Source organism: Phyllostomus hastatus, unplaced genomic scaffold (assembly GCF_019186645.2).
Source record: "Phyllostomus hastatus isolate PE091 unplaced genomic scaffold, TTU_PhHast_1.1 phas_contig_468, whole genome shotgun sequence".
NCBI classification, from domain to species: Eukaryota; Metazoa; Chordata; class Mammalia; order Chiroptera; family Phyllostomidae; genus Phyllostomus; species Phyllostomus hastatus.
Window position 1 is genome coordinate 1,573,190 of NW_025333884.1, and position 55,330 is coordinate 1,628,519.

The window sequence follows — 55,330 nt, forward strand, 5'->3', positions numbered from 1 at the left end:
GGGGGGTCTCTTTCAGTAATAGTATATCGTCCCAGGCCCCACTTGTTGTTCTGTAACACACTTATCACGGAAATGAAATGGGAAACTTTTGGTATTTGTTTTGTGAGTTGACAAATGGTTACTTTTCCTTTTTGTGTGACCTCCCCATCTGGAAATGAATAACTCACACAACATAAACTATCACAGATGTCCATGCAGCGAGGCACAAGTATCATAAAGAAAGCAACAGCACCAGAACAACTTTGAAGTGCTCTGTTGGGCTTTTGGTCCTACGCAGCCACATTTACTTTTGTCACGCTGCGTGATTTTTAAAAATTAAAAAAAAAAATGGGAGTGGAGGAAAGAAAGAAAAGAAAGGAGGGGAGATTTCGTGCTCATAGTGTCAGAATAGCGAAAGAACCATTACGGGTTTGTTTGTTTGTTTGTTTGTTTGTTTGTTTGTTTGTTTGTTGTAACCCAAAGGCAGCACCACGTTGTGGAGGATTCTGGGGAGTGTAGTCCAGAAGCGCCGGTCAGTCAGAGCCACTTCCGCTGTGGGAGGGAGAAGCTGCAGCCCTTGTTCCGGGATTTCTAAGCCCGGTCCTGGAGCAGTGTATAGTCTCCACGTTTTCCTGCGTGAGGAAGGGTTGCCTGAGTGTTCAATATGTTCTAGAAAGTGAGTGAGTGCGAGACCCCCGTCTTTTCCTAGCTCTCCTGAGCGTGTGACCCGTAGGCGCAGACCCGATCTCGGGGAAGAGGAACGGGCGAAGGCATCTTTGCGTGTAGTCGGCTGGAGGAGTGGGGGCTGGGAGGGGTGACCATTGCAGGTTTGAGGGTCTGTGGGTGCTAGGTTTCCCTTGGATTCCCGCGCTTGCCGCCTTCTGATGATACAACCTTTTCTTTTTTTAAGATTTTATTTATTTTTAGAGAGGAGGAGGGAGAAAGGGGCACAGAAACATAGGTGTGTGGTTGCCTCTGGAGCGCCCCTCACTGGAGACATGGCCCGCAACCCAGGCGTGCGCTCTGACTGGGAACCAGACACCCTTTGATTTGCAGGGCAGCACTCAATCCACTGAGTCACACCAGCCGGGGGAAAGATATGTTTGTACAGTCATTTCTGTTTGTCTTCTCCAGAGTGGGGTTAGTTGTAATGTCACCACACAGATGGGCCAGAGTCTGCCTCTTGGTGGTTGGTGATGTGTGGTTCTTTTCTGTGAGTTTTTTATAAGATTTTCTTTATTATTTTCAGAGAGAGGGGAAAGGAGGGAAAAAGAGAGGGAGAGAAATATTGATGTGGGAGAGAAACATCGATTCCCTGGGGCCCCCTGACCTGCAGCCCAGGCATGTGCTGTGACTGGGGATCAAACCTGCAACCTATTTATCGGTTTGGAAGACGACCAGCCACTGAGCAAAACTGACCTGGCCCGGGAGGGGTCTTACACACAGATCTGCCGCGGGTGCCAGGGCCTGTGTCTCATGTCCTCTTTGTCTTTTGCCACTCCTGTCTCCACAGGTCGCTTGGACTGGCTCAGAAGGAGCTTGACAAAATGACCAAGTTCCAGGTGTGTGGAGTTTTGACTTTTATCTATTTTTTGGTTGTTTATTCTATTCCAGTTGCCCTAATTACTTTTTCTGATTTTAACCTGTTAAAATCTCTTATCAAAGCTTAGACACATCTTTTTTCTCTTCCATGAGAAGGATACAAATCAGGTTGCCTTATGTGTCTGCTAGTAGCTTTCATAGTGGTTCTACTTTTGTTTTTATTTGTGGTTTCATGTTATCGCTGTTCACAAGTACTAGGGCAGGAATCCCTAGGTATCAGAAAAGTTTTTCAAACCATATTATTACACTGCCATGTGAACTGTTTTCCCCATGTTATATTTTATATACTTACAACCACAGTATAAGTTTGCTTTTCAATCTTCTTTTTTTTCTTCCACTTAATACTGTCACTTGAGTTTTTGGTGATTAGCTATTCTTTTATGAACTTTTGTTATGCAAATTCTTGCCCAATCCATAGAAAGAACCCAGAGGACTGGTTGTGAAACACAAGGGTTTATTGGGACTTGAAGTGCCCACCTGGCGGGTGGGTGCAATTACCTGAGCCCAGGCTTTCCCAGGACAGGGGTATACAGAGTAGAGAAAACAAAACAGACAGCGTATGCAGGGTGCTTGCATGCAAGCCCTGTGAGCTCAAAGCACTGGCTCTTTTCTCTGTGCTTGTTTGTACTGTGGGCCCACATCCGAAAATAATACCTTGGCCAAAGAGCTGGTCAGACTCCCAAGGTCTCACAGTTCACTCACAGATGACCTTTACTGTGTTCCGAAGGGTGGGAGGTGTGGTTGCAGCTTGGGGAGATGCCCCTGTTTCCACAACCATACTTTGTCTCAGAAGGGGTTCTATGTTTTGTGCACCTTTCAGCAGTTACAAACAGGTATATACACCTCTGTGCCTGTGAATAAATTTTGTTTTTATTCTCAAACTTTTGCATGGGCTTTTAAAAATGAAATATAACTTACTTACTAAAATTATAGATCTTAGGTGAAAAGTCAGTGCTAGAGGTGTACCATGTTTTAAAAGTTGAATGATTACATTAGCCCACCACCCAAAACCAGAAATAGAACATTTCTGTTACCCTTCAAAGTTCTCTCCTTTGCCTTTCAAGCCAGTTTCTTCCTCCTGGGAGCCATCTGCTGTTCTGATCTGTCATCACTCAATTAGTTGACTTGTTTTGAAGTTAAATATAAGTAACGAATTTGTACAGTATGTAATCTTGTACCTGTCTTCTCACTCAGCACAGTGTTTCCAAGATGGATCTGCATTGTGTGTATCAATGTGTTGTCCCTTTTTATCATTGAGATGTATTAAATTTTGTGTGCATATGACAGCCATCTTATGAAGGATAGACAAAATTCTGCTTTTGAAGGAGGTTTGGGTTGTTTTACAGCTTTTGAGTGTTACTCATAAAGGTCCTATGAGTAGCATTCTTGTACAGGTCTTCTTGTGCACTTGTATTTTCATGTTTCTTGGGTTTACATCTAGAAGTTAAATGACTGACCTCGTAGGGTAGAAAAATGTATACAGTGGTCCAGTGGGGTGGCACCATTTTATCACCCCCACAGCATCTCAAAGTCTTAGGTGCTCCATGTCTTTCCATTGTTGGATGTAGATCTGTTTTATTTCATCAGCTCTGAAGAAATGACATCTCACTGTGATTATAATTTGTGTTTCCCTGATAAAAATGATGTTGAATACTTTTTCATGTACATTTTCACCATCGTATATCCTTTGTGAAGTTTGTTGAAGTCATTTGCCCATTTTAAGCATGGGCTTGTAGCCCTCGCTGGTGTAGCTCAGTGGATTAAGTGCAGGCCTGAGGACCAGGGTTGCTGGCTCTATTCCCAGCCAGGGCACATGCCTGGGTTGCAGGCCAGGTCCCCAGTAGGAGGCGTGTGATAGGCAAGCACACATTGATGTTTCTCTCATTCTTATTCTACCTGCCTCTCCAACTCTCTAAAAATAAAATAAAATCTTAAAAACAAGAAAATAAATTTTTAGAATAGCCCCAGTCTGTCAGGAACAGGAGGCTGCAGAGAGGAACAGTGCAGGAACTGTCAGATGATTCAGATGTTCGTTACCTGATAAGGACATTTTCTTAATATTGTAACATACACATAACATGAATTTACCACTTTGTTTTGAATTCAGTGTCATTAGGTACATTCACAATGTGTGAATTGTCACCACATGTCCAGAACTCTTTTTACGTTCCTGAACTGAAACTCTGTACGCATTACCCAATAACTTCCCCTGTCCCTAGTGTCTGGCAACCACCATTTCACTTAATGTCTCTGTAATTGTCTATTCTAGGTACTTCATATAAGGGGAATTATATACCTAATCCTTTTGTGACTAGCTTGTTTCACTAAGCGTAATGTCTTCAGGTTCATCCGTATGAAAAGGAATTATTTTACTTAGTATTTTATTCTATTTTATTATTTTATTATTGTATTTTTTTTAGAGAGAGGGAAAGGGAGAAGGAATCAGACAGGGAAACATCAAACTGCAAGAGAAACGTCAGTGTGTAGTTGCCCCTTGTACTTCTCCAACCAGGAACCCAGCTGGCAACTCAGGCATGCGCCCTGACCAAACATTGAACCAGGCACCTTTACGTTCACTGGCGGACATTCAAATCGTTGAGCAACACCAGCCAGGACATTTTGAAGTTTTCTTTTAATCTTCACCTGAGCCTATGTTTTCATTTATCTTAGAGAAGGGAAGGGAGGAGGGGAGGAGAGAGAGAGAAACAGTGATCTGTTTCCTGTTGCCTCCTGCCTGCACCTTGGCAGCGGATCGAACCCACAACCATTTGGTGTATGGAAGGTCACTCCAAGCAGCTGAGCCACCCAGTAAGGGCATCTGAGAAGGATTTTAAAGCAGGTTATTATAAAAGTATTTGAGCAAACACTCAGAGACATGAAATGAAAAACAGAAAATCTTAGGAATGAAATAGAAAATACAAAGAAGAACCAAATGGAAATTTTAGAATTGAAAAATATAGTAAGGGAAATATCAAAAACTAAAACAATGGACTCAAGAGCAGAATGAAGGGAAAGAGGGAAGACCTTGATGATAGACTAATAGAAATTATTTAACATGAATAAAAGAAAAATAGACTGAGAAAAAGTAATCAGGACCTCAGAGATCCATGGGAATATAACAAAGGGTCTAATATTCCTGTTATCTGGGTCCTAGAAGGAGAGGAGAAAGATGGTGAGACTGAAGTTCTTGAAGAAATATGATGGAAAATATCCATAATTTGGAACAGAAATAAACCTCCAGGTTCATGAAACTAAGTGACTCAGGGTGGAGGAAACCCAAAGCAATCACACCAAGACATTGTATAGTTAAACTTCTGAAAACTAACAAAGACAAAAACCTTGAAAGCAGTAAGGGAAAAACAATTCAAATGACATTGAATTTTCTTATCAGAAAAAAACTAGAGTATTTTCCAAGTGCTGAATGAAAAGCACTTTCAACTCGGAATTCTTTGTCCAGTATGAATAACATTTGAGAATAAAGGGGAACAGGGCATTTGTAGGTGAATGAAATCAAGTGTAGCTGTCACTAGCGGACTTGGGCTAAAACAATAGCTAAAGGAATGAAATAAAAATCATAGCATTTTCTGATGTACTTTGTAGATATTTTAGAGAGAGGGGAAGGGATAGAGAAAGAGGAGAGAAATATGGATGTGTGAGAGAGATGTTAATCTGTTGTGTCTAAAACAGTGACAGGTGGGGTAGGGTAAAGGCACTTAAAGAGAAGTTAGGTTTCTGCTTTTCATTGGGACTGGTAACATAGTAACAATAGACTTTTAAGTTATGTGTTAGCAATGTAATTCTTATAGCAACCACTAAAATCATACAGACATATCCTCTAAGATGTTATACGTAAATCAAAATGCAATTTTAGAAATGATCAAGTAATGTGCAGGAAAATAGGGGAAATGAAAAAAATAAAATGGCAGACTGAAATCCTAACATAAGTAATTCATTAAATGGAAATGGCCTAAATATGCCCATTAAAATACAGGGATTGCCATTGTGATTAGGAAAATATGACTCAGCGTGCCCTGGCCACTGTGGCTTGGTTGGAGCATTGTCCTACACTGAAAGGTTGCAGGTTTGATTGGTGGTCAGGGCACATAATCATGTTGTCAGTTCAGTCCCACGTCCAAGTGTGTACAGGAGGCAACTGATTGATGTTTTCTCTTGTGTTGATGTTTCACTTTCTCCCCGCCTCTCCCTCCCTCTCCCTCTCCCTCTCTCTCTCTCTCTCTCTCTCTCTCTCTCTCTCTCTCTCTCTCTCCCCCCCCTCCCTCTCTCCCCCTCCCCCTCAAAGCTATGGGTAAAATGTCCTCATAAAGTGACTCAACAATACGTTATTAGAAACTCACTTTAAATATAATGATATCAACAGGTTAGAAATAAAAGGAGGGAAAAAGATGTATCATGCAAACATGAGAAGAAAGTAGAGGTGACTAAATATACAAACGTAATCCTGCCCTTACCATACCAATCACATTGAGAACAGCTGACACTCATGCAGGACCTCCTGTGTGCCAGGTGTACAGACTCTGAGGCAGCGCTGCGCAGCAGAACTTCTGCCGTGATGGACATGTTCTGTATTGTGCTGTGTAACGTGGTAGCCACAGGCCACACGTGGCTCTGGAGCTTTTGAAATGTTCTGCGGCAACCATGGGAGAGAATTGGTAATTTTACGTAGTTTTAACCTTACATTTCCATAGCCACACATGAGTACTGGCTTCTGAGTTGGACAGGAAGTTATAGGATCTCTATGTCTATTCATTCATTGGTATGTATAAGAATTTGCTGTGATGAGCAGCATCACACAGATGAGGAAATACATGAAGGGGTTTTTGATATAAATATCAAAGATCATGCAGCTTCGGAGGGGCACGCAGCTTTGGGATTTAAACTGAAGTATTCTGGCAGGGAAATGGGTACACCTTAACACTTTGAATGCTGTCATCAGTAGTGTCACAGATAGGTGGCATGTGCCTTGAGAGTACAGAGGGCCAATGTCATAGCTCCTGAGGAGGGGTGACCTATTGGTTTGTCAAATTTTAACAGGGTGACAGTACTCAGGCTCAGGGAATGCATGAGTGAAAAAGGAAGGATAAACACTACCAGACCCCTTTGGGAGTAAATTGACCTAACAATTCGGGAACACTTTGGTAGTATTAATGATCATATAGAATGTATATCGCCCTTGGTTCAAGAGGTGCAGTTCCAGGGTGCTTACTGTTCGAATAGCCACAAATGACACCAAGTGAAATTAACAGGGATTATTCTTCACTTGCACATATTTTCATGGGACTCGGGAAATTAATGTATGAAAATGATATGCTGGATTTAGAACAGTAGGAACATAAATAAGGGAGACTCAAACACCTTAGCATCCAGAGTAACTTCCCGCCCATCCCCTCTGCCCACTCAGTGCTGCTCCTATCCTTCAATGCAACATTAAGGTTGACTGTGTTTGGTGTTGTAGGAGACTGTGATGTTCAAGGACGTGGCTGTGGTCTTCACAGAGGAGGAGCTGGGGCTGCTGGACCCTTCCCAAAGGATGCTGTACCAAGACGTGACCCTGGAGAACCTCAGGAACCTGATCTCTGTGGGTGAGGACAGGTGCCCCCTCTACCTGAATATCACCTCACAAGAGTATTTTATCTTTGGAAATTATGTTTTATTGATTGTGCTCTTGCAGTTGCCCCAAGTTTTCTCCTGTTCCCCGCTCGACCGAGCACCACCAGTCTCTCAGGCTATGCCATACCATTGTTTACATCTGTGGGTCAGGTGTAAGGGTTCTGTGGCTACTCCTCCCCTATACTGTAGTTTGCATCTCATGGCTGTTCTTGAACTACCTATTTACACCCCACACTAGTGGCCCGGACCACATCTCAGGCATTTGCCCCAGACCTGGAATGGAAGGAGCAACCCCCTGATTTTGAGGCTGGCACTGAATCCACCGAACCATACCAGCCAGGGCTACTTAATTTGTTTTTTAGATTCAATTATTGATTGATAATGTATTTTTTGCCTTTTTATTGTTCATAGTTTTTATCTTCGTTTTCTAAGTCCCCTTAACATTTCCTGTAAGAGTGGCTTGGTGATGATGAACTCCTTTAATTCTTCTTCTCAGGGAAGCTCTTTATCTGCCCCTCCATTTTAAATGATGGCTTTGCTGCGTAGAGCAGTCTTTGCTGTAGTTCTTTGCTTTTCATGACTCTGAATATTTCTTGCCAATCCTGTGTAGCCTGCAAAGTTTCTTTTGGACCTCTGCTGGAGGCAGGTTAACTGCTTTCCTCCTGCTGCTTTTAAGATTCTTTATCTTTAACCTTTAGTATTTTCATATAGGATATTCTTGCAGAGGGCCTCTTCACTTCCATTTTGGTTAGCAGTATCTCTGTTTCCTGGGCTTGCATGTGTATTTCCCTCACCAAATTAGGGAAGTTTACTTCCCTTTTCCCCAAATAGTTTTGCAGTTTCTTGGTGTTTCTCTTCTTTTTCTGGCACCCGTATGATGGAAATGTTGGAATGCTTGAGGTGGTCCTAGAGGCTCCTTATCCTGTCCTCATTTTGGGGGGATTCCTTTCTCTTATTGTCTGATTGGTTGTTTTGCTTCCTTATGTTCCAAATCATTGACTTGATCCTCAGCCTCATCTACTCTATTGTTGTTACCCTGTAAATTGTTCTGTGTTTCAATTATTGTATGATCAGTCTGCCTGGATCTTTTTTATGCTGTTGGGGTCCTCAGTAAGTTTCTTGAGCATCCTTGTAACCAGCGTTTTCTACTCTGCCTCTGCTAGATTGCTTATCCTCATTTGTTTAGTAGTTTTTGTGAAGTTTTGAACTGTTCATTCATTTGGGCCATGTTTCTTTGTCTCCTGATTTTGGCAGCCTCCCTGTTTGTTTCTGTGCATTAGGTAGATCTGCTGTGACTCGCTATCCTAGTATTATGCCCTATGCAGTAGGTGTCCTTTAGGGTCCAGTAGCACAGTCCCCCTTATCACCCAGCTAGCTACTTGAGATGCACCCTTCATGAGGGCTAAGTACACCCTGGTCTTGTAGTTGAGCCTTGGTTGTTGTTGCGGGTCAATGGTAGGGATTTACCCAGGCCAGTCCTGGGCAAGGTTTGGCTGTGACCACTGACCACTAACATCTGCACTTGTGGAGTACCAGCTGTGTAGGGGCAGGGTGTTGGTGCTTCCACACGGTCTGTAGCTGTGCATTGGTTGTGCTGGCCCTGGGTTTTCCTAGGTGATGTATGCCAAGGTCAGTCTGCTCCTGTGTTTTTCCTTGGGCCACCCTGCCTGAACTATGGAACAGACTGAAGTGGCTACTACTTGTGTTGGACTTAGAGACTCCCAGGCAAAGCCAAGCTCTGAATTTAGACTGGCTGCTGCTGGTGCTGTGCCTGGGGCTCTTAGCAAAAGGGATTGGGGCTAGGGGCTCACTGAAGATAGCAGTTGCATGTTTTAAAGGATTTAGGAAGTTCTGAAGGATGAGCCAAGAGGAGCCATTCACATGAGTCTTACTGTTAACAGTTGTAAGTAAGTTGGGAGGGAGAGAGGCTCAGGGGATCTCCAGGGTAGGGCAAACAGTGTTAGTCAGGTTGATGGAGTCTATGATATGGCACCTGCCTGCTGCCTCTGTGGCTCTCCCCACCATTCTGTTGTGGGGGAAAATCTGTGGCGCAGGTCTTGCCTTAATGCCAGACACTTCCATTTGTCCCTGTATTCCTGTGGTGCCTTTGAGTCTGCTACCCCACTGGTAGATCTCAGAGGGAATTGATAGAGTAAGGTCATGTGTGGGTTCTTTAAGAGGAGCTGATTGGGGATCCAGCAGTTTTTCTACCAACTCAATCCCTGGAGGTTTTTGCATCTGGATGTTACAGGGTCTTATTTTCCTGGTAGAGGAACCCTGGGTGGGGCGCCTAGAGTGGGAGTGGGACTCCTTACTCCCAAGATTGCCATCATAATCATTTTGTCCCTCCCATGTTTATGTGGGAGGAGTCCTTTCGTGTCTCCACCCCTTCTACCAGTTTGGATAAATGTTGTTTCTTTAATTTGTAGTTGTCAGACTTGTATTCAACTCGATTTCTGGGGATTCTGAGTAATGTTTGTTCTATGATTTAGTTGTAACTTTGTAAGAGGTTGTAAGAGGAGGTGAGGTGTGCTTTGCTATGCCACCATCTTGACTGTAGTTCCCAGGAGTATTTTGGTTTCAAATGTTTAAGAGTTTCAGACTCTTGAAATATGTCCCCAAACCTGGAGATGTACATTTCCTAATTGCTATTGGATGTGTTGCCTTTACGTTTTCTGGTTTTTGGAAATTGCAGTTGCGATATCTTGCTGTTAAAATGGGTTGGTAAGTTACATCATTATTGTATGGAATAAAATAAAGTTCCTTGTAGGGACTGCATTCATGCAACCAAAATGGTGATTAAATCCGTAAAGGATGCTCATTTGATCCCATGTTATATTCATAACAGCAGGTCCCAGTCAGAGTTTCAAGAAAAAACTATTTAGAGCACATGAGGGTCATAGTAATGAATTCAATTTTTGTCAAATGTATCCAGCATTTACTTTTCACAGGATATCAGTCCTTCAGATTGCATCAGATATTACCCTTGGGGAGACAGGAGAAGCTCTAGATGACAGAGAAGGACCCCAAGGAGGTGGGTGTTCAGTTGAGAAGCAGGCAGCTGCAAGTCCTCCCAGGGCACAGGCCAGGTGCTGTCCTTCTCCCTGCCACCAGGGTGGCCGCCCTGGCCCAATTCTCCAGCTTTCATGACTCCACTTACTCACAATAGCCTCTCACTGCCTCCTGCTTGTGCATGTGCCCCACTATCATCTGTTCTGTAACAGCAGGCAGGTCAGGTCACTTCTCCGTTTGCCCTTGCAGGACGTACGATCCCACTTACACAGTCCAACATCCTTTTTGTGGCCCCCAGGGTGGTGCCTGATCTGGCCACCCATGCCCTCTCTGTTCAGATTTCCTGTCCTCAGTCTTCCTGTGACACTGTGTTGCTGCTTCCTGTGTTTGTGACCTACTGACTGTGCGTCTGCCTCATGTCCTCTCACTTGCTCGTCCATGTTCTGCCCCAGGGGCCCTCCTGGTTCCCGCCTCTGCCCTGTCTGCTCCCATGTCATCTCATCACAGATGCCTGCTCTGACCAGTCTGCTTAAAAAGTCCAGCCCCCTCCTCTGCCTTGTTTTCTGACTCATTAATTGCCAGGTGATATAGTAATGGATTCTATTTTGTTCACTTGTTTATGCCCTCTCTCCCCATTACTGTGTAACATTGGGAGAGCCAGGGTTGTGTTTTCTTTATTGCTGTGTACCAGGTGCCTCTGAGAGTCTTAACATATAGGGTATGTCCATTCACTGCTTGTTTGATGAAGGAGGGAATTAATTTGGATACACTGATGGATGGATGGATGGATTGGTTTCCCATTTCAGTGGCAGGGAGAATGCTACCTCACAGCTTATCCTAACCTGTGGTCTCTGTGTTGCCATTGTGAGCTCTGCTGCATCCATTTACCCAGTAACATCCTCCATGCTATCCGCTTTTCTCCATTTTTTCCTCATTCTCTGTTTGTTCACTCCCTCCGTCCTACATTTATGTTCACTGTGTATATCCCTCAGGTAAACCCAGTCTAAAATACAGTCATTATAGTCATGCCTCTGGAGTATAAGTACCAAAAATCAAGAAGTGTATCAAACAAAACCCCCAGGAAAATCTAGATGAGGCTCTGCCTATTGTGAATAGTGGGGGAGAGTTTTTTCTTTCCTTTTGTCATTTGTGTTCTGGTGTCTTCATGCTGCAGGAAGGTTCTGTGCAAAACCTTCAGGAAGGCTGGATGCCAGCTCCATTTGATTGGCTCCCTTTTTTTTTGTGCAGACTTCCTTCTTGGGAATTATGAACCCAGTTCCACCTGGTGTCTGTTTTTTCCTTACCAGGAAGTTTTCCAAGCGGTTTCCCTTTTTTTTCTTTTTTCTTTTTCTTTTTTTTTGAGCCTCATCCGAGGACATTTTTTTCATTTCTTTTCGAATGGGAAACATCGGTGACACAGAGAAGCATCAGTCAGTGGCTTCCATGCATACCTAGGCCATGAACCAAAGATTGAACCCTCAACCTTGGTATGTATTCTGACTGGGAATCAATCCCACACACAATCTGTGAGTTTCAGGATGTACCTCCAACCAACTGAGCGACCCAGCCTGAGCATGTTGGGTGTTTTCTTGTTCTTTTTCTTTTTGTTTTCTTTAAGAAAAGTAAATTTTGTTGTTGTTTTGTTGGTACTTATTTATTGGTTGATTTGAGAAGGAGAGAGATATTAAGACATTGATTTGGTGTTCCTTATATATGAATTCATTGGTTGATTCTTGTATGTACCCTCAGTGGGATTGAACCCTCAACCTTCATTTTGAGACAGCAGTCTACTTACTGAATTCCCTGGTCAGGGCTGTTTTGTGTTTTTTAATAAGCCCTTTATTTTGCAATTGAGGGCCACCTTGTTATTGAAATATACACAAAAACTGCAGTACACCTTCATCAATTTTCAGGGAGTAAAGAGTTTATATTTCAGTTCTTTTTTATTGAGGTAACACATTTCTAGCATGGCCTTTGATAATTCGTGTCTATGGCTGCACCTCTGTAACTTACACCCCTTGGAAAACTGAAGAAATCTTATAGCATATGTCCCTACAGGTATCTTCTTAAAAGTTCTTTTGGCAATATCTGAACATCCCCACATTTTCTGTGTTCTATCTCTATCACTTTGCCCCGGCCCACTTGTTATGAATATCCTTGCGGCCTTGTTACACTGCACAGATGCCCACAGTACAGGGTTTGTTCTCCGTCCAGGAGTCCTGTAAACAACTGATAAAGAGAATGGTGCTAGGTGGGTCTCACTGTCTTCACTCCTCCTGGAGATAGCCCACAAGTAGAGGAAAAAGCCAGTATAACTGAAGAATTATTTGAGAACATTGGTAGTCATCTGGTGAACATCTGCCCTAATTATAATTTTTATGGAACTTTCAGCAGCTTTGTCTACCTATGTAACAATGTACTCTTAAACTTAGCAGTTAACAAGAACAAGCATGTATTCATAATTCTTTCAGTCAGAAATCTGGAGGCAGCTTAGCTGAGTGATTGTGTGTCAGGATCTCATCAAGGTGAAATCAAGGAGTACATGAGAGCTTCATGTCTTTGCAGGCTTAATGGCACTGAAGCATTGGCTTCCAGGATGGACTCGTTCACATGGGTGTTGGCAGAAGGCCTCAGTTCCTTGCCAATGGGCCTGTCCTGTGGGCATCCTGGCTGTCCTCAAAGCATAGCATGGCAGTGGGTTTCTCCACCCAAGAGATTGGAAGGAGAAACCACAATATCTTTTATGACCCAAGCTTGGAAGTGATATACTCTCACTTCTGCAGATTTTTACAATCCTCCAAAGAGGATACATTTATTGATTTTAGGGATAGAGAAAGAAACATCTTTGGGTTTCCTGCAGTACATACCCTGAGTGGCAATCGAACCCACAACCTCTTGGTGTGTGGGATGATGCTGCAATCAACTGAGCCACCCAGCAATGGCACCTTTGCTATTTTCTTTTAGCTTACCAGGGTAATCTTGATACATTGCAGGAAGGCATTTGGTACCATATGGACATCAGTAGGTAGGATCATTGGACACTGTTCTGTATGCTGGTTACCATGGCATAGTTTTATGTGTAGAAATGCATATCCAGTGTGCAAAACCTGGGATATGTTGTTAGTCATCTTCATCAGAACATGTCGCTAAATTAAGTGGTAGCAATTATCATGGGACATTTTACTCCCATAAGTTGTGTGAGTCAGGGGTATTAGTTTTCTAGTTTGTTCTACTTAGAACATTCACCATTTTGCTGAGAACATCACCTGCTCTGTAGTTGTGTATTTCTACTTTTTGACCTGTTACATAAGTTACATATAGTTCCAAATCAGTCACCTTAACACTGAGTGGACAGCAGCCTACTCATCGCCTCTTTGTTTCCTTACTCATGAGAAAGCCTATGGTGAAAGCCAAGCTGATTGAGTAAGGTCTTCCAGTGTGGTTGGCCTCTGAGATATTTTTTATGTGTGAGAAGACATTAGCTCGTCCTACTTCTCATGTTTGTGTTTTCCTTATCTTTCCAGGACACTGGAATCAAAATGAGATAGAGACTGTTCATGAAGTTGCTTTAAGGTACCTTTTTCATGAAGACCTTGTGTGCTGGCAAATATGGGACCAACTTCTGAGTAAGTTAACCAGAAATGAAGACTCAATAATCAACCTGGGAAGCAAGGTTTTGGATTTACTAAAACAAGGTGATTCCACCTGTCAGTTGTGTGCAGGAGAATCTACTCGAGTTTCAGAAGGCGAGAAATATGTAAGAAAGCCTCAAGGGGAAGTTCAGAGTTTCAACACTGTAAGGAAAGAAGAGTTTCCCAAGAAGACCAACCACAATTGCCAGAATAAAGTGTATTTGAGACCATCACAGAATGATCCAAGTAGATGGCAGGAGGGTGACGGCAGATGTAAAGTGTTAGAGTGTGAGCACTGTGACAGGAGAAGGACCTCTGGTTTTCACAGTGATGATCAGGAAATGAGGAGAAGTGAGACATCTTATAGCCACAAGAATTGTCTGAAAGACTTCTTGAAGGAATCACTGCAGCATAGTGTAATCCACTCAGAAGAGCACACTTCTACCGAAAATGTGAAAGGCATCAACTTTAGCCCCAGTGTTGAATTGCACCTTGGAGCAGAAACTCTTATACATCATGAGTTTGGGGAGAGTGAGAGTTATAGCTCGGAGCTTTGCACTGCTCAAAGTGTCCACACACAAGACATATGCAGAAAGAGTGATGAGTGTGGTGAGGACATGAGTCAGAGTTCACATCAGACTATTCATCAGCAAGTCCACATGGGAGAGAAAACCTACAAATGTGCTGAGTGTGGGGGGATCTTCACTCAGAGTTCACAACTTCAAGATCACCAGCAACTGCACACTGGAGAGAAATCCTACAAATGTACTGTGTGTAGGAAGAGTTTTAGTCAGACGTCCAGTCTTCCATCTCATGAGCGACTCCACAGTGGAAAGAAAATCTACAAGTGTGCTGAGTGTGGGAAGATGTTCAGTCAGAATTCAAAACTTCAAGTTCATCAGCGAGTGCACACTGGAGAGAAACCCTACAAATGTCAATTATGTGGGAAGAGCTTCAGTCGGAGCTCACACCTTCAGGTTCATACTCGAAATCACACTGGAGAGAAACCCTACATATGTGCCGTGTGTGGGAAGAGCTTCAGTGAGAGTTCATATCTGCAAGTGCATCAGCGAGTACACACTGGAGAGAAACCCTACAAATGTGCTGTGTGTGGGAAGAAATTCAGTCAGAGTTCATATCTTCAAGTGCATCAGCGAGTGCACACTGGAGAGAAACCCTTCAAATGTGCTGTGTGTGGGAAGAGCTTCAGTCAGAGTTCAAAACTTCAAATTCATCAGCGAGTCCACACTGGAGACAAACCGTACAAATGTGCTGTGTGTGGGAAGAACTTCAGTCAGAGTTCAAAACTTCAAGGTCATCGGCGCATTCACACTGGAGAGAAACCCTACAAATGTCCTGTGTGTGGTAGGAGATTCGCTTGGAGTTCATATCTTCTAGATCATCAGCGAGTGCACACTGGAGAGAAACCCTACAAATGTCCTGTGTGTGGGAAGAGCTTTAGTCGGAGTTCACACCTTCAAGTTCATAAGCAAAATCACACTGGAGAGAAACCCTTCAAATGTGGTGTGTGTGGGAAGAGCTTCAGTCAGAGTTCATATCTGCAAGTTCATCAGCGAGTGCACACAGGAGAGAAACCCTACAAATGTGCTGTCTGTGGTAAGAGCTTCATTAGGCGTTCACATCTTCAAGATCATCAGCGCATTCACACTGGAGAGAAACCGTACAAATGTGCAGTGTGTGGGAAGCATTTCAGTTGGCGTTCAGGACTTAAATTTCATCAGCGAGTTCACACTGGAGAGAAACCTTACAAATGTGCTGTGTGTGGGAAGTGTTTCAGTTGGCGTTCAGGACTTACATTTCATCAGCCAATTCACACTGGTGAGAAACCTTACAGATGTGCTCAGTGTGGGAAGAGCTTCAGTCGGAGTTCAGATCTTAAAGTTCATCAGCGGGTACATACTGCAAGGAAACCTCCAAATGTGCCATGTGGGGGAAGACCTCCAGTCATACCTCTAGTCTTCGAGATCATCAGTGAGTCCACACTTGAGAGAAACCCTACAAATGTCCTGTGTGTGGCAAGAGCTTCAGTTGGATTTTAGCTCTTCAGTCTCATCAGGAGTTCCACATATTGAAAAACCGTATAAATATAGAAAATCTGGAAGAAGCTTCAGGCAGACTTCAAGTCTTCAAGCAGATTGTAGAGTCCATACTGTGTATCACTGTACAAACATTTTGGTTGTGGTAAGGGCTTTAGTAAGACTTTTACATCTTTACCTTTATCAGAGAGTATATGATACTGGTAAGCTCATCACACCTGATAGGTGTGTGATAAAAGTGTTCCCCAGAGCTTAGACTTCTACGTTTCATGAGGAAATCTACACAGCCGAGTGTCTATAAAACGTTGTGTGTAAAAAATTCATCATGACTTCCAGCCAAGGTGGAGGCGTAGGTGGAAACACTGTGCCTCCTCGTATAACCAAAATTAAGGACAACAAGAATTTAGAAACAGAAAAACAACCAGAAAAGACCGAAAATTGAACTGTACGGAAGTCCCAACAACCATTCATTTAGACCAATAAGAGAGGTGGAGTCAGTGGCCAGCCAAAAGGGGTTGCAGCAGAAAAAAGCAGTGGCTGGAAGAGGTGGGTATGCAGGCACAGCTGGCCGCTAGCAGACCCTGGTGGCAGGCCCAGTGAGGGACAGAAGTCAGCTGGCTGCCCACAGTGACACATTCGGGTGCAGATAAACCAGGTGAAAAGGGCAGTGAGACAGACCACGCAACCCAGGGCCCCAGGTCCAGGAAATAAAGCCTAAAAGCACTGATTGAAAACAGTTGTGGAGCTTGAGGTGCCAGGAGAGACTCCCAGCCTGACAGGAGAGTTCATTGGAGGGACCCACAGGGTCCTAGAAGGTACAGAAGCCCACCCACCTGGAAACCAGCACCAGAAAGGCCCAATTTGCTTGTGGGAGGCTGCAGAGGGCACTGAAATATGACAAAGAGTGGAGCAAGTGCCATTGTTCCCTCTCTGACTCCTCCCCCACATACAGCATCACAACCCAACAACTGGATTGCCCTGCCCTGGTGAACACCTAAGGCTCTACCCCCTCACTACGTAACAGGCAAGACCAGATCCCGCCCCACCAAAAAAATATTGGCTTAAATGTAGAACACATAAAAGCCCCAGAGCCAATACTTTTAAGCTACCAAGTGATAGCCAACCTATCAGATGCACAGTTCAAAGCATTGGTGATCAGGATGCTCATAGAATTGGTTGGTTTTGGTCCCAAAGTAGATGAAAAAATGAAGGGTACACTAAGTGAAATGAAGAAAAATGCATGGGGAAACAGTGATAGAAAGAAACCTGGGACTCACATCAATGGAGTGGACCAGAAGGAAGAAAAAAAAACATACAATCAGTAAAGAATGAAGAAATAAGAACTTTTTTAAAATGAGAGGCTTAGGAACCTCCAGGACATCTTGAAACGTCCCACTTCCAAATTATAAGGGTATCTGAAGGGGAAGAGGAAGAGCAACACATGGAAAACTTTTCTGAACAAATAATAAAGGAGAACTTCTTCAATCTGGCAAATGAAATAGGTACCAGGAAGTCCAGGAAGCTCAGAGAGTCCCAAAGAAGTTGGACCCAAGGAGGAACACACTAAGGTACAGCATAATTACATTAGCCAAGGTAAAAATTAAGGAGAGAATCCTAGAAGCAGCAAGAGATAAGGGGACTGTAACCTACAAAAGAAGTTCCCATCAGACTGTCAGCTGATTTCTCAAAAGAGACCTTACAGGCAAGAAGGGGCTGGAAAGAACTATTCCAAGTCATGAAAGACAAGGACCTACATCCATGATGGCTCTATCCAGCAAAGCTTTCATTTAGAATGGAAGGGCAGATAAAGTGCTTCTCAAAGAATGTCAAGTTAAAGGAGTCCATTATCATGAAGCCCTTATGTTATTGAAATGTTAAAGGGAAATATCTAAGAAATAGAAGATAAAAAATATGAACAGTAAAAAGACATAAAACTCAGAGTTATTAACAGCCACACCTAAACAAAAGCAAACTAAACAAACAACTAGAACAGGAACAAAACCACAGAAATGGAGATCACATGGAGGGATAGCATCAGGGTAGTGGGAGGAGGAGAGAGGGGGAGAAGGTACAGAGAATAAGCAGCATAGGTAGTAGGGATAAAATAGATAGGGGGAGGGCAAGAATAATATGGGAATTGTAGAAGGTAAAGAACTTTCAACACATGAACATGAACTAAAGGGGAAATGGGACAATTCTAATAGAATACTCAATCAAATATATTTTTAAAAAATGTCCTCATGAGCTTTGTTTTCTACAGTCATCTGAATTCCATGGGAAAAAACTTCCTTCTTGCAGGAATGTGGACAGTGTCCTGGCTAACTTCATCATGTGACTGTTCTTCAGAGAATGCACAACAGAAAAACCCTATGAGAGCCATAGTGTAAGTTTGTATGAACCTTCCTGCTCTCTAAAGTCTGCGCAGGAGAGAGGCTTAAAGTAAATACCAGTGGACCTTAGAAAAGGTTGATTCACAGATTTGACAAAATCTACAAGCACGATAATGGCACTGCCATGGAAGCAGGAAGTTTATTCACTGCTCAATGACCATGACAGGAGACCAGTGCCTAAGTACTAATAGGAGCCTGGAAATGTCTCGCTTTACGGACAGGAAGAGTTGTGAAAAATAGGGTGCCTATATGGAAATTCTTATCAGTCCAACCTCAATTAGCAATAGTAAATTATAGTAGAAAAATTATTTTTTGTAAAATCCTTTAAAAGCTAATTCAGGGAGCGCTGGCTGGTGTGGCTCTGGATTGAGTGCTGGGACGTGCATAAAGGGTCACTGCTTCAATTCCCTGTCTCAGACACTGGCCTTGTGGGCAAGGTCTCCATTAGGGGTCGTGTGAGAGACAACCACTCATGGATATTTGTGTGCCTCTCATTCTCCCTTCCCCTCTAAAAAGTGAATGAATAAAATCTGTAGGGAAAATAAAGCTTTTATTTCACTTTAGAGAGGTGAAGGGAGGGAGAAAGAAAAGGGAAGAAATATTGATTGCTTTTATCCATCATGTGCCCCAAGTGGGGACCAAATAACTGGCCATCTTTCCATCTGTGGACGGTACCCAACCAACTGAGCCCCATCTGTCAGGCCATGGAAGGGGATTTTTGTAAATGTGGTTTTGTGTTTTGTTGCTTTTCACCTGGATGCATGATGAGAAATTGATGCAAATGTTTATATGCTCACCACTTCCAAAACGCTGGAGGGATCCCCAACAGGGAAAGCTGTAATGGAGAGTGTCAGGGCCAGAGCTCCGTGGGTTTCTGCTCCCCGTACCCAAAGCACTTAAACTCTGAGGTTTAGGAAGAGGAGAAGGATATACAGCTGATGATTTTTGCTGATTCTGTGGGGGCAAAGGGAGCCAACATGAATAGGGAGGACATGTAGAAATGGAGATACGCTTTTGGAGATTTTCTTTTCAAGATTTTATCTTTAGACAGTGGGAGGGAGGGAGAAAGAGAGTGAGAGAAACATCAGTATGTTTTTGCCTCCCATGCACGCCCTGGTGGGGACCTGGCCCACAACCCACACTTGTGCCCTGAATGGGAATTGAAGAGGCGGCCTTTTGGTTTACAGGCCAGCACTCAGTCCACTGAGCCCCGCCAGCCAGGGCCTCTTTTGGAGTTTTCAAAAGCAGTTTTTAGTTGCTAGTTAACTCTTGGAAAAGTTGGTGCCTGGCCCTGAGCCCTCTGTATGTGTATAGCATGTTTTTCCTTAAAACCTTTTTCATTTTTCAGTCACAGTTGACATGCAATATTATATCAGTTTTAAGTGTACAGCATAGTGATTAGACATGTGATCCTCTGGTAAGTCTCGTACCCACCTGGCACCCTGCATAGTTACTGCAGCATTACTGACTATATTCCCTGTGCTGCACTTTACATCCAGGTGCCTCTTTTGTAACTTTGGACCAGGAACACAGCTGTGTGGCAGGTTGCAGCTCTTTTTGAAATTCCAGCATCACAGAGTCTAGTTGCCTGGACCTGTCTTTAGGCTGACCCCAGATTCTGCCTGAGCTGTTTCAGTCCCTGTGCATGCTGTGCTGAATCGCAGTGGGTTGGGATTGCCCCCCTGAAGAGAGCGGCTCAGTCTATGGGAGTGCTGGAGATTTAGGGCATCCCACTGGGGGACACTAAACTGTTACAAAATGTCATGATGCTGTCACTTCTGGGTGCATATTTGAAGGAAATGGAAAGATGTTACTAAAGAAGTATGTACACCCTCATGTTCACTGCAGCATTGTTCACTGGAGCCAAAACATGGAAATGACCTCAGGCTTAGTCTTGGATCAAGATGGGGTACATATATACGATGGGACAGTATTCAGACACAAGAAGGAAATTCTGCCATTTGCAACAACATATTAAGGGCTTAATGCTTAGTGAGATAGAAATACCATATGATATCTCTGGAATTTTTGAAAAAGTGCATAAAAGCAGAGTAATGGTGGTGACCCAGAAGTAGGGAAATGGTAGAGGCATTTAAGAGCACAAACTTGAGGTCAGTCAGTCCTGAAGACCTACTGCATGGTGTACTGATATAAACAACCAAACTTTAGAAAGGTTTAGTTTCCTAAGAGGCTGAACCTTATTTCTTCCAACTCGTGAAGAATCCTTGAGATGAGACAGTAATGCTAGCGAGGTGTATAATGATAATCACATTGTAAGAAATGTATCAAATCAGTAAGTTTACCCCTTCAACCAAATGTCCTATGTCAAATAAACCTGCAAGATTAGGGGAAAAATAACCCATCGTGGATGGAGCTGGGTCTTGTGGGTCCCCTAAGAGCACCCCAGAAATGTACTTATTGCCTGGTGGTACCATCTGAACCTGAGCTGGTGGACACTGTGCAAACAAAGACACTGGTCCCATTTCTAACTTCGGAGCTCCGTCTTTGGAATGAAAACACACTTGAACCTTCATGAGGGAAGACTGCATTCAAAAAGATGTGTGTTAGGGAGGATGCTCCCATTTGAGAATCTGCAAGTGCCGCCCATTGAACCAAGAAGCGCTTTTCTTCATAAGGCAGGACAAGAAGGGCTAGCAGGCAATGTGTGGGAGAGAAGGCGGGGAGGGGGAGGCGGCCAAGCAGGGCTTCAGCAGGAAATGTCTGCTGTCTGCAGTGTCATGCCAGGAATGTCCCTGCAGGTGCCTGAGAACAGTAGGTAAGGTCAGAGGCCCAGAAGAAGTGCTCAGAAAGTGAAACTGCTGCTGCCCAAGTCCCCTGACCTGGGAACTTCCATCGTCATCTCGACCATGCCTCTGCTGTCCAGTAATGGGTTCGTTCATTCCTCCAGTCATTCATTCTGCCCTTCATAGGCTTGAGGGATTGGCCATAGGAGGACAAGAATTCATGACCTCTCAGGTAACACAGAAGGTTAATCACTAAAATATCCCTGGGGAATGATTGAAGGTAATGTTTGTCGAAAGTATGGAGTCACGCCTGTGCTTAAACACCCGCACATTTTAGGTGAATCAGTGGTTCCCAAATACATGCAATTCAAACCTTTAAAAGCCAATGGAGCAAGAAAGAAAAAGTTATAGGAAAATTATAAAAGATGTTGAGATGAAAAAATTGGTCCACAGTAGTAAGGAAAGCTCTCAGTGCCATGTTTTTCTGACAAAAGATGTTTCATTCATCTTAACAATTTACTGAGCCTGGGAGGTGGGGCCGATGTTGCCATGGTGAGGCAGGAGCCAGCACAGGAAGAACTCTGGGACTGCAGTGCTGTTACCGGCCAGCATCTAGCATCCTGCTTGCCAGGAAACGCATTTTACCACTTAGGTAGAATAAGTAAACCAAGGCAGGGAGAAGGAAGGAGACATTTTTCACAGGGTAACTCTGCAGGCTTGAGCCTGGTCTGTTAATATTGTCAGCCTCTGCAACATCACAACAAACACTACCTTAGCAAGAAAGAAGGGAGGTCTTTGGAATTCTGTGCAGCGTTTCCACTCTCTGGGAAAGAAAGCCCTGAAACTGCTTTCCTCCCAGGGCCTGGAGTTCGGGAGAGGGGTTCCAATGCCCAAGAAGAAGCCCATAAAACAAATGGTTTATTGTCTACTTGTGGTCACTATCTGTTTTACAACGGATTTTCTGATACTTAGGGAAAGAGCCTATAAATGACCTTTGGAAGTTCCCCAGTTTTAATTAACTGCATTCTGTCTCGTATCTGTTTTACAGAAGATGAACTAATGGAGTTTGGGGGAAGAGAAGGATTCGGGCTAACATACCTCCACACATGCCTAGGTTTGAGTAGTCACATTCCTCCAGGAAAGGTGGTGGCACATTTACTCATTAATCAATATGTAACTTGTTTTTCTGCTACCCACCAACTGTGTGAGTCCCCAGAACAAAGGACACTGTCTCTCTGTGGTGCCCGTGGTGCTCCTGGCTCTGTGGCCACTGGGCCTCTTGCCACATATTCTCAGGCTGCCCAGGTCCTTCCCACCCTGGTCTTCAGCTGCTCGCTCTTTTGCTGCTGTACTTTATCCTGAAACGTTGCCTTTCACCCCTTACTCTACCCAGTCCTCTTCTTCCATGTGGATGGATCACTAGTAAGCTGATTACACATTAATAGATTTGCTGATCTTCAATTCTTTACATGTGTTAGGAAGAAGTGCCAGGACTGTCCTGTCAACAACGGTTGTTGTGTCAGTTCCTCCACCCCTATCCTCCATGTCACCGCCATTTCTTGCGACTGGGTGTCCTGGGGCTGGCTCTCATTTCATCCTCAGCTCTGGCTGGAACACTTTGTCTTTTACTGATCCAGATATAATTGTAATGTGATTATAATCACAGAAGCTTGGACGTCCAGGGAAAGCCTACCTCCATTGTCACTTCACTTTTTTTCCTTCAAACATCTTACCAGGTACATATAAGATAATTTACATTCTCTTTCCTTTTTTAAAAAAGAAACCCTCAGTTGAGGCTATGCTTATTAATAGAGAGGGGAGGGGATGGAGAGTAGGAGAGAAACACCAATGTGAGAGAGAAACAGCGGCTGATTACCTATCTTTCATGTCCCAACCAGGACAAATCTGTAACCTAGGCTTGTGCCCTGATGAGGAAACTGGCCCGGGGCAAGAATGTCCTTTTTCTAACCGACTGATCAGTGTCTCTCATTGTGTTTCCTGTTGCTCCCTCTCACTTTCTCCCTCCTTCCTTCCCTTGTTCTGTTTTTGAAATTTATCTAGTTGTTTCTATACCAGTTAGTGATTTTTTTCTTCATTCCCCACTACTTTGCAGCACCATTTTCAAAGAAAATCAGTAATCTATACACAATGAGAGGTGCGTCTTCTCTCTCAATCCACTTTGGTCTATTTTTCAATACTTTCATCAGTACTGCAGGGCTTCATTTACCTTAACTTTGCAGTGAGTCTTGGTAATTTGTAGAGGTCCTGTCTTCTTTCAGGGCATGTTGGAAGCTTCCGGGTTATACAACCAGAACCACCCATGTAGTATTTCTAAAGCCATGAATCCAATTGATCCTCTAGTTGCTTCACAAGAAATATGGAGAAGCATTTGTGACACCATGAATGAAACAGGAGGGCATTTAGTTAAATGAAAAGAGGTAGACATTCAAAGACTAAATCTTGTACAGGGTACAGCCAGGGTCTCCCCAAATAGGCATTTTGTAGTGGGGTCCAAAACACAGGGTGCCCAGATAATAAATAAATAAATAAATAAATAAATAAGATGTCCTCATCCCAAGTCTGAACTGAGCATTGGGACACATGGAGCAGGGCCAGTGAGCTGTTTTGCATGGCAGCACTTTTGCAACTAATCTCAGGCATAAGCATTTAACATATCTATAACTTTTAACTGGTTTCATGGATGTGTTGAATAGCTGTGGTTTTCAGCTGGAGAGTTGGGAGTGGCTTCAAACTAAGATGTGTGTTGGAGGCGTCTCCCCCTTGGTTACTGTGCCTGTGTGGGTGCTTGGAGATGAATGGCTCCAGGCCAAGGGGCCCTGCTACCTGGACTTTATATGGCAGCCCATAGAAGGTGGGAAAGTCGGGGAACGCTGGTACATTGGCGAATTGTGGCAGGAGTCAGAAATGGGGCTACAGAGGAAGATTAGCTGGTGCTGGGATTTAAACCTGGGCCCAACCGCCCTGCAGAGTTGGGGCCACAGGGCTTTCAGTTGTTGTGTTTTGGCACTTTGCTTTGGGAGCAGGAGAGACCTTGTTGGGAAGAAAAGGGGTGAAAGGACTTGCTGGTGGGCTATGAGAAAGTACTATGTGTTTTTGGATTAAATGGAGATCACCGAGGGGATGGCTCTTGGTATTATGGGAGGCCAGCCAGCTGAGCACGGATTAGTGGAAAGAACTGAGGAGCTACCTTAGCCACAGACTGTTACTTCTTTTCCTGAGATAGGCTCCCCAGACTGGGCAGAGGGGGAAGGAAGGACTGTGTGTGTTTGTGGGTATTCTAAGGGACTTTGGGATCTCAGAGAAGACATTAAGTCATTACTCTTAAACTTGTATAACTTTTGAATAAATAATTCCTTTCCTTTTCACCAGTCTATAACATTGAGATCTATAATCACCTGATGGTGAGCAAGGCGAAGTTAGTACAGGGGGACTCTGGGGGATGGGGTGCAGTCCTTTGCTGATAGTATTCTGGGGTCCCCTTACCAATCCGTTCTGTAACAATACTGGATGATAGAATTATATGTGGAATCTAAGGAAAAAAGTGAAAGTCACAGAAATAGACTAGAATGCTGGTTGTTGCCTGGGGGATGGAGGGATGGGGGAAATTTGGAGAGACTGGTTGAATGATACAAACCTGCAATTATAAGATGATTAAGGTCGAGGATCTAATGTATAGCATGGTGACTGTAGCTAACATTTGCTGAGGGAGTAGATCCTTGTTTCTCGCCATAAAAAAAGATCCCAATGTTAGGTGATACATGTATTAAATTATTACATTGTGGGGATCCTTTCACAATATACTTACTATACATATTTGAAGTCATCACATACACTTTAAATTAATTACCATTTTATTTGTCAATTCTACCTCAGGAAAGCTGAAAAAAAGTTGTTGAGCCCTGACTGCTGCAGCTCAGTGGCTTGGGCAGTGCCTGCAGACCAACCTTGTTCAACCTCCTGTTGTAGCTCTTGGCCCCGTGGCTGGCCGGCCAGGCTCACAGAAGCTGTTTCTCTCGCAAACGTTTCTCCCTTTCTCCCTCCCTTCCTCTCTCTCTCAAAATAAAGAAATAGAGTATTTTGTTAAACTGTTGACTTTTTTAGTGTTTTGGGGCAGAATCCTCTACATCGACATGTAGGTTTTGAATAATCTTAGATCATTTCAACCACCGTGTAGAAAAGTAAACTATGTCAAGAGCAGGATGGATGTAAATGGTGATACAGTCAAAGAGACACTAAAAAAGCATTTTTAACATTTGTTCTAGGGTTTTCTAAGGTAGGTATTTCCTTCATTTGCCAGAAAACTAATTTCAAAAATAAGCATTTAGGACTGAAACGAAATGGGAAACTTGGTATTTGTTTCATGGGTTAACGAATGGTCACTTTTCTTTTTTGTGTGACCCCCCCCCCCATTTCGGAATGAATAACTCACACAAGATAAACTATCACAAATGTCGATGCATCGAGGCAGAAGTATCCTAAAGAAAGCAACAGCATCAAAACGACTTTGAGGTGCTGTGTTGGTCTTTTTGTCGTATCCAGCCATATTTTCAGTCACGCTGATTCTTAAAAATTAAAAAACAAAAATGGGAGGGATAGGATAGAAGGAAAAGAAAAGGGGATATTTCGTGCTAATAGTGTCGGAGTAGTGAAAGGAACCATTACGTGGTTTTTTGTTTTGTTTTGTTTTGTTTTTTGATAGTAGTAACCCAAAGCAAGCAATACCTTTTCGAGGATTCTGGGGAGTGTAGTCCGGAAGCGCCGGTCAGTCAGAGCCACTTCCGTTGTGGGCGGGAGGAGCTGCAGCCTTTTTTTCCGGTCGGGAACTCTAAGCGCGGTCTGAAGCTGTGTAGAGTCCCAGCGATTTCCTGCAGGAGGACCGGGGTTCCTGACTGTTCGATACCTTCTAGAAAGTGAGTGAGTGCAGAAGCCCCTGATCTCTTTCTAACTGTCGTGAGCCTGTGACCCGCAGGAGCGGTCTCGCTTTCGGGGAAGAGAAAGGGGCGAAGGCATCTTTGCGTGTAGTCGGCTCCTGGAGTTGGGGCTGGGAGGGGTCGCGATTCCAGATTTGCGAGTCTGTAGATGCTAGGTTTCCCTTGGGTTCTCACGCCTGCCGACTTCCAGTGATATAATCTTTTCCTTTTTATAGTTTTTACGTATTTATTTTTGAGAGGAGGGAGAAAGAGGGACAGAAACATCCGTGTGTGGTTGCCTCTGGAGCGCCCCCTTCTGGAGACCTAGTCCGCAACCCAGGCGTGCGCTCTGACTGGGAACCAGACACCCTTTGATTTGCAGGGCAGCACTCAATCCATTGACCTACACCAACTGGGGCAGAGATGTGTTTGTACAGCCATTTAATTTCTGTTTCTCCTCTCCAGAGTAAGGTTAGTTGTAATGTCACCGCACAGGTGGGCCAGAGTCTGGTTCCAGGTGGTTGGTAGTGTGTGCTTCTTTTTTTTGTGTTTGGGTTTTAAGATTTTGTTTATTATTTTCAGACAGAGGGGGAGGGAGGGAAAAAAGAAGGGAGAGAAATATTGATGTGATAGAGAAACATCGATTCTCTGGGGCCCCCTGACGTGCAGCCCAGGCATAAGCTCTGTCTGGGGATGAAACCTTCTACCTATTGGTTTAGACAACGCCCAGCCCCTGAGCCAAACTGACCTGGCGTCAGAGGGGTCTTACACAGAGCTGCCGCGGTTGCCAGGGTCTGTGTCTCTTGTCCTCTTCTTTGCCACTTCTGTCTCAACAGGTCGCTTGGACTGGCTCAGAAGGAGGAGAAAATGACCAAGTTCCAGGTGTGTGGAGTTTTGACTTTTATCTATTTGGTGGTTTATTCTGTTCCAGTTTTCCCAATTACTTTTTCTGATTTTTACTTGTTAAAATCTCTTATCAAAACTTAGATACATCTTTTTTCTCTTCCATGAGAAGGATTAAAAAACAGGTGTGTCTTATGTGCCTGTTAGTAGCTTTCATATTGGTTCTATTTTTGTTTTTGTTTTTAAGTTTTGTTTTTACTTGTCGTTTCATGTTATCATCGTCATTCACAAGTAGTAGGGCAGGAATCCCTCGGTATCAGAAAAGTTTGAAAACCCATGTTATTGCACTGCCATGTGAACTGTTTTCCCCGTGTTCTATTTTATATAATTATAACCACATTATATGTTCACTTTTCAGTCTTTTTTTTTTTTTTACTTAGTACTGTCACTTCAGTGTTTGGTGATTGGCCATTCTTTTATGTACCTTGTTATGCAAATTCCTTGCCCAGTCCATAGAAAGAACCCACAGGACTGGCTGTGAAAGACAAGGGTTTATTGGGACTTGAAGTGCACACTTAGTGGGTGGGTCAAATCACCTGTACCCAGGCTTTCCCAGCACAGGGGTACACAGTAGAGAAAACAAAGCAGACAGGGTATGCAGGGTGCTTGCATGCAAGGTGTGTGAGATCCAAGCACTGGCTGTTTTCTCTGTGCTTGTTTATACTGTAGGTCCACATCCGAAATTAATACCTTGGCTAAAGATCTGGTCAGACTCCCGAGGTCTCACAGCCCAGTTCACTCACAGATGACCTTTACTGTGTTCCACAGGGTGGGAGGTGGGGTTGGAGCTTGGGGAGGGTCCCCTGTTTGCACAACCATACAGAAACCCTTCTGATACATTGTGTCAGAAGGGTTTCTTTTGTGTGCACCTTTCAGCAGCTACAAACAAGCATCTACACTACTGTGCTTGTGAATAAATTTTGTTCTGATTCCTCAAACTTCTGCATGGCCTTTAAAAAATGAAATATAATTTACTTACTAAAATTACAGATCTTAGGTGAAAAGTCAGTGCTAGAAATGTACCCTGTTTTAAAAATTGAATAACTACATTAGCCCACCACCCAAAACCAGAAATAGAACATTTCTTTTACCCCTCAAAGTTCTCTCCTGTGCCTTTCAAGTCAGTTTGCTCCTCTTGGGAGGCATCTGCTATTCTGATCTGTCTTCACTTGTTTTGAAATTAAATATAAGTAACGAGTCTGTGCAGTATATAATCTTGTACCTGTATTCTCCCACTTGGCACAGTGTTTTCAAGATTGGTCTACGTAGTGTGTATCAATGTGTTGTTCCTTTTTATTGTTGAAATATATTTTGTGTGTAAAATATTTATTATATTTATTGGTGAAATATAGATTTTGTGTGTATGTGACAGCCATCTTTGGGAAGGATAGACAAACTTCTTCTTTTGAAGGAGGTTTGGGTTGTTTTATAGCTTTTGATTGTTATGCATAAAGGTTCTGTGAATAGCATTCTTGTACAGGTCTTCTTGTGGACATGTATTTTCATGTCACTTGGGTGAACATCTGGAAGTGAAATGACTCAGCTTGTGGGGCAGATAAATGTATACAGTTGTCCAATGGGTGGCACCATTTTACCACCCCCCAAAGCGTCTGAGTGTTTCCGTTGCTCCACATCTTTCATTGTTTAATGTAGATCTTTTTTATTTTGGCAGCTCTAAGGAAAGGACATCTCACTGTGATTATAATTTGTATTTCCCTGATAAAAATGATGTTGAATACTTATGTGGATTTTCACCATCGTATATCCTTTGTGAAGTTTGTTGAAGCCACTTGCCCATTTTAAACATGGGCTTGTAGCCCTGGCTGGTGTGCCCCAGAAGATTAAGTGCAGGCCTGTGGACCAGTGTTGCTGGTTCTGTTCCCAGTCAGGGCACATGCCTGGGTTGCAGGCCAGGGGCCCAGTAGAGGGTGTTTGAGAGACAAGCACACATTGAGGTTTCTCTCATTCTTATTCTACCTGCCTCTCTCTGTCTCTAAAAAGAAATAAAATCTTTAAAAACAAGAAAACAAATTTTTAGAATAGCCCCAGTCTGTCAGGAATAGGATGCCACAGTGCTGGAACCGTCAGAAGATTCAGATACTCATTACCTGATAAGGACTTTTTCTTAATATTGTAACATATACATAACATGAAATTTACCACTTTAATTGTTTTTAAGTGTACCATTCAGTATGTTTAAGTACATTCACAATGTGTGAATTGTCACCACATGTCCAGAGCTCTTTTCATGTTCCTGAACTGAAACTCTATACCCATTACCCAGTAACTTTTATTCCCCCTGTCCCTAGTGTCTTTCAACCACTGTTTCACTTTCTGTCTCTATGTACTTGACTATTCTAGGTACTTCATATAAGTGGAATTACACACCTAATTCTTTTGAGAGTGGCTCATTTTACTCGCCATAATGTCTTCAGATCCATCCATTTGACAAGGAATTATTTTACGTAGTATTTTATTGTATTAATTATTTTGTTATATTTTTTTTAGAGAGAGGAGAAGTGAGAGGGAATGAGAGAGGGAAACATCAAAATACAAGAGAAACGTCAGTGTTTGGTTACCCCTTACACGCCCCCAACCAGGGACTCATCTGGCAACACAGGCATGCACCCTGACCAAAGAGCGAACCAGCTACCTTTATGTTCACAGGCAGTCATTCAAATCATTGAGCAACACCAGGGAGGACATTTTTTAATTTTCTTTTAATCCTCACGTGAGCCTGTGATTTTATTTATCTTAGAGAAAGAAAGGGACAAAGGGAAGAGGAGAGAGAAAGAAACACTGATGTGTTTCATATTGCCTCCTGCATGTACCCTGACAGGGGTTCGAAACCCCAACCTCTTGATATATGGGAGGACACTCCAAGCAGCAGAGCCACCCAGCAAGGGCATCTGAGAAGGATTGTAAAGCAGGTATTATAAAAGTATTTGAGCAAGCACTCAGAGACATGAAATGAAAACCAGAAAATCTTAGGAAAGAAATAGAAAATACAAAGAAGAACCAAATGGAAATTTTAGAACTGAAAAATATACTGAATGAAATATAAAAAAGTAAAACAATGGACTCAAGAGCAGAATGAAGGGAAAGAGGAAAGGCCTTGATAGACTAATAGAAATTATTTACTATGAATAAAAGAGATAAATAGACTAAGAAAAAGTAATCGGAACCTCAAGGATCCATGGGAGTATAATAAGGGGTCTAATATTCCTTTATCTGGGTCCCAGAAGAAGAGGAAGAAGAGGATGGGACTGAAGAAGTTCTTCAAGAAATATGTTGGAAAATATCCATAACTTGGAAGAGAAATAAACCTACAGATTCATGAAACTGAGTAACTCCGGATGGAGGAAACCCAAAGCAATCACATCAAGACATTATATAGTTTAACTTCTGAAAACTAACAGTGACAAAAACCTTGAAAGCAGTAAGGGAAAAACAATTCATATGACATTGAATTTTCTTATCAGAAAGAAGTAGAGTATTTTCCAAGTGCTGAACGAAAAGCTCTTTCAAGTCAAAATTCTCCAGTAAGAATATCCTTTGGGAATACAGAGGAAATCATGGCATTTATAGATGAAGGAAATCAAGTGTATTTGTCACTAGTGGACTTTAGCTAAAAGAATAGCTAAAGGAATGAAACAAAAATCATAGCATTTTCTGATGTATTTTTTAGATATTTTTATTTTAGAGTGGAAGAGATAGAGAGAGAGGAGAGAAACATCGTAGTTTGAGAGAGATGTTAATCTCTTGAATTTAAGACAGTTATAAGTGGGGTAGGGTAAAGGCACTTAAAGACAAGTAAGATTTCTGCTTTTCATTGAGACTGGTAACAACAATAGACTGAGTTATGTGTAAGCAATGTAATTCTTATAGCAACCACAAATCATACAGACATATCCTCTAAGATGTTATATGTAAATCAAAATGCAATTTTAAAAATCGTCAAGTAACGTGCAGGAAAATAGGGGAAATGAAAGGAAAAAAATAAAATGGCAGACTGAAATCCTAAGATAAGTAATTCATTAAATGTAAATGGTCTAAATATGCCCATTAAAATACAGGGATTGCCATTGTGATTAAAAAAATATGACCCAACTTGCCCTGGCCAGTGTGGCTTGGTTGGAGCATTGTCCTACACCAAAAGGTTGCGGGTTTGATTCGTGCTCAGATCACATAATCACATTGTCAGTTCAGTCCCAAGTAGACTGTGTATAGGAGGCAACTGATGGATCTTTTCTCTCTTGAGTTGATGTTTCCCTTTCTCTCTGCCCTTCTCTCTCTCTTTCAAAGCAATGCAAAAAGTGTCCTCATAAAGTGACTCAATATGTTAGTAGAAACTCACTTTAAATATGATATAAACAGGTTAGAAATAAGAGGAGGGAAAAGGATGTATCGTGCAAAAATGAAAAGAAAGTAGATGTGACTAAACATACAAATGTAATCCTCTCCTTGCCATACTAATTATATTGAGAATAGCTGACACTCATGCAGGACCTCCTGTGTGCCAGGTGTACAGCCTCTGAGGCAGAGCTGTGCAGCAGAACTCCCGCCATGATTGACATGTTCTGTATTGTGCTGTGTAATGTGGTAGCCACAGGCCACATGTGGCTCTGGAGCCTTTGAGATGTTCTGCAGCAACCATAGGAGGGAATTTTTAATTTTACGTAATTTTAACATTATGTTTCCATAGCCACATGTGAGTACTGGCTTCTGAGTTGGACAGGAAGTTATAGGAACTTTATGTCTATTCATTCATTGGTATGTATAAGAATTTGCTGTGATGAGCAGCATCGCACAGATGAGGAAATACATGAAGGGGTTTTTGATATAAATATCAAAGATCATGCAGCTTGGGAGGGGTGCACAGCTTTGAGATTTAAACCAAAGGATTTTTTCAGGGAAATCTGTACACCTTGACACTTTGAATGCTGTTGTCTTCTTGGTCCTCTTTTTGACAATCTTGGGTTTCACGAGGGGTCTGAGGGCTGCCATGGTGCCAAGTAAGAGATGGCTGCCACCTCCTTATGCAGCGCTGAGGAAGAGAGCAAGAATTTTTAATTTTATGTAATTTTAACCTTATACTTCCATAGCCACATGTGAATACTGGCCTCTGAGTTGGACAGAACAGTTATAGGAACTTTATGTCTACTCATGCATTGGTAGGTGTAAGAATTTCCTGTGATGAGTAGCATCACACATATGAGGAAGTAGATGAAGGGGTGTTTTAGTCTAAGACCATGCAGCTTGTGAGGGGTGCACAGCTTTGAGATTTGAACTGAAGTATTCTGGCAGGGAAATGGGTACACCTTGACACTTTGAATGCTGTCATCAGTAGTGTCATAGATAGGTGGCATGTCCCTCGAGAGCACAGAGGGCCAATGTTATAGCTCCTAAGGAGGGGTCACCTATTAGTTTGTCAAATTTTAACAAGGTGACAGTACCAGGCTCATTGAATGCATGAGTGAGAAAGGAAGGATAAATCTACCAGACCCCTTTGGGAGTAAATTGACCTAACGATTCTGGAACAGTTTGGGAGTATTAATGCACACACAGAGTGTACAGCCCCCGTGATTCATGAGTTGTAGTTCCAGGGTGCTTACTGTACGAATACCCACAAATGACACCATGTGAAGTTAAAAAAGATTATTTTTCAATTGCACATATACTGATGGGGCTTGGGAAATTAATGTATGAAATTGACATGCTGGATTTAGAACAGGAGGAACATACATAAGGGAGACTGAAGCCCCTCAGCATCCAGAGTAACTTCCCACCCATTCTCCCTGCCCACTCAGTGCTGCCCTCATCCCTGCGAAGGTTGGTTGTGACATTGAGATTGCCTGTGTTTGGTGTTGTAGGAGGCCGTGATGTTCAAGGACGTGGCTGTGGTCTTCACAGAGGAGGAGCTGGGGCTGCTGGATCCTTCCCAAAGGATGCTGTACCAAGACGTGACCCTGGAGAACCTCAGGAACCTGATCTCTGTGGGTGAGGACAGGTGCCCCCTCTACTTGAAGGTCACCTCACAAGAGTGTTTTATTTTTGGACAATCAATATTTTATTGATTGTAGTCTTGCAGTTGTCCCAATTTGTCTCCCGTTTTCCCCTCCACCAAGCACCACCAGTCTCTCAGGCTATGCCATACCATTGTTTACATCTGTGGGCCATGTGTAAAGGTTCTTTGGCTACTCCTCTCCTCTACTGTACTTTGCGTCCCCATGGCTGTTCTTTAACTACCTATTTGTACCCCGCACTAGGGGCCCCACCCACATCCCAGGGATTTGCCCCATCCTGGAATGGAAGGAGAAACCCCCTGATTTTGAGGCTGGCACTGAATCCACAGAACCATACCCCCCAGGGCTACTTAATTTGTTTTTTAGATTCAATTATTGATTGATAATGTATTTTTTGCCTTTTTATTGTTCATAGTTTTGATCTTCGTTTTCTAAGTCCCCTTAACATTTCCTGTAAGAGTGGCTTGGTGATGATGAACTCCTTTAATTTCTTCTTCTCAGGGAAGCTCTTTATCTTCCCCTCAATTCTAAATGACGTCTTCGCTGAGTAGAGCAATCTTTGCTGTAGTTCTTTGCTTTTCATGACTCTGAATATTTCTTACCAATCCCATGTGGCCTGCAAAGTTTCTTTTGAGAAACCAGCAGAAAGTCTAATGGGAACTCTCCTGGAGGCAGGTTAACTGCTTTGCTCTTGCTGCTTTTAAGATTCTTTCTTTATCTTTAACCTTTGGTATTTTAATACAGGATGTTCTTCGAGGGGGCCTCTTCATTTCCATTTTGTTTAGCACTATCTGTGTTTCCTGGACTTGCATGTCTCTTTCCCTCACCAAATTAGGGAAGTTTACTTCCCTTTTCCCCAAATAGCTTTGCAGTTTCTTGGTGTTTCTCTTGTCTTTCTGGCACCCATATGATGGAAATGTTGGAATGCTTGAAGTGGTCCTGGAGGCTCCTTACGCTATCCTCATTTTTTTGGATTCCTTTCTCATCTAGTCTGATTGCTTGTTTTGCTTCCTTATGTACCAAATCATTGACTTGATCCTCAGCTTCATGTACTCTATTGTTGTTACCCTGTAAATTGTTCTGTGTTTCAATTACTGTATGATCAGTCTGTCTGGATCTTTTTTTATGCTGTTGAGGTCCTCAGTAAGTTTCTTGAGCATCCTTGTAACCAGCGTTTTCAACTCTGCCTCTGCTAGATTGCTTATCTCCATTTTATTTAGTTCTTTCTGTGCGGTTTTGAGCTGTTCATTCATTTGGGCCATGTTTCTTTGTCTCCTGATTTTGGTAGCCTCCCTGTTTGTTTCTGTGCTTTAGGTAGACCTGCTGTGCTTCCGTATCCTAGTGTTATGCCCTATGCAGTAGGTGTCCTTTAGAGTCCAGTAGCACAGTCCAGTCCCCCTTATCACCCAGGTAGCTACTTGAGATGCACCCTTCCTGAGGGCTGAGTGCGTCCTGGTCTTGTAGTTGAGCTTTGGTTGTTGCTGTAGGTCAATGGTAGGGATTTACCCTGGGCAGTCCTCTGCAAGGCTTGGTCGTAACCACTGACCACGAACATCTGCACTTGTGGAGTACCAGCTATGTAGAGGCAGGGTGTTGGTACTCCCATTGGGTCTGTAGCTGTGCACTAGTTGTGCTGGTCCTGGGTTTTCCTAGGTGATGTATGCCAAGGTTAGTCTGCTTCTGTGTTTTTCTTCCAGCCTCCCTGCCTGAACTGTGGAACAGACTGAGGTGGCTAGTACTTGTGTTGGACTTAGAGACTCCCAGGCAAAGCCAAGCTCTGAATTTAGACTGGCTGCTGCTGGTGCTGTGCCTGGGGCTCTTAGCAAAAGGGATTGGGGCTAGGGGCTCACTGAAGATAGCAGTTGCATGTTTTAAAGGATTTAGGAAGTTCTGAAGGATGAGCCAAGAGGAGCCATTCACATGAAAGTCTTACTGTTAATAGTTGTAAGTAAGTTGGGAGGGAGAGAGGCTCAGGGGATCTCCAGGGCAGGGCAAACAGTGTTAGTCAGGTTGATGGAGTCTATGATATGGCACCTGCCTGCTGCCTCTGTGGCTCTCCCCACCATTCTGTCAGGGGAAAAGCGGTGGCCCAGCTCTTGCCTTGATGCCAGACACTTCCATTTGTCCCTGTATTCCTGTGGTGCCTTTTAGTCTGCTACCCCACTGGTAGATCTCAGAGGGAATTGATAGAGTAAAGTCATGTGTGGGTTCTTTAAGAAGAACTGATTGGGGATCCAGCAGTTTTTCTACCAACTCAATCCCTGGTGGGATTTGCATGTGGAAGTTACAGGGTCTTATTTTCCTGGCAGAGGAACCCTGGGTGGGTGCACCTGGAGTGGGAGTGGGACTCCTTATTCCCAAGACTGTCATAAATCATTTCGTCCCTCCCATGTTCATGTGGGAGGAATCCTTTTCGCATCCCCACCTTTTCTAGCAGTCTGGATGGATGTTGTTTCTTTAATTTGTAGTTGTCAGACTTGCATTCAACTCAATTTCTGATCATTCTGAGTAATGTTTGTTTTATGATTTAGTTGTAACTTTGTAAGAGGTTGCAAGAGAAGGTGAGGTGTGCTCTGCTATGCCACCATCTTGATTGTAGTTCCCAGGAGTATTTTGATTTCAAATGTTTAAGCGTTTTGGACTCTTGAAATATGTCCCCAAACCTGGAGATGTACATTTCCTAATTCCTATTGGATGTATTGGATGTGTTGTCTTTACATTTTCTGGTTTTTGGAAATTGCAGTTGCGATATCTTGGTGTTAAAATGGGTTGGTAAGTTACATCATTATTGTAATGTTATTGGAATAACATAGCGTAAATTTTCTTGTAGGGACTGCATTCGTGCAACCAAAATGGTGAGTAAATCCATAAAGGATGCTTATTTGATTTCCTGTTGTATTCATAACAGCAGGTTGCCGTTGGAGTTTTGAGAAACACTCCTTACAGCACATGACAGTTACAGTAATTTAATTCAAAAATTTTAAAATATATCCCGTAGTTATTTTTCACGGGATAGCAGTCCTTCAAATTGGATAGGATTTGAAGGGAGAAAGGAGAAGCTTTAGATGACAGAGTCAGACCCCAAGGAGTCGGTGTTCAGTTGAGAAGCAGGCAGCTCCAAGTCTCCCAGGGACCAGGCCAGGTGCTGTCCTTGTCCTTGCCACCAGGGTGGCTGCCCTGACCAATGCCTCCAGATTTCATGCTCCACTTACTCACAACAGCTTCTCACTGCCTCCTGCGTGTGCGTGTGCCTTCTTATCGTCTATTCTCCAACAGCAGGCAGGTCAGGTCACTTCTCTGTTTGCCCTTGCAGGCTGTCCCATCCCACTCATACAGTCCAACATCCTTTTTGTGGCCCCCAGGGTCCTGCCTGATCTGGCTACCCATGCCCTATCTGTTCAGATTTCCTGTCCTCAGCCTTCCTGTCACACTATCTTGCCGCTTTCTGTTTTTCTGACCTACCGACTGTGCGTCTGCCTCATGTCCTCTGGCTTGCTCGTCCATATTTTGCCCTGTGGGCAGTCCTGGTTCCTGCCTCTGTCATGTCTGCTCCGATGTCATCTCATCTCAGATGCCAGCTCTGACCAGTCTGCTTAAAAAGTCCAGCCCCCTCCTCTGTCTTGTTTTCTGACTCATCATTAATTGCCAGCTGATATAATAATGGATTCTGTTTTGTTCACTTCTTTATGGCCTCTCTCCCCATTACTGTGTAAGGTTCAGAGATCCAGGGTGTAACTATTTTCTTTATTGCTGGTTCCAGGTGCCTCTGAGAGACTTAATGCATAGGGTATGTTCATTCACTCCTTGTTTGGTGAAGGAGGGGATGGATGGATGGATGGACGGACAGATGGACGGACGGACGGATTGGTGTACCATTTCAATGGTAGGGACAATGCTCCCTCACAGCTTATCCTAACCAGTGGTCTCTGTGTTGCCATTGTGAACTCTGCTGTATCCATTTACCTGGGAACATCGTCCCTGCCAGCCTCTTTTCTACTCCTTTCCTTCATTGTCCCTTTATTCACTCCCTCCTTCCTACATTTGTCTTAACTGTGTACATCCCTCAGGTAAACCCAGCCTAAAATACAGCCATTGTAGTCATCTCTATGGGATATAAGTACCAAAAATCAAGAAGTGTATCAGATAAAAACCTCAGGAAAATCTAGATATGAGGGTCTGCCTGTTGTGAATAGTGGGGTTAGCTTTCTCTGTTGTTTTGTAATTGCTGTTCTGGTGTCTTCATGCTACAGGAAGGTTCTGTGGAAAACTTTCAGGAAGGCTGGATGCCAGCTCCATTTGATTGGCTCTTTTTTTTTTTTTTTTTGTGCAGACTTACCTTTCCTTGGGAATTATGAACCCAGTTCCAACTGGTGTCTGTTTTTTCTTACCAGAAGCTTTCCAAGTGCTTTGTGTTTTTCCTTTTTTTTTTTTTATCCTCACCCGAGGACATTTTTTCATTGCTTTTAGAGTGGGAAACATTGATGACAGAGAGAAGCATCAATTAGTGGCCTCCCATGCATATCCGGGCCATGAATCGAGGATTGAACCCTCAACCTTGGTATGTGTTCTGACTGGGAATCAATCCCACAACCTGTCCGTTTCAGGATGTGATTCCAACCAACTGAGCGACCCAGCCTGAGCATGTTGGGTGTTTTTCTTGTTGTTTTTCTTTAAGAAAAGGAAATTGTGTTGTTATTTTGTTGTTATTTATTTATTGGTTGATTTGAGAAGGAGAGAGACATTAAGACAATGCTGTTTTTTTCCTTATGTATGAATTCACTGGTTGATTGTTGTGTGTGCCCTCAGTGGGCATTGAACCCTCTACCTTCACTCTGGGACAACACTCTACCTACTGAATTCCCTGGTCATGGGTGTTCTGTGTTTTTTAATAAGTTTTTTGTTTTGCAATTTAGGGCCAGGTTATTATTGAAATATATACAAAAAACTGCAGTACACATTCATGAATTTTCAGGGAGTAAAATGACTTTATATTTCAGTTCTTTTTATTCAGGTAACATTTACAGGCACACATCGCTAGTATGCCATTTGATGAGTCATGACTACATGTCTCTTCCTGAAAGTTCTTTTGGCAACATCTGAACAGCCCCAGCTTTTGTGTGTTTTATCTTCTTGCCTTGCTCCACTTGTCATGAATATCCTTGCGGCCTTGTTACACTGCACAGAAGCTCACAGTACAGGGTTTCTTCTCCGTCCAGGAGTCTTGTAAACAACTCATCAAGAGAATGGGCCTAGGTGGGTCTCACTGTCTTCACTCCTTCTGGAAATAGGCCACAAGTGGAGAAAAAAGCCAGTGTCACTGAAGAATTATTTGAGAACCTTGGTAGCCATCTGATGAACGTCTGCCCTAGTTATAATTTTTATGGTACTTTCAGCAGCTGTCTCTACCTGTGTAACAAACTACTCTTTACCTTAGCAGCTTACAAGAACAAGCATGTATTCATAATTCTTTCAGTCAGAAATCTGGAGGCAGCTTCGCTGGGTGATTGTGTGTCACGATCTCATCAAGTTGATGTTAAGGAGTGCCCGAGAGCTCCATGTCTTTGCAGGGTTAATGGCACTGAAGTATTGGCTTCCAGGATGGACTCATTCACATGGGTGTTGGCAGAAGGCCTCAGTTCCTTGCCAGTGGGACTGTCCCATGGGCTTCATGGCTGTCCCCAAAGAATGGCATGGCAGGTGGTTTCTTCCACCCAAGATAGTGGAAGGCAGAAGCCACAATGTCTTATGGGATAACCTTGGAGGTGATGTATTTTCACTTCTTAAAATTTTAAAAATCTTTTCAGGAGCATACGTTTATTAATTTTAGGGAGAGAGAGAGAAACATCACTGTGTTGCCTCCAGTATGTGCCTGGAGTGAGGATTGAACCCACAGCATCTCGGTGTATGGGATGATGCTGCAACCAACTGAGCCACCTGGCAATGGCACTTTGCCATATTCTGCTGGCTTCACAGAGTAATCTTGACACATTGCAGGAAGGTGGTTGATACCATATGGACATCAGCCGGCAGGATCATTGGACACTGTTCTGTATGCTGGTTACCATGGCATAGTTTTATGTGTAGAAATGTATATCTAGTGTGCAAAACCTGGAAGATGTTGTCAGTCATTGGTCATCATCCAAACATTTAGCCAAATTAAATGACAGCATTTACCATGGGACATTTTACTGCCATGAGATTTGTGAGTCACGGGTATGAGTTTTCTAGTTTGTTCTATTTAGAATGTTCACCATTTTGCTGAGAAAGTCACCTGCTTTGTAGTCGTGTATTTCTATTTTTGACCTAATTATAAGTCTTTCTATAGTTCCAAACTTAACACTGAGTTGACAGGAGCCTACTCATCTCCTCTGTGTTTCGTTAGGCATGAGAAAGCCTATGGTGAAAGCCAAGCTGATTGAATCAGGTCTTCCAATGTGGTTGACCTCTGAAATATTTTTTATGTGTGAGAAGACATTTGCTCATCCTACTTGTCATGTTTGTATTCTTATCTTTCCAGGACACTGGAACCAAAATGACATAGAGACTCTTCACAAAGTTCAATTAAGGTACCTTTTACTGGAAAACATTTTGTGCTGGCAAGTATGGAACCAACTTCTGAGTAAGTTAACCAGAAAGCAAAACTTGATAATAAACCTGCGAAGCAAAGTTTTGGATTTGCCAAACCAAGGTGATATCTCCTGTCAGTTGTGTCCAGGAGAATCTATAAGAAAAGAAGAGTTTCCCATGAAGACCATCCACAATTGCCAGAAGAAAGTGTATCTGAGAGAGTCACAGAATGATCAGAGTAGGTGGCAGGAGGGTGACGGCAGATGTAAAGTGTGTGAGTGTGAGCATTGTGTCAGGAGAAGGACCTCTGGTCTCCACAGTGATGATCAGGAAGTGCAGGAACGTGAGACATTTTATAGCCACAATAATTGTGGGAAAGACTTCGTGAAGGAATCATTGCAGTATACTGTAATCCACTCAGAAGAGCACACCTCTACCGAAAATGGAAAAGGCATCAGCCTAAGCCCCAGACTTGAGCTCCATCAGCAATTGCACCTGGGAGCAGAAACTCATATACATCATGAGTTTGGGGAGGGTGAGAGTTATAGCTCAGAGCTTTGCACTGCTCAAAGTGTTCACACAGAAGAGAAATGCAAAAGGAGTGATGAGTGTGGTGAGCACGTCAGTCAAGGTTCACATCAGCAAATTCATCAACGAGTCCACACTGGAGAGAAACCCTACAAGTGTGTTGTGTGTGGGAAAAACTTCAGTCAGAGTTCACAGCTTCAAGTTCACCAGCGAGCGCACACTGCAGAGAAGCCCTACAAATGTGCTTTTTGTGGCAGGAGATTCAGTCGGAGTTCATATCTTCTAGATCATCAGCGAATTCACACTGGAGGGAATCCGTGCAAATGTGCTGTGTGTGGGAAGTGCTTCATTTATGCCTCCAGTCTTCACACCCATCAGCGAGTCCGTGCGGGACAGAAACGCTACAAATGTGCTGTGTGTGGAAAGGACTTCAGTTGTAGTTCATTTCTTCAAGATTATCAGCAGGTTCACACTGGACAGAAACTTTACAAATGTGCTGATTGTTGCAGCAGTTTCAGTTGGATGTGTAGTCTTCAAGCTTATCAGCGAATCCACACTGGAGAGAAGATCAACAAATGTGCTGAGTGTGGGAAGAGCTTCAGTCGGAATTCAAACCTTAAAGTTCACCAGCGAGTCCACACCGGAGAAAAACCCTACAAATGTGCTGTTTGTGGGAAGAGCTTCAGTCAGAATTCTAGTCTTCAGTCTCATCAGCGAGTGCACACTGGAGAGAAACCCTACAAATGTGCTGTGTGTGGGAAGAACTTCAAACGTAATTCATACCTTCAAGTTCATCAGCGAAACCACACTGTAGAGAAACCCTGCAAATGTACTGTGTGTGGGAAGACCTTCAGTCAGAACTCTAGTCTTCAAGCTCATCAGCGAGTACACACTGGAGAGAAACCCTACAAATGTACAGTGTGTCAGAAGAGCTTTAGTCGGACTTCATACCTTCAAGTTCATCAGCAAAAGCACACTAGAGAGAAACGCTTCAAATGTGCTGTGTGTGAGAAGAGCTTCAGTCATTCCTCCAAACTTCAATATCATCAGCGACTCCACAGTGAAGAGAAAATCAACAAATGTGCTGAGTGTGGGAAGAGCTTCACTTACTACTCTACTCTTCAAGTTCATATGCGAGTTCACAGTGGAGAGAAACCTTACAAATGTGCTGCATGTGGGAACAGTTTCAGTCAGAGTTCATATCTTCAAGTTCATCAACGAGTTCACACTGGAGAGAAACCCTACAAATGTGCTGTGTGTGGGAAGAGCTTCAGTCATACCTCCAGTCTTCATGCTCATCAGAGAGTCCACACTGGAGAGAAACCCTACAAATGTGATGTGTGTGGGAAGAGCTTCAGTAGGCGCTCATGTCTTAAAGATCATCACCGAATCCACACTGGAGAGAAATCCTACAAATGTGTTGTGTGTGGTAAGAACTTCAGTAGGCGTTCATATCTTAAAATTCATCACCGAGTCCACACTGGAGAGAAACCCTACATATGTGCTGTGTGTGGAAAGAGCTTCAGTCATACCTCCAGTCTTCATGCTCATCAGCGTGTTCACAGTGGAGAGAAACCCTACAACTGTGCTCTGTGTGGGAAAAGCTTCAGTCAGAGCTCTGGACTTCAAGTTCATCAGCGAGTCCATACTGCAGAGAAACCCTACAAATGTGCTGTGTGTGGTAAGAGTTTCCGTTACAACTCCGGACTTCAAGTTCATCAACGAGTTCACACTGGAGAGAAACCCTACAAATATGCTGTGTGGGAAGAGCTTCAGTCGAAGTTCACATCTTAATGTTCATCAGCAAGTCCACACTGGAAGGAAGCACTACAAATGGGCTGTGTGTGGTAAGAGCTTCAGTTGGACCTTAGGAATTCAAGCTTATCAGGAGATCCACATATAGATATGCGATAAGTGTAGCAAATCTGGTAAAGGCTTTACCCAGGTTTCAAGTCTTCCCAGTGATCATAGCATCCATACTGGGCAGAAAGTCTACACGTTTCATTTCCCATGAGGGCTTTAGTGAGAATTTATAGCTGCAGGTGGATGAGAGAATACATAATGCTGGTAAGCACATCATTCCTGATGGGTGTGTGGTATAAGTGTTCTTCAGAGCTTAGACTTCTGACTTTCATTAGAGAACCTACACAGATGAGATGGTTTATACAGTGTTGTGTGTTAAGAATTCAGCATAAGCTTAGTTTTCTACAGTCATGTGAATTCCATTGGAAAAAACCTCCGTCTTACACCAATGTGGTCAGTGTTCCAGCTGACTTGAAAATGTTACAAAATTCAGAAAACGCACAACAGAGAAACTCTATGAGAACAATACTATGAGTTTGTCAGAACCTTCACACTTTCTAAAGTCTATGGAAGAGAGACTTAAAAGTGAAGACCCCTAGGACCTTAGCAAAGGTAGATTGATGGATTTGACAAAATTGACATTCAGGAGAATGTCAGCTTCCTGGAAGCAGGGAGTTTGTCCACTGCTGCTAGCCCATGACAGCAAACCAGTGCCTGAGTAATAGTAAGTGCCTGGAAATGTCTCACATGAGGGAGAGAAAAAGCTGTGAAAAATAGGGTAACTAGACAAAAATTCTCATGAGTCCAACCTCAACTAGTAATAATAAATTGTAGTAGAAAAATGATTTTTGTAAGAAACTTAAAACTTAATTCAAGGAGCCCTGGCTGGTTTGGCTCAGTGGATTTAGCACCACCCTGCACAGGAAAGTGATTCCCAGTGTAGAACACATGCCTGTGTTGTGGGCAAGGTTTACAGTGAGGGGTGTGTGAGAGACAACCACACATGGATATTTGTCTCCCTCTCATTCTCCCTCCCTTTCCCTCTGAAAAATAACTAAAACATTAGGGAAAATACAGCTTTTATTTCATTTTTAGAGAAGGGAAGGGAGGGAGAAAGAGAGGGAGAGAAACAGATTGGTTTTCTCCCTCATGTAGCCCAATTAGGGAACGAACCCATAACTGGCCATCTTTCCATCTGAGGACAACACCCAACCAATTGAACCATATCTGTCAGGGCAAGGGAAAGGGACTTTTAAAAATGTAGCTTTGTGTTTTGTTCCTTTTCTCCTGGATGCATGATAAGAAATTGATATAAATGTTTATATGCTCACAACTTCATAAACACTGGAGGGATCCCCAACAGGGAAAGCTGCAATGGAGAGTGTCAGAGCCGCAGCTCCCTGGGATCGTGCTTCCAGTGAGGAAAATACTTAAACTCCGAGTTTTAGGAACAGGAGATGTCTATATAACTGATGATTTTTGCTGATTCTCTGTGAATAAACAGAGGCAACATAAATACAGAATCCATCTAGAAATGGAGATACACTTTTAGAGATTTTATTTTATTTTTAGACAGGGAGTGGGGAGAAAGAGAGTGAGAGAAACATCAGTATGTTATTGCCTCTCATGCACCCCCAGTTGGGGACCTGGCCCACAACCCACGCTTGTGCCCTGAATGGGAATTGAACAGCTGGTCTTTTCAGTTGCCAGGCCAACATTCAGTCCACTGAGGCACGCCATCTAGGGTCACTTTTGGAATTTTCAAAAGCAGTTTTTAGTTGCTACTGAACTCTTGGGAAAATAGGTGACTGACTTTGAGCCATTTGTGTTTGTCTAGCATGTTTTTCCTCAAAATTTTATTTGTAGTTAACAGTTGACAATATTGTGTTAGTTTCAGGTGTACAGCATAGTGATTGGACATGTATATAGCTTTTGAAGTGATCCCCTTGTACATCCCGTGTGCGCCTGGCACCATGCATAGTTAGTGCCACATTACTGACTATATTCCCTGTGCTGCACTTTACATCCAGGTGACTGTTTTGTGAGTTTGGACCGGGATCACAGCTGTCTGGCAGGTTGCAGCTGTTTTTTAAATTCTAGCATCACAGATCCTAGTGTCCTGAATCTGTTTTTAAGCTGATCCCAGATTCTGCCTGAGCTGTTTCAGTCCCCACTCATGCTGTGCTGAATTGCAATGGGGTCAGATGCTTCCCTGAAGAAACTGGTTGAGACAGTGTCAGTACTGCGGATTTAGCTCCTACTTGTGGGTGCATATTTGGAGGAAATGAAAACATGTTACCAAAGAGCTATCTACACCCTCATGTTCACTGGAGCCAAGAAATGGAAACGATGTGAAAGTGTATCCTGGATCAAGATGAAGTTCATATATATATATATATATAATGGGACGGTATTCAGCCCCGAGAAAGAAGGAAATTCTGCCATTTGCAACAACATGCTACTGGCGTTATGCTAAGTGAGATAAGACAGAGACAAATACCGAATGATATGTGTTTATGTGGAATTTTTTTAAAAAGGCATAAAAAGAGAGTAATGGTGGTGACCAGGAAGTGGGGAAATGGGAGAGAGATTTAAGGGCACAAACTTGTGACTACTAGATAATTAAGTCCTGGAGACCTACTGCATGGTATTGTGATTATACACAACCAAACTTGAGAAACATTAAGTTTCCTCAGAGGCTAGACCTTAATTATTGCAATGCGTGAAGAAACTTTGGGATGAGACAGCAATACTAGCTAAGTCTCTAATGCCAATCACATTGTAAGAAATGTATCAAATCAATAAGCTGTACCCCTTGAACAAAATGTCCTATGGCAAATAAACCTGCAAGAAGATTAATGGAAAAATAACCCATCATGGATGCAGCTGGGTTCAGTGGGTGCCCTGGAAGCACCCCATAAAAGGGCTTATTGTCTGGTGGCATCATCTGAACCTGAGCTGGTGGACACTGTAAACACACACACTGTCGAATTTCTAACTTGGGAGCCCTGTCTGTGGGATCAAACACACTTGGACCTTGATAAGGGGAGACTGCATTCAAAAAGACTTGTGTTAGGGAGGATGCTCCCATTTGAGAATCTGCAAGTGCCTCCCATTGAACCAGAAATTGCTTTTCTTCATAAGGCAGGACAGGAAGAGCTAGGAGGGAATGTGTGGGAGAGAAGGCGGGGAGGGGGAGGCGGCCAAGCAGGGCTTCAGCAGGAAATGTCTGCTGTCTGCAGTGTCATGCCAGGAATGTCCTGCAGGTGCCTGAGAACAGTAGGTAAGGTCAGAGGCCCAGAAGAAGTGCTCAGAAAGTGAAACTACTGCTTCCCAAGTCCCCTGACCTGGGAACCTCCATTGTCACATAGACCACACCACACCTGTCCAGTGGTGGGTTTGTTCATTCTTCCAGTCGTGCATTCTGCCCTTCATGGGTTTGAGGGACTCGCCATAGGAAGGGAGTAAGAATTCATCACCTCTAAGGCCACAAAGAAGTTTAATGAATAATATCCAAGGAGAATGACTGAAGACTTCTTGGAGGCAACAACTCAGGAGGGTTTGGAAGTACGGGTGAAAGTTCTCTAGGAAAATAAAGGGATGATCCTGGATGGTGTGGCTAGGTGGGTTGAACAGTGACTAGTGAACTGAAAGGTTACCAGTTCAATTCCTAGTCAGGGCACATCTCTGTGTTGGGATCTGGGTACCTGGCCAAGAGCATGTCATACGCAGCTAACTGATGTTTCTCTCAAATATCGATATTTCTCTCCCTCTTCCTCCCTCCCCACTTGTCTGAAAATAAATAAAATCTGTGTTAAAGAAAAAAAGGGAAATTGGGCCTTCCAGGTGTGACAGTATTCTGAAATAAAATGGTGTAGCAGAAGGATCTTGCTGAATGTCATGGACAAAACTGAGCCATGTGTAGCATACCCTTACCTGGTTGGTGAATTTTGTTCCACTGAACAGCTGGAATGGGCACAACTCTGGAAGTACCAGGTGTTACTGAGCAGAAGGCACTTGATCCATTTTGTTCAAGTTGTCAAGTTTCTTGGCATGTAATTGTTGGTAATGTTTTCTCACAGACCTTTGTGTTTCTGTAGTGTCAGTTGTTACTTCTCTTGTTTTATTTCTGATTTTATTTACTTGGGTCCTTTCTCTTCTTTTCTTAATGAGCCTGGTTAAAGGTTTGTCATTGTTTATCTTATCAAAGAACCAACTCTTGGATTCAGTGATTTTTGTTTTTGGTATTTGTATTTTTTTAAAGATTTTATTTATTTATTTTTAGAGAGGGAAGGGAGGGAAAAAGAGAGAGAAACATCAATGTGCGGTTGCTGGGGGCCGTGGCCTGCAACCCAGGCATGTGCACGGACTGGGAATCGAACCTGCGACACTTTGGTTCGCAGCCCGTGCTCAATCCACTGAGCTACGCCAGCCAGGGCGGTATTTGTAGTTTTAAGATCCTATTTCGTTTATTTCTGCTCTGATCTTTATTTCGTTTCTTCTACTCACTTTTGCCCTTGTTGTTTTCCAAGATCTTTTAAATAAAATTAGACTGTTCATTTCAGCTTTTTCCTCCTCAGATAAGCCTGTAATGCTGTGAATTTCCCAGTTAGCATTGCTTTTCCAGTGTCCCACAGACTTTGGATTGTTGTGTCCTCCTTTTCATTTGTTTCAAAGCATATCTTGATTCCTTGATCTTGTTGACCCATTCATTGTTTCATAACATGTTATTTAGCTTCCATGTCTTTGTATGTTTTTCAGTGGTGTTCTTGTGATTGATTTCTAATTTCATAACATTGTGGTCTGAGAAGATGTTTGATACAATTTCAAGCTATTAAATTTATTGAGACTTGTGTCCTCGCATGTGGTTTATTATTGAAGACATGCCATGTCCATTTGAGAAGTGTGGATATTCTGCCTTGTGCTGAAATGCTCTAAAGATACCAATGAAATCGATCTGATCTAGTGTGTCATTTAATGCCACTGTGTCTTTGTTGATTTTCTGCCTGGAAGATGTACCCATTGAAGTCATTGGGGTGTTAACTTCCCCAACTCTGTATTTCTGTCGATCTCTCCTTTTATGTCCATCAAGATTTCTCTTGATGGTCCTGAGACCATCATTTAGATGCTTCTGAGTTTGGTGCGTAAATGTAAATGTTTCCTAGGATTATATTGTCTTGTTGGATTGTTTCCTTTATCATATTGTAGTGTCTTTGTTTGTCTCTTGTATAGGCTTGGTTTTAAAGTCTATTTTGTAAGATAGAAGTCCTGCTACCTGAGCTTTTTTCTTTTCCATTTGCATGTAACGTCTTATTCCATCCCTGTACTTTTAGTCTGTGTGTACCTTTCAATCTGAGATGGGTCTCTTTGAGTCAGCCTATATATGGGTCTTGTTTTCTTATCCAGTCAGCTACCCGAGGTCTTGTGGATGGAGCATTTAAGTCATTTATGTTTAAGGTGATTATTGATAAATAGTATTTAGGGCCATTTTACTGTCAGACTGTTTTCTTCTTTTTTTTTGCTTGTTCTTTTTTATTTTTTCTTAAAGCAAGCAATACTGGTTTGGCGTTAACAAACTCCCTTAGGTTTTCTTGTCTGGAAAGCTCCTTATTTCTGCTTCAACTTTATTTTGTTATCAGAGAGACTGTGGTGTTATTTAGTGTTAAATAGGTAGTGTTATTTATTTTACTTTTTAGAGAGATGAGAAGGGCGTGAGAAAGAGAGAGAGAAACATCAATGTGTGAGCCATATATTGATTGATTGCCTTTCCCAGGTCCGCAACTGGAGAGCCTCCCCAAACCCAAGTATGTGCCTTGACTGAGAATTGAATCACCGACCTTCATGCTCCTAGACCAGTGCTGAATCCACTGTGACACACTAACCAGGACTCTTCTTTCAGTTTAAATGATAGATTTGCTGGCTAAAGGAGCCTTGATTGTAGGTCCTTGATTTCATCATCTTGAATATTTCATGCCACTCCCTTCTGGCCTGAAATGTTTCTCATGAGTCATCAGATGACAGTCTAATCTGTGCTCCCTCATAGGTAAGTTCCTGCTTTTCTCTTGTGGATTTTAGGATTCTCTTCGAGCCTTGTCATTTTAATTATCATATGTCTTGGTGTAGACCTCTTTGGGTCCAACTTGTTTGGGACTCTGAGCTTCCTGGACTTGTCTTTTTCCTTCACCAGATTAGGGATGTGTTGGGTCATTATTTCTTCAAATAGGTTCTTGATTCCTTGCTCGCTCTCTTCTCCTTCTGGTGTTCCCATCATGCAGATGTTGCGAAACTTCATGTTATCCAAAGTGTTTCTTAAACTCTGAGTTTTCAAATTTTTTTTTCTTTTTGCTGCTGTGCCTTAGCGTTTTTTCCTACCTTGTTTACCAAATTACAGATTTTATCCTCTGCTTCATGTAAACTACTTTTTATTCTGGTATATTTTTTATTTCAGATATTGCATTCTCTATTCCTGACTTGTCCAGTTTTATGGTTTCCAAGTCTTTTGTCATAATGTTAGGTATACTCACAGTCATTATTCTAAACTCTGTCTGATAAATTGCTTGCCTCCATTTTATTTTGTTCCTTTTTTAAAAGGATTTTCTTTATTTTGAGAGAGAGAGAGGGATGGAGAAAAAGAGGAAGGGAAACATCAGTGTGTGGTTACCTGTGACACACCTCCTACTGAGGATCTGGTCCACAACCCAGGAATGTGCTGTAACTGGGAATCCAACCAGCGATCTTTTGGTTCACAGGCTGGCACTCAATCCACTGAGCCACACCAGCCAGGGCACCACAAATCTTACTTATGTTCTTCCTAGTCTTCCCCAACTCCTTACTGAATCTTTATTCTTAGGAATTAGACATTGGACTCCCAATGTAATTCACACATTTACTGGTGATTCTGGCCATGGACCCACCTATAACTTCGTAGTCCTGGTTTACAAGGAAGGATAGAATTGGACAACTAATACCAGAGGTGATTTTGAATGGCATAGTTTCCCCAACATAACTTTCCCCATTTTCAGGGCATTGACCCTTTATACCAAATAAACTATCCTACTGTTACCAAAAAGAAAAGTATCTGATAGAAAAACCCAAAGATGGGCATATCCAGATAAGGACATCATAGTTAACAATTCAGTGCAGACACCAGTACTGGGAATGGGAAGAAGTGGTTCCTTGTGAAGTGTAGATGGGGAAGGAGTGCTGGTCTGTGCATCCAGCTACTGCCATTGCTCAGCCCCACAGCTCGTCACCAACTGTGATCCTCTCATTCTCTTTTGTACTTTTAGAGGGAGTTTGGCACAGCTCTCAGACCATCCCAGCATCCCTCCATTGCTTCTTGAGACTCCCAAAGCATTTTGGGATAAACTAATGTTAAAGAGAGCAAAGTAGAAGATTGGTTACAAAGCACTGCAGAGTACTGATTAAAATGCAGACTTTGGAATTTGACTCTCTTTGTTCACCCCAGCCATTGGCTAGTTGAGTAACCATAGACAAGATGCTTAACCTCTCTGTTCCTGAATCTGCTTGTGTCTTCAGTGGATGATAAAACTGTCTCTTTGTGTTGTGAGGGTCTTACCATATGCCTGGCATATGGTAAGAGCGGTACAGAGACAACTATTAATTCCAGCATAGATGTAATTATTACTATATTTACAGTCAGGGCACCTGCTTGTTCTGCAGGTCAGGTTCCCAGCATGGGGTGTGTGAGAGGCAACCACACATTGATGTCTGTCCCTCTCTTCCTCACTTCCCCTCTCCCTAAAAATAAAAAAGTAAATATTTAAATAACGGGGAATGCTAACTCAGAAATCAGCTCGCCCAATGTGGATTGTATCCTTTTCATCGTATGTCCTGACAGCTAAGCTTTCACAGTTTTAAAGAGTTACAAGAAAAAAACAAATACGCCATAGAGACTGTATGTGGACTGGTATAAGCAAACCAGTATCTCAAATGCCCATGCTTCTCTGATTATACATGATAATACAGTAAGTGTTGCCTCAACTTCGTACTTCTAAAATCTTAGGGCTTAAACTTTTACCATTTTAAACATTAGGACTTTTAAAAGTCAACCAAATGCATATTTTTCTCCCAAGTGGATCTAGAATATTATATACTGTAGACGATGTATTAGGCCACAGGTCATATCTTAAAAAATTTTAAAAAGTCACGCAAAATATATTAAAAAATCAGGCAAAATATACAAAATATATGAAGAAATTATACAAACTGTATAAAGTATTCTCTGAACTGAATGGAATGAAACTGTCATCAATAAGATAGAAAGATAAACATCAAAGGTTGTACACAGGTTTTCGACTTGCATCCAAATTAGGAAATAAGCAAACACCTGTACCAATTAGCATGAAAGAAATTATCCCTCACTTACAATGTTCCTGTCACTGCTGTTTGTTGCCACATTCAGGACAGAGGAGCACTGGCTGATATAGACAGGTGTCTTCTCTAAGAGATGTGTCTCTGTGTTCAGAAATGTTTATCCAATCTATGGAGACATGCCTGTGCCCAAACACCCGTACATTTTACATGAATCAATAATTCACAGATACGTGCAATTAAAACCCTTAAAAGCCAATGGATCAAGGGAAAAAGTTATAGTGAAATTATAAAAGACTTTGAAATGAAAAATAGGTCCACAGTGGTAAGGAAAGCTCTCGGGGCTATGTTTTTCTGATAAAAGATGGTCCATTCATCATTTTTAGAATTTACTGAGCCTGGGAGGTGGGGCAGATGTTGCCACGGTGAGGCAGCAGACAGCATAGGAAGAACTCTGGGACTGCAATGCTATTACAGGCCAGCATCTAGCATCCTGCTTGCCAGGAAATGCATTTTACCACTTAGGTGCAATAATAAACAAGCCTGGAGGAAAAAGGAAACATCTCTCACAGGGTAACTTGGGAGTCCTGAGCCTGGTCTGTTAATATTGCCAGTTGTTCCAACATCACAACAAACACTAACTTAACAAGAAAGGAGGGAAGTCCTTGGAATTGTCTGTAGTATTTTCTCTATCTGGGAAAGAAAGCCTTGAAACTGCTTTCATCCCTTGGCCTGGAATGCGAGAGGGTCTCCTGTGCCCATAAGAAGGAGCCCATAAAACAACTTTGGTTAATTGTCTACCTCTGGTCACCATCTGTTTTACCAGGGATTTTCTGATACTTACAGAAAGAGCCCATGAATAACTTTTGAAAATGCCCCAATTTTAATTAACTGGGTCCTGTCAGGTATCTGTTCTATAAAAGATGAACAAATGGAGTTTTGAGGAAGGGAAGGATTTGGGCTAATGGACCATGCCTAAGTTTGGGTAGTCACATTCCCTCAGGAAACCTGGCACCGCATTTACCCCTTAATATGTAATTTTCTCCCTTCTATCCCACAAACCATGTAAGTCCTCAGAACAGGACGTGTTCGTGTTGTCTCTCTCTTTCTCTCCTGTGCTGTGGGTGCTTTAGGCTCTCGAGTCCCAGGGCCTCTGACCATGCATTCTCAGGCTGTCCTGGGGCTAGCCACCCTGGTCTTCAGCTGGTCTTACTTTGCTGCCCTGCTTTGTCCTGAAGCTGCCTTTCATCCCTCCATCTACCCAGTCCTCTTTTCTCCCATGTGAATGGATCACTAATAAACTGATTACACACTAATAGATTTGATGATCTGCAAATCTTTACATGCATCAGCAATAAGAACCAGTCTCTCTTGTCGACAGTGTTTTTTCTGGCGGTTCCTACACCCCTGTCCTCCCAAGTCACTGCCATTGCTTGCTCCTGGCTGTCCTGGGGCTGGCTCTGCTTCATTTCATCCTCAGCTCTGGCTGGAGCCCAATGTCGTGCATGGATCCAGATATAATTGTAATGTGATTATAATCACAAAAGCCTGGACGTCCAGGGAAAACCTGCCTCCATTGTTGCTCCACTTTTCCTTGAAACATCATAACAGGTACATAAAAGATAATTTATACCACCCCTCCTGGCCGTTTTTTGTTTTTTGGGGTTTTGAAAAAAATCGGAGGACTGGGTCAAGATGGAGGCATAGGTGGACGCACTGTACCTCCACACACAACCAAGATTGGACCAACAACAATTTAGAGGCAGAGTAACACCCAGAACTGACTGAAAATTTATATGAATGGAAGTCGGACAGCCAAGAAGTTGAAATAGGCCCGTTCATCCAAACTGGTAGGAGGGGCGGAGATGAGCAGCTCGGCGTGGGTCACAGAGCGGAGAACGGAGAATTGGGTGCATAAGGCAATTGGGAGAGCATAAGGCATCCGGGGCATGCAAGATCACAGCGGGTGGACCCTGAGTACGCAAGCAGCAGCTGGCAGACCCAGTGGGGTGGCAATTGTGGAGCAGGGCAGAGCGCACAGCCCAGGATCACAGGGAAGGAACTGAGGTCCCACGGAGAACAGAGCTACTGCCATTGCTCCCTCTTGACCCTGCCCTCACATACAACCTCACATTCTAGCGACTGGGGTGCCCAGCCATGGTGAACACCTAAGGCTCCGCCCCCTCACTGTAACAGGAGCGAGACCAGACCAAAGAGGGGGGGGGGGCTCAAATAGAAGAACAAATCAGTGCCCCAGGACTCATCCTTTTGAGCAACCAAGAAATAGCTAACCTATCAGATGCACCGTTCAAAACACTGGTGATCAGGAAGCTCACAGAATTGGTTGATTTTGGGCACAAATTAGATGAAAAAATGCAGGTTACCATAAAAGAAATGAAGGAAAATGCACAGGGAACCAATAGTGATGGGAAGGAAACTGGGACTCAAAACAGCAAGAGTCGACCAGAAGGAAGAAAAACAACCAAACAGGAAGAATGCAGAAATAATTCAAAAAAACGAGGAGAAGCTTAGGAACCTCCAGGACATCTTTAAACGTTCCAACATCAGAATTATAGGGGTACCAGAAGGGGAAGAGGTAGAGCAACAGATTGAAAATGTATTTGAACAAATAATAAAGGAGAACTTCCCCAATCTGGCAAAGGAAATACACTTCTAGGAAGTTCAGGAAGCTCAGAGACTCCCAAAGAAGTTAGACCCAAGAAGAAACATACCAAGACACATCATAATTACATTATCCAAGGTAAAAATGAAGGAAAGAATCCTAGAAGCAGCAAGAGATAAGGGGACAGTCACCTACAAAGGAGTTCCCATCAGACTGTCAGCTGATTGCTCAAAAGAGACCTTATAGGCAAGAAGGTCTCTTGACCTGTAAGAAGTATTCCAAGTCATGAAGGGCAAGGACCTACATCCAAGATGGCTCTATCCAACAAAGCATTCATTTAGAATCGGAGGGCAGATAATGTGCTTCTCAGATAATGTCATGTTAACGGAATCCATTATCATGAAGCCTTTATTTTATGAAATGTTAAAGGGACTTGTTTAAGAAAAAGAAGATAAAAATATGAACAGTAAAAAGACATAAAACAGTTATTAATAACCAAACCTAAACAAAAGCAAAAGAAATAAGCAAACAACTAGAAGAGGAACAGAACCACAGAAATGGAGATCACATGGAGGGTTAGCAACAGGGGAGTGGGAGGAGGAGAGAGGGGGAAAAGGTACAGAGAATAAGCATAGATTGTAGGTAGAAAATAGGGGGAGGGTAAGAATAGTATGAGAAATGTAGAAGCTAAAGAACTTATAAGTATGACCCATGGACATGAACTAAAGGGGGAGGAAGTGGGTGGGAGAGGATGTACAGGATGGAGGGGAATGAAGGGGGAAAATGGGACAACTGTAATAGCGTAATCAATAAAATATATTTTAAAAAATCCTCACTTCAGGGCATGTTATTGATAAGGGAGGGAACGAGAGCAGGAGAGAAACACCAATGTGAGAGAGAAGCAGCAACTGGTTGCCTATCCTTCATGTCCCAAATGGGTCAAACCTGCAATCTAGGCTTGTGCCCTGATCAGGAAACTGGCCCGGGGTGAGAATGTCCTCTTCCTAACTGACTGATCAGTGTCTCTCATTGTCTCTGCTGCTCCCTCTCACTTTCTCCCTCCTTCCTTCCCTTGTGTTTTTGAAATTTACTGGGTTCTTCCTATACCAGTTAGTGATTTTTTTTCTTCATTCCCACTACTTTGCAGTACCATTTTGAAAGAAAATCAGTAATCTATATGTAATCAGAGGTGTGTCTTGTCTCTCAATCCATTTTGGTCTATTTTTCAGTACTTTCACCAGTACCACAGGGCTTTAGTTACCACAACTTTGCAATGAATTTTGGTATTTTGTAGAGGTTGTCTTCTTGTCCTGTCTTCTTTTAGGTGGTCTTGGAAGATTCCAGGAGACAGTACCAGAACCACCCATGTAGTATTTCTAAAGACATGAGTAAAATTGAGCCTCTATTTGGCTTACAAAACATATGTAGAAGTATTTGCGACAACATGAATGCAACAGGAGGGCATTTAGTTAAGTGAGCCAGACAAAGACAAATACTGGTATAGGGTACAGCCAGGGTCCCCCCCAAATAGGCATTTGTAGTGGGGTCCAAAACACAGGGTGTCCTGGAAATTTTATATATATATTATTTTAGGGTATCCTCACAGCCAGAAATCAGAACTAGGCATTGTGACACATGGAGCAGTGCCAGTGAACTGTTTTGCATGGGAGCACTTTTGCAACTAATCTCAGGCATAGACATTTAACATATGTGTTACTTAATTGATTTCATGGGTATGTTAAATAGCTGTGAGCTTGCTTTGAGGAAGGGAAATGGGAGTGACTTCAACCTATGACTTAACAGGGAGGCAACTCCCCCTGGTTACAGTGCCTGTGTGAGAACTTGGAGATGATTGGCTGCACGGCAGGGGGTCACGCCTGCCTAGACTTACTAGGGCAGCTCAGAAACTCTGGAAATTTTCAGGAATTCTGGTGGTCATAGCTGATTGTGGGAGGAGTGGGAAATGGGCCTGCAGAGGAAGGTTGGCACTGGGATTTTAACGGGCGCAGAAGACATGTGGAGTAGGGACCATGCAGCTTTGGGGTGCTGCCTTGCCACTTGGCTTAGGAAACAGGAGAGACCTTGTTGGGAAGAAAAGGGGTGAAAAGACTTGCTAGTGGGCCATGAGATTTTGCCACATGGTTTTGGTTTCACTGGAGATCACTGCTGCCAGACAGCTGATGGTGCTGGGAAGTAATTGAGGCTGGCCAGCCCAGTGCGGGTTAGTGGAAAGAACTGAGGAGCTGCCATAGCCATGATGTTCTATTTTTTTTCCCCCCTGGGATATGGTATCCTATACTGGACAGAGGGGGAAGGAAGGACTGTGTGTTTTTGGTATTGTAAGGGACTTTGGACTCTCAATGAAGACATTAATTCATTACTCTTAAGCTTGTGTAAGTTTTGAGTAAATAATTATTTTTCACCAATACCTGATGTTACAAACTATAATTCCCTGACGGTGAGCAAGGCGAAGTTACTACAGGGGGACACCCGGGGAAAGGGTGGGGTCCATTGGTAAGAGTATTTTGGGGTCCCCACACCGATCCCCTCTGTAACAATACTGCATGGTAG

At 42.9% G+C, this 55,330-nt stretch overlaps 1 protein-coding gene across 2 annotated transcripts; it reads left to right on the forward strand.

The window, feature by feature from the left end:
• The first annotated feature begins 576 nt into the window (after positions 1-576).
• On the forward strand, positions 577-45,629 carry LOC123822931 (zinc finger protein 271-like). Of its 2 annotated transcripts, XM_045845101.1 has the most exons (5): positions 6,129-6,251; positions 7,055-7,181; positions 13,746-15,793; positions 40,567-40,917; positions 41,152-45,629. In XM_045845101.1, the coding sequence occupies exons 1-5, from the start codon at positions 6,222-6,224 to the stop codon at positions 41,791-41,793; spliced, it is 3,198 nt and encodes a 1,065-aa protein (XP_045701057.1). In that variant the 5' UTR covers positions 6,129-6,221; the 3' UTR covers positions 41,794-45,629. The 2 variants fall into 2 exon arrangements, 1 of the variants encoding a protein (XP_045701057.1); XR_006786449.1 differs by lacking the exons at positions 6,129-6,251; positions 40,567-40,917; positions 41,152-45,629 and adding exons at positions 577-655; positions 1,493-1,541 and having other exon boundaries at positions 7,055-7,177; positions 13,746-13,866.
• Positions 45,630-55,330: the final 9,701 nt, after the last annotated feature.

What these genes read in the sequence shown, in the direction of transcription:
- LOC123822931 (XM_045845101.1), top strand. Translation starts at nt 6,222, where the DNA reads ATGTTCTGCGGCAACCATGGGAGAGAATTG. An exon ending in CAGGAACCTGATCTCTGTGG is followed by an intron (nt 7,182 to 13,745) that starts GTGAGGACAGGT and finishes TTATCTTTCCAG; the next exon opens with GACACTGGAATCAAAATGAG. An exon ending in AGAAACCCTACAAATGTACA is followed by an intron (nt 40,918 to 41,151) that starts GTGTGTCAGAAG and finishes CACAGTGGAGAG; the next exon opens with AAACCTTACAAATGTGCTGC.